Source organism: Cryptomeria japonica, chromosome 3 (genome assembly GCF_030272615.1).
Source record: "Cryptomeria japonica chromosome 3, Sugi_1.0, whole genome shotgun sequence".
NCBI classification, from domain to species: Eukaryota; Viridiplantae; Streptophyta; class Pinopsida; order Cupressales; family Cupressaceae; genus Cryptomeria; species Cryptomeria japonica.
In genome coordinates, this window is record NC_081407.1 from 955,341,582 (window position 1) to 955,413,670 (window position 72,089).

The 72,089-nt window shown below is 36.7% G+C and overlaps 2 protein-coding genes across 2 annotated transcripts; one reads left to right on the plus strand and one right to left on the minus strand.

Annotated features, from left to right (window-relative positions):
- The first annotated feature begins 31,784 nt into the window (after positions 1-31,784).
- LOC131035622 (protein C2-DOMAIN ABA-RELATED 3-like) lies at positions 31,785-32,513 on the plus strand. Its single transcript, XM_057967351.2, has 3 exons — positions 31,785-31,912; positions 31,994-32,089; positions 32,174-32,513. The coding sequence occupies exons 1-3, from the start codon at positions 31,811-31,813 to the stop codon at positions 32,417-32,419; spliced, it is 444 nt and encodes a 147-aa protein (XP_057823334.2). The 5' UTR covers positions 31,785-31,810; the 3' UTR covers positions 32,420-32,513.
- A 13,088-nt stretch (positions 32,514-45,601) lies between these two features.
- On the minus strand, positions 45,602-47,163 carry LOC131035585 (metacaspase-9). Its single transcript, XM_057967315.1, has 2 exons — positions 46,786-47,163; positions 45,602-46,348 (listed from the first exon to the last, which is right to left on the minus strand). Exons 1-2 carry the CDS (start codon positions 47,117-47,119, stop codon positions 45,717-45,719), a joined length of 966 nt encoding a protein of 321 aa, XP_057823298.1. The 5' UTR covers positions 47,120-47,163; the 3' UTR covers positions 45,602-45,716.
- Between the last annotated feature and the right edge of the window lie 24,926 nt (positions 47,164-72,089).

Consider the following 72,089-nt stretch of genomic DNA (forward strand, 5'->3'; position numbering starts at 1 on the left):
CTTCTTTAGTTATGTTTTAGGTATTATGGATGTGATAGTTATGTGGTTTGGAAATATCTTTGTGTTCTTTTAAAGTCGTGGTATATTTCATAGCAGGTTGTGATATTCTATGTTAAACCTATCTTTGGTTCCAAATATGATCTGTGAAAGGTTATTGGATGCGTTATGGGTGTCACCATAGTGTGTGGAGATCCAAAATAGGGTTATTTGCATTGGAGGATACATTTTAACCGTTAATTTCTTATATGAATACATTGCATGTTGGTATGTTGTTAGTTATGTTTCGATGATTATAAATTTTATGGATTGATCTTTGGAAGATGTGTTTTGGTCCCCTCTTTCTCCTAGAGTGGATCAATGTGTGTGTTTTTGGTTCAGAAGGTATATTTTGGTTCATTCCGACTTGATTCAAACTTTGATGATTATGGCCATGGAGGATGAATTGAGTCGGATTGAAAAGATCAAGACATGGGAACTAGTCCCTAGACCTAAAGGTAAGAATGCTATTGGTGCAAAGTGGGTATTTAGAAACAAGCTAGATGAACATGCTAAAGTTATAAGAAAAAAAGAGAGACTTCTTTGTAAAGGATATTCTCAGGTTGAGGGTATAGACTTGATGAAACATTTGCACTTGTGGCTAGACTTGAAGCCATAAGGACCTTCTTGGCTTTTTAGTTTATAAAAAATTCAAAATCTAAAAAACCTTTCTTAATGGTTATCTTGATGAAGAGGTCTATATAGAATAACCAAAAGGTTTCATATATGAAGAGAGTCCCGATTATGTTTATAGGATGAAAAATGCACTGTATGGTTTGAAGCAAGCTCCTAGAGCTTGGTACACTAGGTTGGATTAAGCATCTATTGGCCTAAGGATTCACAAGAGAAGGTGTGGATAGCAATTTTTATGTTAAGATATAATGTGAGGATGTTCTTGTTGTAGAAGTTTATGTAGATGACATTATTGTTGGTTGCAAGAATGATGATATGTGCAAAATGTTTTCTAACCTCATGCAATCCGAATTTGAAATGTCCATTCTTGGAGAGTTGTCCTTCTTTCTTGGATTGTAGATCTCTCAACTTAACAAAGGTATATTCCTATCCCAAACTAAGTATGCAAGAGAGATGCTTAAAAGGTTTCATATGGATGTATGTGAACCAGTGGGAACACCCATGGTAAAAAAATACAAGTTGAGTAATATTGATGATTTACAAGATGCTGATCAAACTAGCTATAGGTCTATGATAGGAAGTTTACTATATATTATAGCATCTAGGCCTGATATCATGCACGCAATGTGTTTAGTTGCAAGGTTTTAGTCCTCTCCTAAAGAGTCTCATGTAAATGTTGTCAAGAGGATCTTTAGGGTATGTGCAAGATCATGATGGGCCAAAAAGTGACAATTTGAAAAAAAAAAGCCTTTTCCATTTGCCCAAAAATGTGAAAAAATCTGTGTTGACTTTTTGCTTGGCTTGGATGTTAGTACATGTAGCCATGGAAAAAGCCAAAGCATAATATTATATATATTATATAATATACTATATATATTAATATATAATATATAATATATAATATAATAATATATAATATATAACATATAATATAATAATATATTATATATTATATATTATATGATGCTTAATACAAAAAAATATATTATATATATTATCATATATAAATAATATGTATTATTAATATATCTTATTGTATATTAATAATATGTATTATTAATATATATATTATTTTATTACTAATATATCTTATTAGTACACAATGGAAAACATTAAAAAAGGTATTGGATATATCTGATACCTGTGGGTATTTTAAATACCCAGATTGTGGCCTCCCTAGGTCATTTTTACCCTTGGGTTTAGCATTTTAGAGTGATCCAGTATCAGATTGGAGCTGATATTTGATTCCTCAAGCAATTTTTCATCAAATCCAATTATCCATTACTCTATCCCCTAATCTCTCTCTCTCTCTCTCTCTCTCCCCCCTTCCCCCCCATCCCTTGCCCAACCCCCTTTCCCCCTTTCCCCCCCTCTCCCACTCCCTTTCCCCATGTCTCTCTTGCTATCCCCCTCTCTCTCTCCCTTTCCCACCCCATTGAGTCCCCCCCACCTCTCTCTCTCTCATCCCTTGCCCAACCCCCCCCTCTCTCTCTCTCTCAACCCCTTTCCCCTTCTCTGCCTATCTAGATCACTTTCCCCTTATCCCTTTCCAACCCCCTCTCCCTCTCTCTCTCTCTCTCTCTCTCTCTCTCTCTCTCTCTCTCTCTCTCTCTCTCTCTCTCTCTCTCTTTCTCTCTAGCTATCCCCTTCTCTCCCTTTCCCTCTCTCTCTCAACCTATCCTAAACAAGGCATCATATATTGGATATTATCTGATATCTAATACTTTTTCTTATTAATATATAATAATATTAATATACTAATATACAATATATTAATAATATATATTATATATTATAAATTATAAATTATATCTATGAAAAAAATTGGATATCTAATATTATCGGATATCTGATATTGTCGGATATACATTACCTCTGAAAAAAATTTGCAACCTTGGTATTTTCCTCGGGATTGCTTTGGGATTTGGCTAGGACATGCCAAACCTTAAAAAGTCAACATAAAAAATGTGTTTAGGATTTTTCCTTGCTTTTCTGGACTTCGCCCTAATGGCTGACGACTTTATTTTTAGTCAAAAATTGATGAAACGAAAAAGGATTTTTAAGGAGATTCTCAACTTTCCAACAATATAAATTTTGCCTTATTTTAACTTTAACAAATAATTATTATTCGTTTTCCAATTGAATTTTGACTAAAGTCCTAATTGATGGGCAGATTGAAAAACATATATAACTTTCAAACAATATTACAAAAGAAAAAATTGAATTTCATAAAGTTTTGACCAAGCTATGGTGGTCAGACATATAATTTTTTATATTTTTAAAAAGTTGTAATAAAAAATTCATAATTAATTATTTATTTCAAAAAAAAAAAAAATGTGTCACATCCGAACATGAGTCTTCTACTTATATCTAAAATTTTATAAAAAAATATTATGATTTGATTGTGGTTAGGATGGTTAGACAAACACCTACTTCTTATCTTTTTCCTGAAATTTTAGTACTATTGCATTGAAATTTCAAATTTAAATCGTCAAATAGTTTTTTTTTCTTCTTCAGAAAACAACTAGTAGTTTAGAAACTATATTCAATATTCTAAAGATTCTGTTCTTACATATTTTTGAAATAATGTTGGCAACTTATTCAAAATTTTACGTCAAGTTGCCTAGCTCTATTTTTCTAAATTTTTATTGACACTTAAAGGCTTGTTTGACACACCGTGATCCTGGACATACCCTTTAGATATATCCAAGGTACATTGGACTATGGTTTGTGGTATCCTAGACACAATGATTTTACTTTAACTATTGGCATATGCACACTCCAATGAGACATTGTAGGTGATTGAAGGTTTTGTCATTGATGACAACCTTACAATCCTATGACACTGGCAAGATAGTTCACCGACATCAATGATCAGACTCTACACTGGCACTCAGACCACTAGCACCGACACAAAGAAAGGAAGTATACCAGCACAGAGGCCGATAGGATTTTGTTATATTACTACTTTGTAAGCCGACTTGGCATGTTGTAAAATGACTCTTATATATAAGAGAGATCATTGTAGACATTTTGTAAGTTAAGAAAGTGATGTAAGCGAAAAGGAAAAAATATTAAGGCAGACCTATTATGCGAAATATAAGTTAAAGGGTTTATGTAAGAAGCAGAGCAGCAACCGATACTGGATCAGGCATTATAGATGCTATTGTAAAGCAGTACAAGATATTGGATTTGTATAATCCATATTGTAAGTCAGTGAGACTTCCCATTGAGCAGTGAGCTCTAGGCAATTGGCCTTCCTGCATGTGCAGGCCCCTCTTGTAAGTAATATTCTCTTATTGGCCAGTAAGTGGATATTGTGGGTCACAAATCCCATCGAGGTTTTTACCACACCAGGTTTCCTCATTAAATCCTTGTGTTATGGTGTGCTTTTCATGTGGATATTTTTAATTCTATTTATTGCATTATTTCTTGCATACCGATACACTGTTATAATATGTTCTGCATGTTTTAAGATAAGAAATTCTACTCACCGGTTAGATACTGATTCACCCCCGCCCCCCCCACTCTTAGTATCTGTGGAATCCTAACAATTGGTATCAGGGCTTGGTCCTCTATTTTCAAAAGCCTAACAGCTTGAGGAAGATCTTGACACTGGTAAAGATGGAAAATCTGACGAAGCAACTTGAAGAAGCTCTCTCAGACTATGATACAGAAAAATTGAAAAATATCAAACTAGAAGATGATCTAAGGGCAGCTTAGGATATCATTCAAGAACTTCAAGAGAATCTTACTATTGCAAGAAATAAGAGAAGAGAACTTTGTGAAAAAATGCAAAATGAGAATGATGAAAAGGAATCACTTAATGATCAGATAAGCAAGCTGAAACTAGAGAACATGACAACAAAGAATGAGATGCAGGATATGACTATGATATTTTGTAAAGAAATTGAGGATAGGAAGAAGAATGAAGAAGAATTGACCAGAAGACTAAGTGATGGAGCAAATGAGAACACAAGACTTAGCTATGAAAATGATTTATTGAAGACAGATCTAATGCACACTCAGAATGACTCAAATGAACTGATGAGGCAGAAAGAAGTCTTAGAAAGAGAACTAGAAACTACAAATCAACATAAAGAAAAATTCAAGAAAAGCTCAGAGGAACTTGACACCTTACTGAAGAATAAAAAACCTAAAGGTGACACTTCTGGAATTGGCTTTGAAGTGGTGAAAGCTCCGGTACTGCAAATACTCAGGATCATAGCAAACTGGTAAGATAACCTAATACTTATAAATTCAATGGAAAATGCTTTAACTATAATAAGTATGGTCATAGAGAAAATGAATGTAGATCTAGAAACTATCAGAATATCAACACACCCACCGATCAATGTTCAAAATGCAACAAAGTTGGTCACTGTTAGGATATCAAGTAGATCCGAAGCAAATATGAACTAACAATTATATGCAGATTTAAATACAAAAGATAAAGAAATAAAATAGGACACAGATAACACAAAGATTTAATGTGGTTCACCCAGAATGGGTTACGTCCACCATACACAGCTGTCCAATCTTTCTTATTATCCAGCAAAAACAATACATCAACCTTACAATGCCTTAAGCATCCCAGCCGCTTATAACATGCATTTTTAGGGTAAAAACAAAGTCGACCTTTTTAGGGTTTTATTACAATGTCGGTTTTCATCAACAAAAAAATACCCAAATTTTTTTTTCTTGGGGGCGAAGCCCCTGAACCCCTGCTTTTCTCGGGGGCTATCGCTCCCGAACCCCTGCCCAGGGCCCGACTCGGCCCCGGACTCCGGCAAGGATACGTGCTGAGTGTACAGTACTTTGCTGATCAGTCACCACATTTCAACAATCTCCCACTTGGAGACTGATTAGGCTCCACACCAAACAATCTCCCACTTGGAGACTGATACTACACAACACCACTGTACATGCAACATCCACTGGATAAAACACTAGGACTCAACTGGTATAAATTCCACAATTATCAATCAAGAAGACCAATAGAAACTGATGAAGAAATCAGCTTCTCCTGTGGAACTACCTTCGTGAACATATTGACAGGATTCTCACTTGTGTGAATCTTCTCAAGCTGTAACTAACCCTCCTCCAAAATAGTCCAGATGAAGTGGTACCTGAGCTGAATGTGCTTTGTCCTTGAATGAAAAGCAGAGTTCTTCACAAGATGAATGGCACTCTGGCTATCAGTATACAATGGGTGATCCTCCCGTGTTTGACCCAATTCCTCTAGAAAACATTGTAACCAAATCATCTCCTTGCTGGCTTCTGTAGCAGCAACATACTCAGCTTCAGTAGTTGAAAGTGCAACAACCTTTTGCAACCTGGAAATCCAACTGACTGCAGTTCCCCCTATAGTAAAAACATACCTTGTAGTACTCCTCTGTGAATCAATATCACCTACCAGATCAGAGTCAACAAATCCACTCAGAGCAGTATTAGATCCTTTGAAACATAATGCCTTCGTAGTGGTTCCTTTCAAATACCGAAGGATCCATTTCATAGCATTCCAATGTTCCATACCTGGATTACTCATAAACCTGCTCACAACTCCCAATGCATGTGCAATAATTGGCCTTGTGCATACCATTGCATACATTAGACTGCCAACAGCTGATGAATATGGGATGTTAGACATTTTATTAACCTCTTCCTATGCCTTTAAGCACATCTCCTTAGTCAATTTGAAATGACTAGCCAAAGGTGTACTAACTACTTTTGCATCCTGCATGTTAAATCTTTTCAACACCTTCTTTATATACTCACTTTGGGAGAAATTCAAGGTTCTATTTTTCCTGTCCCGTGTAATCCTCATACCAAAAATTTGCTTAGCTGCACCCAAATCCTTCATAGCAAATGACCTGGCTAATTTTTGTTTAAGATCATTTATATGTTGCATGTTAGACCCAGCAAGAAGCATGTCATCAACATAAAGCAACAAGATAATATAACTGCCATTATCCAATCTCTTAAAATATACACAATGATCAGAATGACATCTATGATAACCGTGTTCAGCCATGAAACTATCAAATTTTAAATACCATTGTCGGGGTGCTTGCTTTAGGCCATACAAACTTTTCTTCAACCTACACACCAAGTTCTCCTTACCTTTGACCTCATATCCCTGTGGTTGCAATATGTAAATTTCCTCCTCCAAATCTCCATGGAGAAAAGCTATTTTGACATCTAATTGTTCAAGATGTAAATCATTTGCAGCCAAAGTACAGTTCTAATTGAAGTCATTTTTACAACTAGAGAAAATATTTCATCATAATCTATACCCTTTTTCTATGCAAAACCTTTTACCACAAGTCTGGCCTTATATCTTTTCTAACCTCCTTCCTCCTCCTTCAGTCTATAAACCTATTTGTTAGGCAAAGCTCTTTTTTCTGCAGTTAAAGGGACTAAGTCCCAAGTCTTATTTTTCATCAAGGAGTCCATCTCCTCTTTCATGCCTAGATCCCACTGTTGTTTGGCATCCACCTGCATTGCTTCTTCATATTCTTCGGGTTCACCAGAATCAGTTAATAAAATAGAATACAAAGAAGGAGAAAATATTTTAGGGGGTCTACTTGACCTCGTAGAACGTCCAACACTTGCAGGAGTTTGTGGGACAATCTGTTGTTACTGAGCATCAGGTACCTGTGGCGTTTCATTTTCAGGAATTTCATCCAACACCACATATTCTTGTTTGTCCTGTTCATGCTTCTTGTCCTGCATCTGTTCTTTATACATAACCTTCTCATTGAATATACCATCTCTACTTCTAATTATTTTCTTATTTTCAAAATCCCATAATCAATAGCCATATTCATCTATTCCATATCCAATGGAGGTACATTTCTGAGATTTAGCATCAAGCTTGGTTCTGTTTTCTTTATCAATATGGACAAAAGCTTCACAACCAAAGGTTTTCAGAAATGAATAATTTACCTTTTTACCAGTCCATGCCTCCCCTAAAATACCACCATCCAAAGGGGTTGAAGGTCCTCTATTTATCAAATAGACAACAATATATACTGTATATGGTGAAAATGGATAACAATAACAATATTGAAAGGCTAAATGAATTCAACCACCAAACCCTAGCCTAACAATTAACAAAGATCCACCATAACATATCAAGATTACCTAAGACAATGCAAATCACATGAAATCACAAATATTATACCATCACATGTCCAATAGGGTTTTGATCTCCATTCTTCCTATCTCCATTGATCTTGCTTGATATATTTGCTCTTAGATTTTATGTGCACAAGAGCTCAACAAAGAACGGAATGTGGTTGCAAGTAGGATCGTAATGTAGTCAAAATGATCATTAGGGCATTAAGTCATTAGAATGCTTGATTAGGATGAGTGATTAGAATGCCTAGAATGATTAGGGTTTGATAATGAAGGAAGCATCTCCGTATATAGAAGACACTATATGAAATGGAGGGATAAGATTGAGAGGTGTAAAAGGAGGTCGGCTATGATTAGAGGGTAGGTAAAAGAAATAATAAAATAATGAAAGGGGTAGGTAGTGTATGAATTAAGAGATGAATGACATGTGTCATGTGTAGAAAAGGTTAATGAATTAATTAAATAAATAAAGATTTATTTAATTAATAGAAGAAGTGGGATCAATTAAATAAATAAGATATTTATTTAATTTAGGAAAAGGATAATTTAAATAAATAAATGTATTTATTTAAATGAGAAATAAGGCTAGAAGAGGATAAATGAATTAATTAAATAAATAAGGATTTATTTAATTAATAGAAGAATTAGGCTTAGATAATTAAATAAATAAAATATTTATTTAATTAGACATGACAATTTTAGGTGTCTACATTTTGCCCCTCTTTGAGACAATGCAGCTTGTCGCGTTGTTTCAAAGAAGATAAGATGAACTGATACAGAGTTGCCCCAGGATGGGAATGATATGCCCCCTCGAGAGATTGGATGAAAATGTCTGAAAAGATTGCAGACAATCTCTCGATAAGAAAGAAAGGCTAGAATGGACTGACCGGATAAAGTGACAAAGTCACGGGATAATGAAGACTGACTCGGGAAATGAAGGCTAAGGCTAGGGTAGGCTATAAGATAGACCACGGGGGAAAATACATCCTCATTATCATCTACACCTTCACGAGATCAAAGTGCAGAGCAAGAAAAGAGCAGGAGCAGTCAGCAGCGATGGCTTTCGTGCATAGATTCGACCGTGTTCGCCGATTTCAGAGGCCAGCAGAGGCAGGAGAGCCGGTAAGTACCACCAAACCTCCTCGTACTTGGACGCATTTAATTTTGTCATTAATGCATGTTGAATAGGGCAATAAATGCACTTAGAAGTAGAGTTGAAAAATATCAAAAACCGTCTAACCGCGTCTGCGTCGGTGCCAGGCGCGTCTGTGTCCGCCAAGCGCGTCTGTGTCGGTGCCAGGCACGTCTATGTCTGGAACCGCGTCTGCGTCGAATGCGGGCACGTCTATGATGTGCAGGGGCATCTACATAGTCTAGTCGCGTTTATGCCCAACATAGGCACGTTTGTGTTATGCAGGCGCGTCTGTGTTGTGCAGGCGCGTTTATGTAATGTAAGCGCATTTGCGTTGAAAAATGCAAGTTTTGGTCTTCTAGGTCAAATTGGCAGTTTTGTGATGAACATATGCTGTCGATTGGATAAGCTGCTGAGAGGATACACTCAAGCAGGTCCTCTAGGGAAGACTAGGATAGATCAAGGCACTTTGTGATGAATAGTGAGTACCAAGATAGAGTACTTTGTGATGAACAGGGAGTACCCAAAGTATGAGCAACACTTTGTGATAAACAGGGAGTGCAAATGTGAATAACACTTTGTGATGAACAATGAGTGTCACACACGTAGTACTTTGTGATGAACAGGGAGTACCACTAGGATAAAAGCAACACTTTGTGATGAACAGTGAGTGTCACTATAATTGACATGATTGATTTGCTTGACTGCAGGAGTATTTGCCGATGCTGGAGTCACGGGAGAGATTCCCGTTGACACAGAGGTTGCGACCGGAGTTGTCATTCGAGGACTGAGCTGCCATCGAGGAGATGGGCTTGAGACATGTACTATATGTGCCTCAGTTTCAGGCAAACATGGGTTTGCTGACTGCGCTTGCTGAGAGATGGCACTCTGAGACATGCACATTCCATTTGCCTATGGGTGAGATGACAATCACCCTGGAGGATGTATATAGGATTCTGTGGGTGCCGATTGATGGGGAGTTGATCCCATATGATCGAGATGGTGACAGAGAGGCCCTGAGACGAGTATTCTAGGACCATGGATTAGAGATGAGGGCAGGACACGTGGCATGGGATACCATGACAGCCATAGGGTTAGCATTGCCGGTAGTGATTGGAGGAGTTATCAGTGGGTTCCTGTATCCAGACAGGGTGACACGGGGATTGGCTATGGGCTGGGGGGGAGCACTGGAGACGCTGATGACACAGCATACTAGATATGCCTCAGGACCATGTGTGTTGGCACACTTGTATTACGAGCTGCATCAGTTTGTTTATCATGGGTCAGTGGGATTGGGCTGCGGAGTGACACTGCTGCAGGTGTGGGCTTACGAGCATCTGCCAGTGACGAGGCCGATACACTTCAGAGGCAGGGGACATGGACGCAGTTTTGTGCATCTGTATGATATGATCACCTCACAGCCACGGATTGGCAGGTTGGAGCATTGGCGGCGAGTGCTAGATGATATCGATGTGGTCATATGGAGACCATATCTAGGCTGCGAGGAGTGGGAGGACGATGCAGTGGAGCTGCCCTACACCTTCCGAAGCAGGTACCTAATTGGGCGGACGCCCTATGTGCTAGAGAGGCAGCTTGTGGATAGGGTTGGCCAATAGTTTGGCCGGATTCAGAGGATGCTGGGGGCTCAGGCATGTATGCCCGTACCGTGAGAGATCAGGCACAGTTTCGACCGTTGCTGTCATATGATCAGGTAGTGACATAGCTGGTGGAGATGATGCCTCTACCCTGGGACATGTGGCCAAAGATTGAGGATTCCGGCATGGATGCCGAGTATACAGCTTATTGGGCAGAGCATCCGTTCCCATGGTTGACAGATCCAAGAGAGGCACTGGAGGGAGATGGTGGGGGAGATGATGATGATGGTGGAGGCGATGGGGGTCGAGGCCGACAGAGGAGGAGGGGAGTAGTTGGAGAGAGGAGGGTTGCACCTCAGAGGGACGGTGATGAGGAGAGATTGGCTTGGGTGGTGAGGGGTTGCGGTGGATTGCCGCTACAGGTACCAGCAGCACAGGGTCCCAGGAAGGTACAGAGACAGGGACAGGGACAGGGACAGGGACCAGTACAGGTACAGGTACAAGGACAGGGGGAGCCACAGGTAGAGGCAGAGGCAGAGGGGGTTGACCCAATGGAGGTTGAGCTACTGGATCTGAGGGAGATCTGCCAGGGATAGGCAGATGAGATTCAGGAGCTGGAGAGGGAGAGGGATCGGCTCAGGACGAGGCTCAGAGATACAGAGAGGGAGAGACATCAGGCGATCCAGCACTATACAGAGGCTGAGACAGCACTGAGGGCAGGGAGACAGGCGGCGGAGGACACAGGGGCAGGATATGCATATGTCCCGCGGGCAAGAGAGGAGATAGGCTACTAGAGGGACCTCTACTATGGTGCAATGCCAGCAGATCAACGGGCGAGGAGCTTCCATAGACCGTTGCGCACAGTGACAGCTACGGGGGGGAGCCGGAGGAGATAGGCATCGAGTGGTGGGGCCATGGGTCCTCCACCACCACTAGATAGAGGAGATAGGTAGGGTGATCCTGGGGCGGGTCCTTCAGGGGCTCAGATTCCACCGAGGCCAGGCGGCTCCGAGGGAGGGAGTTCATCATAGCCATAGAGGGCTCCCTATGTATCAGTTTTGTACCATTTTTGTATTGTAGACACCTGCGGGTGATTGTAGCCATATGATTTTGACATCATTGTATCATGACACTTTTGATTATATATATGAGATGATTCATTTTTGCGGCAGCTATATGCATGTGTACCTATGTGATGAGATGTTTAATGATGTATGAAATGCCATATTTTTGTTCTTTTATGTTGTATATGCATGATGCAAATGTGAATGTATGGAATGTAAATGAATATAATAATGCAAATTTAAATTGTGTTAACAAGTGTTATGTGTAGGATGTGATGTAGTTGTGATATCTATATGTATGTATAAAATGCTTATATGTGGTAATGCAGGTCCAACTATATGAAATGCAAATGTTTTTGGTGTGTCATTATACTCAGACATGTGATAGCAGGCTATGCAGACTCGAGAAGGACGATGGAAGTCAATCAAGAAAGGGGGATGAAAGACAGAAGATATGAACATGAAAGAGCTTCTTGTGCGTTATCATCATTGAGCTTTATTATGGCAAAATAGGTTATGACAATCGAGGCATATGTTCGACCTAGAAAGTCATTGTACCTGTTTGCATGGAGATAAGACAGTCACAAACAAGGAATGCCCCAGTTCACACTAGACTCACAGTGTCTTCATATCCTTGGACAAGTCATAACATTACTAAGAGACAATCCACAGACAGCAAAAGAGAATAGGTGACGATACCCCATCCTCGCCTTTCTAGTCAAAGACATCCTGGAGATAGAATCTCTTGTCAAAGACATCCCGGAAAAGCTAAAAGACATGTCACCAGAAAGATAAAATCAAAAGAAAACCAAGACTCGACACCAACATCCACTGTAATCCTCAAGTTTAGTGTCTCTTGTCACTTGTATAAGTCTTATTTGATTGTGGTCACAATGTTTACTTTCACAGAAAGGATAGATAGCATTGAACCATAATATTGTCTGAGTCTGTTGAAAGATTTGATTTTGTTGAAGCCCATTGTTGCTGCTGTCTCATCTGAAACTGACTGAATCCATGAAGCTGATACTTTATTGCGGAGAAGATGAAGCTTTATTGTGGATCTGTGATGCAAATGCTGCTTTATTGCGGATTGTGCGCGGATAGACTGAAGGAAGCTGGAAGAAACTGTACTCCTCGGAACATGTGATGTTCTCAGTTCCACACCCATTACTAGACATAGGATTTGCCTTAGCCACAGATAGGATCTGATTTATTATGGATGGAAAGGGAGATTTATTATGAATGGCTAACCAATCTTGGGTAGATCAATAACAAGCCATGATGGGAATGGGTAAGTTTATTATGGATGAATAGGTTGTGAGTGTGTGCAAAGTGAAATGATGAAAGTGAATCCTGAAGGAGGGAGGAGCAATGTCTCTACGCATGGCGCTGGTGACCCAGTTTTCACCATGGTACTTGCCCAGGGCGCCACCGAAGTGGTTTTCATCATTGGATGAAATTATTTCTCTTTACTTTTTTCGATTTTTCAATGTTTTTTGTGTCACAAGGCGCCTGTTTGCCAGGTTTTCACCAAGTAACGATTTTTTTGTTTTATAATTTTTTTGTATTTTTGAATTTTTTGATTTTTTTGTATTTTTGAATTAGGATATTCCGAAGAGCTATGTGTAGAACCTGCGAAGGTGCATGCTATTGATAGGATCCTCCAAAAGTTCACCTTCTATAGTTGAGAGCTGATATCCCCCAGAGCCATATACTGCTGTAATGATGTAAGGACCAAGCCAATTTGGTTCGAACTTGCCCTTCTTCTCTCTGTCTTGCTGATTTTTGGGGTTTTCTCTGAGAATCAAGTCACCCACCTCAAATGTACGAGGTTTGACTTTATGATTGTAACTGCATTGTTCCTTGACTGAATGATGTGTAGCTTGATTGAATGTCTTCCTTGATGAAGGAACTGAGATAGAATTACTAGTGTGTGGACAACACAAGCCCGTATGCGTGTCACCTGAAGAAGTTTGGGCATCCCTGATAACAAAGTCCTTCAAGGAAGCTCCATTAAAGGTCCATGATGTATCACCAGAAGGGAAAGAATGTGTGGAATAAGTAGATGAGTTATGAAGGCTTATGATTGTGAAAAGAAGTGAAAGTAGGATAGCATGATGGAGACTTAGGATCAACAAGTATGCTTTTTGACTTGAAATTTTAGAACTTTTGCCCCCAGTTATTTTGATATTAGGGGAGATCAACTCTTGCTCTTTTTGGTTTATAGGATTTTTATCCTTGACTTTTATTTTTGCAGAGTCCAATAGCTTTTGATTTTGATTTGGACTAAAGGAATTTTCTTTATTTTTGACTTTTAGATTTTTCTTTTCAAAGCTTGATTTTTGATCCCCAATTAATAAGGGCTTTTGTAATTGTTGTTGATCCAAGTCTAGGCGAAGAGTGGAAATGGAATGAGTGGATGAAATGGTAAAGCTATGTGAGTTCTCAAGAGGGCTAGTAATATGCTCAATAGATTCTTTGTTGGAACCACTCTTAGGACTATTGATATCAAGAGTTGCTTGCACCACTAGAGGAGATTTGCATTCAGACTTAGTAGCCACAACACTAGGTGGTTCATACCCAATTCCTTGGCATTGCAACTTGTTTGTAGACTGTTCCTGTTGACTGAATACCTTAGGAGATAATGGGAGTTGGTCAACATGAAATATATACTCACCACATCCTAGGTCTTTAATCTTGAACTTTTCTTTTAGCTCTGCTTGTTTGGATGTAGAAGCTTTTAAGGATTCAGGATCCACATATGCCGATGAAGGAACAACTTCACGATTACTGGGAATGATGGTTTCCGTATGTGATCTCAGGTTATTGCAATATATGAATGGATTAGGATCACCGTTAACTCTTATTTCAACTCCATTGTGAGGAAACTTAATGCATTGGTGATATGTCGATGGGACTGCCCTCATTTCATGAATCCAAGGACGTCCTAGCAATATATTATAAGTGAGGTCTAGATCTAGGACTTGACAAACCACATCCTTTGTAACTGGCCCAATTCTTAGAGGTAAGGTGACTGTGCCCTTGGATGAGCACTCTTCATCATCATATGCCTTGATGGTGATTTGATTTGTTGAATTTACAGCTTTGTCGGAATATCCCAATTGTTTGATAGTGCTTAATGTGCAAATGTTTAGACTAGCTCCTCCATCTATCAGGACTCGTTTGATTCTATGTTTGTGTATGAAGGCTTCAATGTGTAATGGTGCATTATGAGGCTGACTTACGGAGGCGTCATCGGCTTCTGTGAATGTAAGGGAATGTGGAATGGAAAGGTATCCCACCATGGCTTGAAGCTGGTCCATGTTCAGATCAGTAGGAACAATAGTATCTCTCAAGATTTTATCAAGAATGGCTTTATGAGTGGGAGATATGCGTAATAGTTTGAGTATGGAGATTAGTGCGGGTGTTTTCCCTAACTGTTCTACAAGGTCATACTCAGGTTTAGTTGATGAGGAGGTGGTGTTCTTGGCTAGAGCACCTTGTAAAGTGATTTTACCTCGGCGGGTTGTAACATGACATTCAGAGGTAGGTTCCGAAGAAGATCCAACACCTTTTAGGACAATCTTGGGTCTCTAGATAGGATTCTCAAGGTTTTTGTCCTTGATGATAATAGTAGAGACATGATTATCCATCGAGATGTGATTGATAGTTGAATCATAGTTGTAAGGTGCTCTAGTATAGTTGGCTTGATCATCTGTGACTTTAGCTTTTCCCTTGTCATGCTTTGGGAATGGTTCCTTAAACATCTCATGTTCTTGATTGGATGAATGTCCCTCAATCTCAATATCACCTCTATCAATGAGATCTTGTATTATGTTCTTCAGTCGATGACAATTTCTTGTCTTATGACCCTTGCTCTTATGAAATTCACAATACTCATCATCATTCCACCAATTCGGTTTAACCTTCGGTTCATATGGAGGAAAATCTGGAACTGTGATCACCTTGTTTGCCACAAGTTTTTTGAAGACTGATTCAAGTGGTTCTCCCAATGGAGTGTACTTCCTTCATGATCTAGAAGTTGTTTGAGTATTCACTTGATTGTTTGTAGAACTTGATCCCGAAAAGATGAATTTGGGTTGCACTGTGTTGGAATCAACAACACCATCATTGACTGTGTTCTTGTTTTTATTCCAAAATCTTGGCTTGTCTTTTCCTTTAAAGTCATCTTTGTTTTCCTTGAATATCTTAGTGACTCTTTGTTCAATTAGAACCTTTTCTGTTGCTAAGCCTTTTTCAATGACATCCTTGAAAGTGGACAAACAAGCTTTCCTTAGATCATAGTCAATGTCTTTGTTAACATTTTGTGTGAACATCTCTACCATTTGTTTTTGTGGAATTTCACAAGAGCATCTGCTAGCTAGATTTCTCCATCTTTGTAAAAATGATGCAAAAGATTCTCCCTCTTTTTGCTTGGTGTTGCACAAAGTAGTGACTGATATGTCTATCTCTATATTGTAGGAGAAATGTTGAATAAATGCCTCTGCTAAGTCACCCCATGACTTAATACCAGGTGGGAGTTGGGAGAACCATTTCATAGCTTGATCACCTAAGCTTTGTGGGAATAATCGCATCAAATATGTCTCTTCTGAAGCTACTTCAATGCAAGCTGTGAAAAACTATCTTATGTGTGCCTTAGGATCCCCTTTTCCTCTATACTTATCAAATTTAGGCGTCACAAAATGTGTAGGAAATGGAGGCATTGGAATGCTCTTGTCGAATGGATAAGGACATATGTCTCTCATTGTGTATGTTGGCTTTTGTGTATTTATGTCCTCCATTTTCTTTTGTAAGTCCCTTATTTGTTGCTCCAAATTGCTCTTAGGTGGAGATCGACTTCTTGGACCATACCCCATGTTTGAGGCACCAATTGGAGGAGGAGCATGTTGCATATATGGATGATATTGATCATACACATGTTCATATGGAGGAGGTCTATAGTGATGCGGCATATATGGAGCACTTGGTATAGATTCATGTTGAGGAACACCATATCTATTTTGCGCATGTATACCATATTCTACAGGCATGTCATGTTCCATTGTGTTGCCCCCAAATTTGACATGAGGTTTCCTTGTGTCCAAATTTTGAGCATGCCTTTGAACATCCAATTGCATTGGTTGATCCTTAGGATTAGTATGTGATTGAGCATATCTGTCTGCATAAGACTTCCATAATGGTCTACGAAGGTAAGTATCATATGCTTGACCATGTGTATGTGGGACCTCTGGTTTTTGAAGCAAAGATGATGGCAATTTAGGCACCATATATTGTCCTCTATTTCCTCCACTATTAGGTCTCCTTTGATCCATGTTGGAGTGAGTTTGTTGCAAAGGTCGGTTTTCCATTATTTGAGACATGTCAAAATCATAAGGTATCTTGGCTCCACTTTGTGCCATCATGTGTAAGAAGTATTGTCTATCTCTCCTCATTATTTCCTCAACCAATCGATTGAAATGGGGATTCATAATGGATTCTTCCACATCTACTGAATGTATTGATAAGTTGTCCAAATTGTCATTGTGTGTAACATTGTTGTTTGTGGTGCCTGTGTTTTCAACATTTGGAATGTTTCTATAGACATCCATGTCAGGTAATGTAGTGTGATCAGTGTTTAAAAAGATATCATTCTCATACTCATAAGAACTCATGTTTGCGGACTCTTGAGCCTCTTTAGTTTCCTCCTAGATTTTTGAAGATGGGTTTCAACCATGAACTAGGTATTGACCCAGATATGTGAGACTAGATGAAAAATGGAAAGAGTATGGAAGACCAAGAGTTGGATGGAGTGTAAATGAATCTGAGGTGTACTTGCAATGTCCAAAGTGTAAGACCAAGTATGTATGTAGTAGAGTAGGTGTGACTTCCAAAGAGAGGATAGTTTCTCTTGATGAGGTAAGCTGACCTTGACTCTAAGTAAGACCAAATGAGACCCAAAGGTAAGAAACCTTGATGAGGGACCACCTAGCAAAGTGTTGTTGTATGTAATGTGTTGACAAAGTATGATGAGGACAAGCAAGTGACCTTTGACTCAAGTTTAGACAAGTGTGAATGTAATGTGAGATGTAAAGCAATGATGGATTTTGTGAGACCCAAAGATAGGTTGAATGCTAAATGAAACCTTAGAGAGATGACCTAGGAAGCTCAAGATTTCCGAAACTGACTGTGTTTACTTGCTGGACTGTAACAATTTTTTTTCAATTCTGGACACAGACGCGACTGTATACTTCACAGATGCGGTTTCCTGATACAGACGCTACTATGTTTAACACAGACGCACTTTTGAGATTTTCTTGTTTATGTTTGCTGGACTGTAAAATTTTTTGCAATTTTGAACACAGATGCGCCTGTATACTGCACAGACGCGGTTACCCGACACAGACGTGCTTCTATTCAACATAGACGCTGTTATAAACACAGACGCTATTCTACCCTTCACAGACGCACCTAGACAACACAGACGCGGTTAAAACAGACACAGACACGTTTCTGTAAAGTTTATGCAATTTTTTCCAATCTGTGAAGTCGTTTTGTTGTGACCAAATTTGACTGTTTGACTGTTTTTCGTGACAAGAGGACACAATGTTGATGAGGACTCAATGTTTGCAAGTGTTTAGACTGACAATGACTCCAAGAAAAGTGTGTTGTTTGATGTAAAATTATTTTGCATACACTTGAAGACACAAAAGACACAATGTTTTGCTGTTTGGTCTTGAATGTTTGAATGTTTAAAATAAATCAAGCACAATTCTTATGGCTGGCCAAGACAATAGTTGTTGATCCCACATAGGGTTTTACCCCCGAGGCTACGTTATTCAGAGCGGATACTTAGATGCTTGACCTCACTGACTCCACCCTCGGTACTCACTTCTCGGGTCAGCCAAGCATCAGTCCCCATGAAAACTCCCCATGGCGAACTTTGTATCTCTACTAAGAACCGTATGTGTGTGGGCCGCTACCAGAGGTCCGACCTCTTGCCCCAACAACTAGAAGGATTTGGGCTTCTAAAACAAAAAGGTGCTAGTAAGGGCATCCGCTCATGTGGCCATACATGCGGCACTTTCAGCTCTGTAAATACAAAAGGCTCCCAGCCGGTAGGGGTTACGCCCTATAAATGATCAAATAAATTTGATCAAACGGGTTTATGGGGAGACATAGTGTCGGTATGAACTAATTAGCACACGTTATCCATAGTTTTCACCATGAATACATTTGTTTATAGTTGTTCAGAAGAGGTGGGTTTTCCTCGCTACCACTTGGGTCGTTCTCTTCTCACTAGTAGTCCTAATGACCACACGGGAAGATAGGCCCTCTAAAGATTAAACAAAAAGAGCCTATTGTTCAAGACACAAAAGACAATGATTCAATTTTAGTGCACCAATGGAAGTGTTTGCTAGTCTATGAAAACAAGGCACACAATAAAAATCAAAAAACCTTGCCAAGGACCTGCAACAAAAGGTTGTTAGTAGTTTGGGTTGTTTGAAATAATCACCCCTTCCTGCAAACACACAAGTTAGGTAAATTTTTAAAACCCAAAAGACTTTATGAAATAGGGGCCTTCAACCAAACGATTTAGCTTCCAAGGCAAGCTACACCACTTTTGTTAGCTAGATCTGAAAATGTTAGCTCAAAATAAACCAGATCTGAAACCATAAATGCAAAATCGAAAACTGAATCAATAAAATTTCAACATTTTGAAACAGGCAATACACAGACGCGATTACCCCCGACGCAGACGCGACTCTGAGACACAAACGCAGTTCTGTGAGACACAGACGTGAGTAAAAATCACAGACGCCCTTTCCAAACATAGACGCGGGTAAAAATGACACAGACGCGCTTCTGTAACACAGACGCGCCTCCCTGGAACTTGCAAAATGAAATATTGCCAAAACACAGACGCGGATCAAGTTGTCTTAGACGCGCCTGAAAATCAAAAACGCGATCCGAAAGTGCGCAAACGCGAAAATACCAAAAATGCTGCCGAAAATGTCCGATCTGCAACTTAAAAAACACAAGATCTGCAACAAGGAGGTTAAATGCAAAGGGACAAGAGTCCCACCGGGCGTGCCAAAATGTATATGGTGAAAATGGATAACAATAACAATATTGAAAGGCTAAATGAATTCAACCACCAAACCCTAGCCTAACAATTAACAAATATCCACCATAACATATGAAGATTACCTAAGATAATGCAAATCACATGAAATCACAAAGATTATACCATCACATGTCCAATAGGGTTTTGATCTCCATTCTTCCTATCTCCATTGATCTTGCTTGATATATTTGCTCTCAGATTTTATGTGCACAAGAGCTCAACAAAGAACGGAATGTGGTTGCAAGTAGGATCGTAATGTAGTCAAAATAATCATTAGGGCATTAAGTCATTAGAATGCTTGATTAGGATGAGTGATTAGAATGCCTAGAATGATTAGGGTTTGATAATGAAGGAAGCATCTCCTTATATAGAAGACACTATATGAAATGGAGGGATAAGATTGAGAGGTGTAAAAGGAGGTCGGCTATGATTAGAGGGTAGGTAAAAGAAATAATAAAATAATGAAAGGGGTAGGTAGTGTATGAATTAAGAGATGAATGACATGTGTCATGTGTAGAAAAGGTTAATGAATTAATTAAATAAGTAAAGATTTATTTAATTAATAGAAGAAGTGGGATCAATTAAATAAATAAGATATTTATTTAATTTAGGAAAAGGATAATTTAAATAAATAAATGTATTTATTTAAATGAGAAATAAGGCTAGAAGAGGATAAATGAATTAATTAAATAAATAAGGATTTATTTAATTAATAGAAGAATTAGGCTTAGATAATTAAATAAATAAAATATTTATTTAATTAGACATGACAATTTTAGGTGTCTACATATACAACATCTGCCCAAAAATGTAAAGGCAATCCAGTATGCAATCTCATGCTCCTCGCGCATTCCATGATAGTTCTATTCATTCTCTCTGACACACCATTTTCTTGTGGAGTTCTTGGAACTATCTTCTTATTTCGAATCCCATTTAAGGAGTAGTAATCTTCAAATTCTTAGCTGCAATACTCACCTCCATTATCCGATCTGAGACACTTCAATTTTTTTCCTGTCTTATTCTCAACCAAAGCTTTCCATTTCTTAAAAGTTTTAAAAACATTTGATTTTTGTTTTAGAAAATATACCCATGTTTTTCTGGTTGAGTCAACAATAAAAATAACATAATAACAAGAGCCACCAAGAGATAATACCTGAGCCGGTCCCCATACATCTGAATGCACAAGCTCTGACTTCTCACTCTTCTTCTCTTTCCCAACCTTGAGAAATCTGACTCTTTTTTGTTTACCATAAACACAATTTTCACAGAACTCTAAATCAATCTTCTTTAGTCCTGGCAATAGATTTTTGGAGTGAAGGATTTTCATCCCTTTCTCACTCATGTGCCCAAGTCTATGGTGCCACATTATCGAATTTGTTCTTGCAACATCTATTGTTGTTGTTCCTGTAGTAACTTTATCTGTAGCAGCTAGGGTAGAGCAAGTGTTACCAGTACATAGATATAATGTGCCTACTTTTGCACCTTTATCTACTACTAATGATCCTTTAGTGACCTTCCACATACTGTCTGAGAAGGTAACTATGCAACCTTCACTACCTAGTTGCCCTGTAGAAATTAAATTTCTTCTTAAATTAGGAACATGTCTTACCTCCAGCAGAAACCAGTCATTTCCATTCTGCAACTTGATCTTTATCTTTTCTTTTCCAACAATTTGACAGGGCTCATCATCACCCAAATATACCTGTCCAAAATCACCTTGAACATAATCTAGAAAATATTTTCTGTGGGGTGTAGCATGAAATGAAGCCCCATAATCTATTACCCAGGAATCATTAACATTATCCAAACATAAGATTAAAGCATCTTGTAAAGTATTACTTGCAATATTAGCTTCCTTACTGTCATTTTCATTTTTGTCTCCTTCTTTGTTTTTTCGAGACCAACAGTCTTTCTTTAGATGACCAGGTTTTCCGCAGTACCAGCAATCTTTCTTTCCTCTAGATTGAGAGCGTCCTTTCTTTGACTTCCCTTGTGACTTCTCATTCCTAGGGCCTTTTCCTCTTTCCTTTTATCTTCCTCTGCTCTCCACATTCAAAACACTACCTGATGATATTGGAGTCTCACCTGTGCTTTTCCTTCGCATTTCCTCGCTTAGGATAACACCAACAATATCATCAAATACCAAAGTATTTTTACTAGAGACAGAGTTACTTACAGCCATAACCAAGCTATTCCAGCTTTCTGGCAAAGAACATAAAATCAAGAGAGCCCTAACCTCTTCTACAAAGGTAATTTTTACTGAAGACAGTTGACTAGTAATTGTATTAAATTCATTTAAGTGCTCTGCTACAGATCCTCCCTCACTCATTTTCAAATTAAACAAACGCTTCATAAGAAATACCTTATTCGAAGCCGAGGGTTTCTCATACAACTTTGCCAATGTCGCCATCAAATCTACAGTCATTTTTTCTTCTGTTATATTGAATGCTATAGATGGTGCAAGACACAATCGAATGGATCCCAGTGCCTTTCTATCTAAAATGTCCCACTCTTCATCTGACATTGTGGTCGCTTTCTTTGCCTTTCCTTCCAATGGTCGCCACAAATCCTTTTGATATAGGTAATCCTCCATCTGCATTGTCCATAACTGATAGTTCTGGCCATTAAACTTTTCGACCTTGAATTTGGAATCCTCCATTGCTCCCACTCAAATCTGAGAGTCCTGCCAATTTACAAAAAACCTCGCTCTGATACCAATTGTTAGGATTTCAAGTAGATCCGAAGCAAATATGAACTAACAATTATATGCAGATTTAAATACAAAAGATAAAGAAATAAAACAGGACATAGATAACAGAGAGATTTAACGTGGTTCACCCAGAATGGGTTACGTCCACCATACACAGTTGTCCAATCTTTCTTATTATCCAACAAAAAAAGTACATCAACCTTACAATGCCTTAAGCATCCCAGCCGCTTATAACATGCATTTTTAGGGCAAAAACAAAGTCGGCCTTTTTAGGGTTTTATTATAATGTTGGTTTTCATCAACAAAAAAAATACCCAAATTTTTTTTTCTCGAGGGCTCCCGCCTCCGAACCCCCGCTTTTCTTGAGGGTGGCAAGGATACGTGCTGAGTGTATAGTACTTTGCTGATCAATCGCCACATTTCAACAAGTCACAACTCTAAAAATTGTAGAATGAATGTGAGATGTTATGTTTGTGGAAGATTTGCACATTTATCTAATCAATGCAGAACATAAACCAGCATAGGTTGTGGGAAAGCTATTCAGAAGAATAATGTGACTTGTTATGCATGTAACAAGATTGGACATATCACAAAATTCTATAGAAGTAAAGGATCACCGATAGACAACAAAAGTTCTAGCTTGAAAGGTAAAGAAAAAGTTGAAGAGGTTAAGCAAGAATTCTCAAAACAATGGATTAGAAAAGTTGATCTAAATATTGGGAATACTCCTCCACCAGTAGAACCAATCAATACTTCACCTACAGGACAGAGTGATGCTTCACTGGCAAGATAGAGCAGCGCTCCACCGACAGGAAGTTCTTCATCAAATTGAAGAAAGTTTCCTTGAGGGTTTGACAATCTAATGACACGTGCTATTATTCCCTCGGTTAGAGATGAGAAGTTTGAAATTACTTTATTACCGGCAGACAATGTTAAGTGAATACTTAACTGGCATGCATTTAATGTAGTAGATGGTAAAGTAACACTATAAATTTGTGGTTCTAGCTCCATTTCATTTCACCGAGATTTCAAACCTACGAAGAGTGCGAAGATTCCAAGCTAAGGCATTTCGAGCAAGAGGCAAGAACACTTCAAGCAATCATCCATCCTAAAGGCAGTAAAAGGTATTTATCATCATGGCATCCACCTCTGCACTTGAATATATAGAAAACCCTGCTGTAGTCGAGGTCATAAAATGCCCTAGGCCCGTGTTTCAATTAGTTCCCGAGGTAGCAAACAAAGATGATACCTTAGCTGCTTTTTCTCAAATTCCTAAGGGAGTTGTTTATGCTGAAGACCTCAGAATTTACATTCATTGCAACATTGAGGAACTAGGAGATGAAGAGATTAAAACCATGTTTAAATCTGTCATGTCTGATGAATGCGGTAATGTAAAAGATGAACATAAGATCATTGAAACCCTAGGATTTACAGAGATCCTTAGCATTCCTGAATTCCCCAAGGATGTGATTAGGATAGTCTTAAGCAGGGTACATGGTGAATTTTTTTGGTTAGATCCAATTCACAAAATCACCAAGGAAGCTATGAAAGTTGTCACAGGGTTACCAACCACCGGTAAAAGGCCAGACAAGACTAAAAAGGTCTCCAATGACCTAGTTATAAACCTAACTGGTGCAACATCCGACAGAAGGTCCTTAAGAGTCAATGATGTAAAAGATAATAATGTAAGATTTATCAACATGATATTAGGATATAAGGCAACTCATGCAAATAGACTCAATTCAGTGTCAAGTCTGTGCACTAAAAGTGCTTATGACATGGTCACAGATAATGCAAAGATTGATGTATGTGAGTGGTTGAAGGACGAATTAATTGACAACTTAGGCAAGATTAAGAAGGACAAGAAAGAAACTTTTAAGTTTGGAAATCTACTAGTATGTCTGATGCTACATATAACTAAACAGGTTCCTGGTATAGGCTACAAAGAACTTGGATATGATATATCGGTAGGTAAACAACTAACTAAACTATTCAACAATATGGAAGAAGATAAGGAAAACAATATCCATGATTTCTTTCAAGCACTTAAGGCCAAAATGAAGAAAAGAATTAGATTATCACAAAAGATTGTTGACAAATATAAGTATGAAATATTCTTTGTAATCAAGAAGGATGAGATCTGGATGGAAGCAGTCATCCCTAGGACAATCTGGGTAACATAAATGGGCTACGAAATAGATGATCATATAATTGAAACTTATGCTAAAGCACTTCTAGAAGCCCCTAAAGAACCTAAGGAAAAAGTATTTGGTAGTGCAGAAACTATTGAAAGCCAAATACAATTTAAGAAAAGAGTGAAAAAGGTTGAGGCGGTTGTAAGAAAAGGTTCTAGGCAAGCAAAGGAAATCAAGGATAAAGTAATGAAACAAATCGGCATAACAGAGGATGAGTTAGAAGCTCCACAACCTGAAACTCACCTATCACCGGTAGGCACATCTTCAGAGAATGACATGCCTACAACTTTCAAGAGAGTTGTAAGGAAAAGAGATCCCTCACCGGCAACCACACCCTCACCCAGGAGGACAAGACAAAAACAACAAACAGTGAGATCTCTGGTAAGAAAGGCTACACCAAAGAAGAAGAAAATGACACCCGGGAAGAAGAAGAGGACAAATAAGGACTTGGCTCCTCTTGACATACTATTGAATGAAATTACAGAGGAAGGGAAATTGAAGAATATAGAGAAACTATATGACACTCTGACAGTTGATGAAAAAGAACAAGTAGAAAACAATGTTATATTACATATGGATATGTATAAGAAAGTTTTGATGGAAGTAGTAGATGAAGTACCGGATGAACTATTTAAGAGATTGGAAGCAAGAAGACAAGCAGTAATAGAACTTGACAAGAAAAAAAAATAGAAAAGCTACTTGCTGTATACCCGGTGAATTCACCTAAAGAAATTGATGACTTAATTGCTGAAGCCAACCGGTCAGTATTTTCTACTGCACACTGACACATTGCTTTAATGGTTGGAAGAGTTAATGAGGTGATTGAGGAGATAGAAAACGCATGGGACATTTTCCTAGTGGAAAAAGAAAAACAAGAAGAATACATGAGCCACAAACCTATAAAGGTATATCAGAAAGAAAGAGACAAGGGTAAAGGTAAAGTTGGTGGACTACCCAGTATCAAGGTTAAAGACAACTTACCCCCACCTCCTTTTACTCCATCGGTAACAACAACAACTACAAAAGATCAACCGATAGTTGAAAGTATGGATGTAGAGGATGTAAATCCTAATCCTAAAGTCTTATATACAGTAGATGTTGATACACAAAAGATCAACATTGTGGTAGACAAAGATACAACTGATAAGACATACATGGCTAGTGAGCCTCCAGTAGATGAGCAAACTGAAAATACACAAGAGAAACCGACAGATGTCAAAGAGCAATAGGTAGAAACTCAGACTCAGACTGAGACAATGCAACAAAAAGAGAAACAAACAGAGAAAAAGGCTCCGGAACAGGAACAACAACAGAAACAGGAACAGGTTCATGAGGAAACAGTGCCACCAACAACTGGAGAAGTAGAAAAACAATTGCTTAAGGAAATGCAAACACAAAAAGACCTACCAGAGGTCAATACAAGCTTGGTTACTTCCACTGGCAGTACTCAAATTATAGGTTCCTCATCATCAAGCTACAAATCAACTAATGTGATTGAAGTACTCCTAGATTCAATTAAAAGGATAACAGATTGCAGCTCACAAGCTTATAAAGCAATATATGAGACAATCCCAGTTTTGAAGGTAATTGCTCCTAACTATAATATAGACAATAAAGATTCTTTAGGACAACTTGATACCTTGTGTAAATTTATCATAGTGAACATTGAGAAAATAAAGGAAGAGACATTGAAGGAAAAAGTAGAATTTGAAAAACAAAAATTCTCTGAGGATCAAATGAAGAAGTGTACCAAGGATTTTGACACACTTCTACCGGAACTATGTAACTTATTGAAAGAGTACAAAACTCTATACAAAGACACCTGTAAGACAAACTTTTTGATTGTAGATATAGATAAGAAAATAAGCAAGGTACATGATGAAATCAATAAACTTGCTGATAATTTTGTTAACTCACTTGATACATTATCAGTTTTTGAGCAAAAGATAACAAATTTTGAGAAAGAATTACTTAAATTAGAAAGAGAAAAGGAGAGAATAGTGAATAAGGCAAAGCATCTGAGATTAAAACCGAGTCCAAGATTGGACTATCTAGCATCATTGCGGAAGGAAATATCTGAGGCATTGATACAGGGACAGAAAACACCGACAGAGCATTTGTAGCATCTCACCGGTACAGTTAAAAGAACAGAGACAACAATAAGAGACAGTAAAAAGTTTATAGAGAGTATAAACTTGATTTTGGTGGATCTATTTCAAATTGTAACTACCCAGTTACAAGGTTGAAACTACAAACTCTACTGACATCTTGACAACCTTTGTCATTGATGCCAAAGGGGGAGTAGTGGTATGAGAAAATTCAATATCACAAGAATTATATGCTCAGGGGGAGCACACATTTTTGGTAACATTTTTGGACTTCATATTTTTGGATACACTTTTGAAATTTCTCATGAGTGTTGCCATCAATGCCAAAGGGGGAGATTGTTGGCATATGCACACTCCAATGAGACATTATAGGTGATTGAAGGTTTTGTCATTGATGGCAACCTTACAATCCTATGGCATCGGCAAGGCATTACACCAGCAAGATAGTTCACCGGCATCAACGATCAGACTCTACACCGGCACTCAGACCACCGACACCGGCACAAAGAAAGGAAGTATATCGGCACAGAGGCCGATAGGATTTTGTTATATTATATTTTGTTTGTTATTGTAAAAACTTTGTAAGCCGACTTGGCATGTTGTAAAATGACTCTTATATATAAGAGAGACCATTGTAGACATTTTTTAAGTTAAGAAAGTGATGTAAGCGAAAAGGAAAAAATATTAAGGTAGACCTATTATGCGAAATATAGGTTAAAGGGTTTATGTAAGAAGGAGAGCAACAACCGGTACTGGATCAGGCATTATAGATGCTATTGTAAAGCAGTACAAGATATTGGATTTGTATTATCCACATTGTAAGTCAGTGAGACTTCCCATTGAGCACTGAGCTCTAGGAAATTGGCCTTCCTGCATGTGCAGGCCCCTCTTGTAAGTAATATTCTCTTATTGGCTAGTAAGTGGATATTGTGGGTCACAAATCCCACCGAGGTTTTTCCCATACCGGGTTTCCTCGTTAAATCCTTGTGTTATGGTGTGCTTTTCATGTGGATGTTTTTAATTCTGTTTATTGCATTATTTCTTGCAAACCGGTACACTGTTATAATATGTTCTGCATGTTTTAAGATAAAAAATTCTACTCACCGGTTAGATACTGATTCACCCCCCCCCCCCCCCCCCCCTCTCAGTATCTGTGGGAATCCTAACATTAACTACCTATAGTGATGCAGATTGGGCATGATGTTTTGATGACATGATGAGTACTAATGGTGCTTCTTCTTCTCGGGAGATAGACTTGTATGTTGGCATAGAAAAAAGTAAGAATCAATATCATTGTCAACAACATAAGTAAAAAATATAACTGCTAATTCATGTTGCACACAAGTCCTTTGGATGGTGCAAACACTTTCAGACATCAAGGTACAAGTTCCTAAACCAATTTCCATCTTGTGTGATAACACCAATGCAATCAACATCTCTAAAAATATTGTACAATACTCAAGAACAAAGCACTTTGAGTTATAAAAAATGCAGTTACTGGGAGTTATGTTTCTACCATAGACCAAGTAGTTTATATTTTCACTAAACCATTGACAAAGGAGGTTTTTGAAAGTTTGAGACAGAGGTTGGGTGTCTTATGCAAGGTTCTCTGTTCACTAATTCATTAGCTAGTGATTTGGTTTCAGGGGGAGCATATGTCTTTTTCTTCTTTGTTTACCAAAAACCTCTTGTTTCTCCCCATTGCCATTGATGTCAAAGGGGGAGATGAGATCAATAATTCAGTGAGTTGTATTTGTACTGATTTGTAGAGATGTCATTGTTTTTTATGGTAAAGTTTTTCATATGCCCTAGACAGTAAGTTGACAATAAAAGTGAGTTGTATTTGTACTAATTTGAAGAGATGTCATTGTTTGTTGTTGTAAAGTCCATTCATATGCCCCAAACAATAAGTCGATAGTAAGAGTGAGTTGTATTCATACTAATTTACATAGATGCCATTTTTTCCTGTGGTAAAGTTCAATCATATGCGCCAGACAGTAAGTTGATGTTGATGTTACAGATGTTTGAGGACTTCATGGGCTATAGGAAGTTGTTTGGTTTGATTTGGTGATAGTTTGGTTTGTTATATGGTGGGAAACATGTAACAGGAAGTTCACTTTTATAACAATAGTTCGACCAAAAGTGTTTTGACTTGCCTTGCTAATTTTGTTAATGTTTGTCTTGTTTCATTGATTAGAGTAAAGGTGTTTTAGAATTGCAGGTGATGAGGATAAGTGTGTTTCTTTTAGGTGTATAGGAATCTTTTTGACAATGGTTGGATGTGTAGGTTGATGGTTGATGATGTTGGTTGACATGAAGATTTTTGTGTAGACTAATGTACATTTAGATAGGGGGAGAAAGAGTGCAATTACTATAGATGTTGACATAAACGCCAAAGGGGAAGTTTGTTGGCATTGGTTTGTCATTGATGTCAATAGTGTTGTCAAGGAGTTGTCAACAAGAGATGTTGCAACTTTAACAAAGGTTAATACAAATGTTGATGTTCCCTAGAGTCTAAAAGTCTTGTAGCATGTGAAATGTGTATGCAAGTCTAGAAAGTTTAAGATACGAGTTTGGAGTGGGTAAGAAACAGTCTTATTAATAAATTGAAAAGTTGAGGTTTGGATTTTCAAAGCTTTACCATTTGTTTTAATAGTTGCATTGCAAAGCAGTTTATTGCTATCCATGGTATTGTATAGCAGAGTAGTCTTTGAAATGAATGCCTTCTCATCATTAGGATAACATTTAATGAATGGTCATCAAGATGCATTGCATACCTTAGTATTATGTTCTCTTGAAGTCTTAGTGTAGACATGCCAGTTGCAGATTGTAGCAAAAGTCTTGCAGCATAAATTTTTGTATACTGTCACTTTGGCGACAAGGACCTGTGATAGAAAGCGGTTATAGCGACAAAAAATTTATATTCATGGCAACTGTTTGAAACTTTATTGTTTGGTATTAACAACATAACATGTAATATTAATAATATTAATGTTTATGGTAATTCCAAAGGTTGGTGTTTTCTTGGTATGATATTTAGTGGATATTTAAGTTTTCAAATTTTCAAATACCAATGGTTAGTTACTAAGGCAAAATCTTGATGGGTGGTTGCTGGTTCAATTATTCGAATAATGGACTTTTCAACTGCTCAATGAAGGTTTAAAAAGTGATGAAATCTTGCTCAAAAGAGGTTGATTGGAATGTGCGGTGAAAGTAAGAATCATACCTTTGCAGATTGTATGAAGATCTTTACAAAATGTTAATATTGTGATACAACAAAATGTATGTTAATTGCAGAGATAAGAAAATGATTGGCATTATGATGATCTTGTTTAAGAAAATCTAATAACGAATGGGTTGACATGATATGAGTGTGTATGATAGAATTGCCATATCTGGTATCAATGTTTGCATAAACAAATTGTTCATATTCAGTTTTGTGTTACAGATAAAGGCACTATAATCAATGATTTATAGTGAAACAAAGTGATTGGGCTTGGTAACTGTTTTGATTTGTATGAAGGGGTTGGTTCTCCTTGGAGTTGGTGCTCCTAAATTTGTAAGGATTTGATCATCCTAAGGTTGGTGCCATGAAATTGTAACTAGTGAGGTTGCTAGTGAGGCTTATTTAAATTATTTTTGAAGTGGTTTTTAACCCTTCAAGGGTTTTCCACTCATATATCTTTGTGTTATGGTGTGCATGTATAATTCAAATGATATATAGATTGGCATATGCTTTTATGTTGATTGAGTGTTATGCAGTGATCAAATATATGTTTTTTGTTACTCGATAAGCTTGTCCTTTCAAAAAGTAGTTGTTTTATAGACCATTGATTCACCCCCCTCCCTCTCAGTGGTCTGAGTATTCCAACACTTCTAAGACCTTAAAAAAATACAAAATAACATTGCACAAAAAGGTATGAACTCAAGATAAATCCCCTTATAATATAAATACATGCATGTAATCTCATTCTCAAAAGTATAATTTTTTTACTATAAGTAAAATTTAGGCTTTGAAAAAAATACAATGAAGGTTACAATATCAATTTTTGTGAGTATGACTCTTACATGTATATACCACTGAAATAGTTAAAATGTTAACTTTCTCAAGGAATGGTAGAGTTAAAACAACAATATTTATGCATGCAAGAAAGGACAAAAAACTACTATATTACTTGAAATGTTATAAATTTATATCAGTGTAACCCTTGCACCTCCTTTCAGTGCTAGTGCTAGTTTATACTCAAACAAACTTAATTTCGCTATGCAAGGGAGAATGAGCTGAATTATAAGGAAGACTACCATTAATCGCTATGCACAAAGAACAAGTCTAATGAGTTTGCCATATTCTACTGATGACAGATTCCACAGATGACAGATACCAAAATGACATATGTTGACATGTGACTAGATAGGCACATAATGTGTTTGATTCATGGGTATTCACCATGCAAATGGACAAATAATGCACAAGATGATGTGTGTCTACCACAAAAATCTCATTGGCGATGCTTGTGAACGGGAAAATAGCAAATGCAAAATAGCAAATGAAAAAAGATGGAAAAAATAAGATCGATGAAAAATGATTTAATGATTCTAGACGTTGCAATCATCCTACATGCTCCTCTATGAATGTAAACCTTTGATCTCAAAAGCCAACCGATTCTATTCAAATAGAAAACACCTTTGACATAATTAACATAAAATGTGCTTTTATTTCCTAATTATTCTCTTTATTGTACCCAACATAATCTACGATATCTACCGTCTCCAAAGTTTGAGGAATCTTTATGTAATATCTATCCACGTAATCTTTCGTATGGTGCTCAGGATTTTGTCGGTAAAAGCCATATTCCAAAGAAGGGGGATTCTCTTCGTACCTCGATTCTTTGAACATTTCCCTTATCCGATTTATTATCATCTTCTTCCATTATTATCCACTCGACGTTCTTGATTGGAATCACCGACAATTACAATTCCATTGATAAAAGCATTCCTGAAACATTATAAAATCATCATCAATTAATAGTTATCTGTACGTTGTGTTTTCAGGCCAAAGAAGGAGAAGAGAAATGGGCAAGAGACTAAAAGTTATGGTGAAGGAGGGAAAAAATTTGGCTGTTCGAGACCTTAGGAGCAGCGATCCCTACGTCGTCCTCAAATTTGGTCCTAATGTACGTTAACTTCTACTCTGCATTCTTTTCTTTGTTGCATCATACCATGCAAAATTGACATGCTATTTAATTTTGTTACAGGTGGCTTCCACTCGTGTGGTGAAGAAAAACCTCAATCCAGTTTGGAATCAAGAGTTCATATTCCCTGTCATGGATGATAACCATTTACTCAAACTGGTAACAGATTACTCAAACTTGTAAATCATTCAATTTTGTATTATAATAGTTAGATAAACTAGTGATTGAATATGGGTTTTGCAGTATGTGTGGGACAAGGATAGATGGGGACGTGATGACAAGATGGGTAAAGCTGAAATTGATGTGAGAGGTGTAATGGAGAAAGATCTGAATTCTGACAAGGTGGTTTCTCCATGCAAGGAAAACTTCTTGTACAAAGACAGCCATATTGTCCAGCGTCAAGATGGGGGAAAAGTGCAGGAAGCATGCTTGCAGCTTCGAAACGTTGAGAGTGGATTTTTGACCATACAATTAGAATGGCCTCTGTAAAATTATAAAGTTTCACTAATCAAGCTGCCATACGTATGATTTAAATCATTTCTATATAAAATCAAATTTTGTAAGGTGTAAGATATGTATATTTCTTTTGGACAAAACTTGGTGGCATCACCATCAATGTATAGATTATATATAACTGTACTTACGTTGTAAATGTCTTTATCAGCAGCCACCATCATTATGCTGTATATTGTAAGCGACTTTTGTCCTTTGTTTTCCTTAGAATGTCGTTTTTTTTCGTGTGTACGCTACGAAATGTATGCTGCTTTTGGTACAAGAGCTTTTAAGTATTTGGTTTGGTTTGATGTGCTTTTTTAGTTAAGTCGAAACATAATCGACCAAAAATTGATCGACTATATTTGTGTTTGTGAATATAAAATAGTTTGCTTGCAAAGAGTTGTTTGAATGCCAAATCTTGTGAGAGATTTTTTACTTTAATCGACACAATAATATGTTGGTTATTTTCATGAAGTGCAATTCATTCTCATCCACCGGATGTTTTTCAAGCTAATGAGGTTATGATATTTAGCAACAAATATGTTGTTAATATTGTTGTGTAGGCTATGCATGAAGCTAAATATGATAATGAAATTAATAATATCTTTCATTTTGAAAAAGTGAGGGTTATTGTTAAGATTATAGCTAATAACGTCTTTTATTCATATGGGTGTATTTTAATTTACAAATTCAAGACTTTATAGCTATATTTCTTAAATTAATTAATTCTAATTTTTTATCTAATCCCAAATAAAGTGGGGGATAATTCTTTTTATCTATTTTCATTTATTTCTCTCTATATTGTATCTTACAAAATCATAAAATAAAGTAATCACTAATCACTTGAAATAAATTGTGCACTCTTTGATATCATCTTAGAAGGTGGCTTTGTGAAGGGGTGACATATTATTGATATTATTGTTATTTCTTCAAAATTCATTTATTATATAGGGTGTTCATCTAAGTAAATCATCTACATAAACTGCAACGATAAAAATATCATCTTACAATTTCTTCACATAAAAATTTGGCTTAAATTTACACTTTTTAAACCCATGATGTAGAAAGTACCTATCAATTTTCTCATTCCATGCTCATGGTGCTTTCTTTAGACCATAAAGTGACTTCTTTAATTAGCAAATGTGATAAGGATTTTTGTGATTTAAAAAACCTGGTGGTTTGATCCATATATATTTATTCATATAAATATCCATTTAAGAAACCATTTTAACATCTATTTGATGTATGTGCCACCCAATATTGTGATGCAGAGAAGGCCAAATAGTTCACAAAAATATGTATTAATCACCCAAAATGCATATGTGATCCCCAAGTGGAGTTTTTCTCCCAACTCACCTATCTTCCTCACTAGGCCTCTTAGTCATAGACCGACTTGGACACAAACTTGCTGTAGGCTTCGAATTGACTCAATACCTCAAGGGAAGGCTTCTAAAGCATCTTATGACATCAATAAAAACACATTACATGCATTGGCATGGGCCTCTAACAAGTTGGTAGTGGACCACTTCACAACTATACCAAACTCCCAGTAGCCCTACAATACTGCTCTTTCAAGTATAACTTTCTTCACAAACAAAATCAGGACAAAAAAGGGTATTTATGGACACCCATTTTTATCTCCTACAACATATCAAGCTTGTTCTAGGTGTTGTTTCATCTAAAGTACCCCTCTATTTTTTACTGGTATTTTGCCAATTAGGCCTAATTAGGCTACTTTTCCAGAGCAAGTGCCAAAGATTCAAATGCCAAACCTCAAAACTCACTTCACAGGATGAGACACATCACATAGGGTCCAAATATGAAGGTTAAAACACCTAATTGGACTATCCAAGTATTAATCAACAAACCCTCACTTCTACCTATGCTCACTTGGCCTAACACATAGAGATGTTAGGCTAATTTTGCCTCAAAAGGGCTCCAAAATTCACTTCCTGCAAAAATGCTTCAAAACCCACCTGGAGTAACCCTATACCATCCATTCTACCAATTTTGGCAATTCAAAAAGGTGGAATGGAGGTTTTGTTCATATTTTTCTCTTCAAACTTTTAGAACTAGGGTTTCTAGATAGTTTTCAAAAAACCGTGTATAAAATGCTCCAAACTTTATAAAAATTGGATGAAACTGGTGACAAATGAAAGAATACTAGAAGAAATTTCAAATACATCTAGTTTGAGAGTGCAACTCATTTGTACAAGCATGTGATTCACGCTACAACAAAGAAAAAATAGGAAAAATGAAAGAAAGAAAAGTTTATTCTTATTGTTTCTCCTTCAAATCAACTCAACCACCCTTGCCTCGAGTCAAGGAGGAAAATTTATATGTTTTTGTAACCAACCCAACTTGGGAACCAATGTTCACAACCAACTTTTGAACGTGTGACCGTTGGTTCCTCCAAATACATCATAAAGATATAATGTAACATTGCATCTTTTACATCTTTTTGACAATATGGACAGAACTAGACCAATGAACTCAAATTTAGATCCCTATGAGCAACATGGACTCAAATATGACCATAGTGCCCCTGCACCATACAATCGAGGTGGAAATATTCCATTCTCCTGATGAAATGAGCTAATGTACTAAAACACAATGTTGTTTTATGTTATCTTCTAACATCCAGGTGACTTCTTCATTTGGAATCCCTTGCCACTTGACAAGGTACTCATTATACACCTTGTGCCTTGTCCTCTTGATCTCCCTTTTGTCCAATATGCTTCCAAGCTTCATTGGTTCAGTAGGGGGTAAATCTTTCACCCAATCTGCATCAACATCAGCACCTATATCTACATCCACTAATCCCTTGAAGGGGTAAAGATCAGCACCATTAAATATGAGAGAGATAGCAACTCTAGGAGGAAGTTCTATCTAATATGCATTCTCTCTAAATTTATGGACCACCTTGCATGGCCCAATCTTCTTCATTTGTATATTGGTATATTTGTCCTTAGGAAACCTCTTGTTCCTTAAATGAGAAAGCACCAAATCCTCTACTTTGAATTGAACATTCCCCCTCTTCAGATCTACATGCTCTTTATACTTTTCAATGCTTTTTTTGAGGTTTTCTCTTACTTGTTCATGTACATCTTTCATTGCTATGCCAAGAACTTGGAATCTCCATCAAACACAATGGCTAAAGGAAGTCCATGAGTTCTTAAAATTTCTTTAAAGAACAAAATTGCAATATTAGATGCATCACTTGTACACTTGCAAGGAATTAAATGGGATATCTTACTGAACCTATCAACCACAACAAAGACACTATCATACCCCCTTTGAGTCCTTTAAAAACCTAAAACAAAGTCCATGCTCAAACTCTCCCATGGCCTATTTGGGATAGGAAAACGCTGATGAAGTCCTGCATTGGAGGATGTTCCCTTGGTTCTTTCACATATGGTACAATTCTCCACAAATTTTCTTACATCCATCTGCATCTTGGGCCAAAAATAGAACCTTCTAACCTACTCTAATTTTTTGTCAATCCCAAAATGTCCACCAAGACCCCCACAATATTTTTCCCTTATCAAGTTGTCCCTCATAAAGCACTTTGGCAAACACAATTGAGCACCCTTGAAGAGTAAACCATCTTGTAACACAAATTCAACTAACTCACTATGAAAAGCATCTAAAAATTGATTACAAATAGAAAATGCATCTTGAAAGTCATCATCGTCTTAGTACATACCTTTTAATGCATCTATGCCTACACTTTGGAGTTGGATCTCTTGCACCATGAGGGATCTCCTACTAATAGCATCAACAACTTGGTTTTCTTGACCCTTCTTATGCTTGAGTGTGAAGGTATATGCCTACAAGTATTCAACCCATTTCATGTGCCTATGACTCAACTTGTCTTGGCTATTCAAAAAACTTAATGCATGATTATTTGTGAAGACAATGAACTCCCTTGGCAAGAGATAGTACATCCAGTTCTTTAGGTCTTTTACTAAAGCATAAAGTTCCAAATCATATGATGAATACTTTCTTTTGGCCTCATTTAGTTTTTCACTAAAGAAAGCCACCAGTCTACCTTCTTGGCTCAAGACCGCTCCCACTACAAAACCACTAGCATCACATTCCACCGCAAAGATCTTGTTGAAGTTAGGAAATGCAATTATGGGTTGTTGGGCCACCCTATTCTTCAAATATTCAAAGCTCTTCTCTGCTTCATCATTCCATTCGAAACTATTCTTTTTGTCCCCCTTGATAGTATCAATGATAGGATAATAAATATGGCTAAAATTCTTGATGAACTTTCTATAGAAGCTAGCAAGACCATGGAAGCTTCTCACCTCTCCTACTATCCTCAGAGTTGGCCAAATGAGTATTGCCTCTACTTTGGTAGGATCCATCTTCAATGAACCCTTAGGGATCACAAAGCCAAGATATACTAGCTCCTCCTTCATGAACTCACACTTCTTGTGGTTTATCATCAGCTTCTTCTCATTCAACTTCTTCAACATCATGTCAAGGTGTTGCAAGTGTTCTTCTTTGGACTTGCTAAAAACTAGAATGTCGTCCAAATAAACAACTACAAATTTACCCATAAAAGGCTTCAAGACCTCATTCATTAATCTCATGAAGGTACTCAGTGCATTGGAGAGCCCAAATGGAATGACAAGCTATTCATACAAGCCTTCATTTGTCTTGAAAGCGGATTTCCATTCATCTCCCTCCCCGATCCTAATTGGATGGTTGCCACTCTTAAGGTATATTTTTGAGAAATAGCATGCCCCCCCTAAGAAAATCCATCAAAACTTTCATTCTTGGAATAGGAAACTAGTACCTTATTGTGATTTTGTTGATTGCCCTTGAATCAGTGTATAACCTCCAACTTCCATCCTTTTTAGGTTCCAAAATAGTAGGCACAACACAAGGGTTCAAACTCTCTCTTATGAGTCCTTTATCCAACAACTTGAATTTGCTTCCGTATCTCCTCATTTTTCTTGGGTGTAATCTTGTATGCTACTTTGCTTGGTAGACTTTCACCGAGTATGAGGTCAATATGATGACTCACATCCATTATAGGGAGAAAAGAACTAGGGAGGCCATTTACAAATTAGTCTTCATACTAGTTCAATAGTGTTTCAACTTCCTTTGGAATATCATCAACATATGCTATTGTCAAAACTAATTTAGGTCTGATCATGATGGCATATCCTTGCCCATTCTCTTCCTTCAATATCTTCAAGAACTCCTTCTCCCCAACCACCATAACACTAGACCCAACTTTCTTGTCCCCTCCTTGATCTTGTAGTGGAGTCAATGTGAACGAAACTCCATCCTTTTTTTTATCACATTAGAGTTCTTGTGTCCATCATGTTTGGCCCTCCTATCATAATGCCAAGGTCTTCCTAAGAGAAGATGAAAACAATCCATGGGGAGGATATCACACAAAAATTTTTTTTTGTAGCCTCCAATGTTGAATTCTACCCATGCTTGTTCATTTACCAAGACTTGTTGTCCTTTGTTTAGCCATGACACCTTGTAGGGAGTGGAATGGGGAATTCTCTTCAAGTTCAATTTCTCTACTATCTTCTGAGACACCAAATTTTCAATAAAACCCGAGTCTATAACAACCCTACATACCTTCCCATGAGACTTGCCAATGGTTCTAAACAATTGTTTTCTTTGTGGAGGCTCTTTGACTATTGGTACTTTTATGAGTGTCCTCCTCATCATCAAGGAATCACCCACCTCTGGGGCAACATGTTGAGAGGGTGATTTTACACTTTCCTCATCTCGCTCTTGCACAAATTGAGTCCTCCTCTCACCCCCATGAGAAATGGAGACTTCCTTATACATGCATTTGAAAGCTGGATGACCAAATTGGTTGCAGTTGTAATACCTTCTAGAGAATTCTAGAGAAGCTATTGGAGCCCCTACCTTGTCCATTGAATTTTCCTCTTCCATTAGGCCTTCTTCCCCTAAAGATTCCTCTTTTCTTTGTTCTTTGTTCTTGACTATTGATAGATTCTTCTTGTGATTTGGAGGACTTTCCTCTTCCCCCAAAGGATCCTCTACCTCTGTGACTCTTTCCTCTACCTATAGACTGTTGTTCTTGTCTCCTTTTAATCTTCTCTTCTTCCTTAGATGCCATTTGGAAATACTCCTCAACTGTCTTAGGAGTGACTATTCTTATCTCATCTTGGATATTAAATCTCAGGCCATTCAAATACCTAGCCACCTTCTCCCTCTCATTCTCCATATTACTAGACCTTATACTAAGTTAAAGGAATTCCTCAGTATAGGCTACAACATCCAAATCCTTTTGCTTCAAATTCTGCAATCTCCTAAACACTTGGATATCATAGTCTACAGGTAATAATTGTGCTTTAACCTTGTCCACCATTTGGTCCCATGAAGTGATCTTGGCCTTGTTTTTCTTTACCCTCTCTTCATGGTTGTAGTTCCACCATGTCAAAGCCGATCACTTCAACTTGGTTTTTTCAAAATCAACTTTCTTGTCCTCAACTACCTCTTTGTACTCAAAGTAATTTCTTAGAGCATCCACCCATTCTATCACCTCCGAGCACCTTCCATTTTTCCTCCATACATAGGCAGGTCTATCTTCACATTAGTAGTCTCTCCCCTTACAGTCCTCAGTGCATTTAGAAACCTTCTCTCTTCAGGAGCCATCTCCTCTTCTTGAGGTATTTTTAGAGGGTTCTCAATTTCACCATCTTCCTCTTCTTCGGGGTCACTATCTTCTGCAGTCCCCTTACTCCTTTTGTCTATGGATTCTAATGCTTCCTCCTTCTCTCTTAGGGCTCTCAACTCCCTAGCAACCACTGACCCACCATTTGGAGGCATTTTGTCCTTACAACTTCAAATGTTTCCACTTCACACTTCCAATATCTTTCCTCAGAGTAGGTCAACCAGTTCACAACAACATGTATCAATCTCCCAAAAAGGCACATGTGATCCCCAAGTGGAGATCTTTCTCCAAACTCACCTATCTTCCTCACTAGGCCTCTTAGGCATAGATTGACTTCCACACAAACTTGGTGTAGGCTTCCAAATGACTCAATACCTCAAAGGAAGGCTTCTAAAACATCTTATGGAATCAAGAAAAACACCTTCAATGCATTGGTATGGGCCTCTAACAAGTTGGTAGTGGACCACTTCAAAACCATATGAAACTCCTCGTAGCCCTACAATACTGCTCTTTCAGGCATAACTTTTTGTACACACATAATTATGACAAAATAAGGGTATTTATGGATACTCGTTTAGCTCACCTGCAACATATCAAGCTTGTTTAGGGGGTTATTTCAGAAAGTGCCCCTCTATTTTTGACTGGTATTATGCTAATTAGGCCTAATTAGACCACTTGTCCAAAGCAAGTGCCAAAGATTCAAATGCCAAATCTCAAAAATCAACTTCATAGGCTTAGAAACATCACATAGGGTCCAAATATACAAGTTACAACACCTTCTTTTACTATCCAAGTATTAAAAAATAAACCCTCACTTCTACCTATGCTCACTTGGCCTAACACATAGAGATGTTAGGCTAATTTTGCCTCAAAAGTGCTCCATTTTTCACTTCTTGCAAAAATGCTTCAAAAAAAATCTGGAGTACCCCTAGCTCATCTATTCCACCAATTTTTTCAATTCACAAAGGTGGAATGGAGGTTTTGTTCACATTTTTCTCTTCAAACGCTTGGAACTAGGGTTTCTGGACAGTTTTTAGAAAACCATGTATAAAATGCTCAAAAATTTATAAAAATTGGACGAAATTTTTTCCAAATGAAAGAAGATTCAGAGCACTTTCAAATGTATCTGGCTTGAGAGTGAAACTCATCCATACAAGCACGTGATTCACACTGCAACAGACCAAAAACATGAAAAATGAAGGAAAGCAAAGTTTATTCTTATTGTTTCTCCTTCAAATCAACTCAACCACCCTTGCCTCAAGTCAGGGAGGAAAATTTATATTTTTTTTCAACCAACCAACTTGGGAACCAACATTCACAACCAATTTTTTAACTTGTGACTATTGGTTCCTCCAAATACATTATTAAGACATAATGTAACATTGCATCTTTTACATCTTTTTGACAATATGGGCAAAACTAGACCAATGGACCCTACATGATCCAAATACCTCAAAAATGATCCTAAAGGATCTTATTACATATGAACAAACATAAAACTCAAATTTAGATCCCTATGAGCAACATGGACTCAAAGATGACCATAGTGCCCCTGCACCATCTTGTAGCCAAAGAAAGAATATTTTCCACTATGTTCAATTTAATGATAGGAGAAAATGTTTCTTCATAATCAACACCCTCTTTTTTATTTAACCCTTTAGCAATCGATATAGCTTTGAATTTTTCAATAAAACCATCTGATTTAAAATTTGTTTTGTAAACCCATTTGCAACCAATAACATTCTTACCTTTGGGACATGGCACAAGTACCCAAGTGTTTCTCTTTAGTAAAATGCATCACATTCCTCTTTCATAGCTTGCTCTCATTCATTCTTCACTCTAGCTACTTCATATGAGATCAGGTCATGTACTTGTAATACTTTGGCCATGAGAGCGCTACCATTCGTTCCTTGGTTCTTAGGGCCTTGGCTATACATTTATTCAATAGTTCTTGTCTTTTATCCAACTGAAATGTTATCTTCTTTATTATCTCTATCTATAAATAATGGTTGATCACAAATATTACTTGTTTCATTAGTGCACACTCCATCCTTATTGATATAGGGATCATTAGTTGTTGTAGAGTGAGAATAAGTGGTTGGAAGGTGTGAATATTCATCAAAATTTACATCTCTACTAACAAATAGTTTTTTTTTTGTCAAATTATATAGCCTGTTACAAGCCTTTGATTCTTCACTATATCCCATAAATAAACACATATGACTCTTTGGTTCTATCTCTCTTTTCATTAGGAATGGGTGTTGAAGCAATACATCCAAATACTTCAAAATACTCCATTTGAGGTTTCCTACCACTCTATGCTTCTTTAGGGGTGATATTTGGGAGGGCTTTGGTTGAGATTCTATTCATAATATGTGCAACACAAGGAATAGCCAAACTCCAAAATTTAGTATGAAATTTTTTGGAATGCAACATAGAACAAGTCATTTCTAAAACAATTTTATTCTTTCTTTCAACGACCCCATTCTATTGAGGGGTATGAAGAACCATTCTTTGAATCTTAATACCATATTTTTCACAAAATCATACAAATGCATGATTACAATATTCACCCCCACCATTTGTCCTTAAGAATTTAATTTTTTTCTCACTTTGGTTTTCAACTAATGCCATATACTTTTGAAAAACTTCAAATACTTCATTTTTCCTTTCAAGAAAATAAACCCATACTCGCCTGCTATAATCATCAATAAAATTGAGAAGGTACTTGGCACTTGAAAGTGATAGATAACCTGGTTCACATAAATCACTATGAATGAGTTGTAGCGGATGATTAGCTCTCCATTCTTTTCTTGATTTGAAAGGATCTTGATGGTGTTTACCTAATACACATCCTTCACACATGTTCAAGTAGCAGATGATTAGCTCTCCATGCTTTGAAGCTGAAATTCTTGTTAGTCCTCTAACCATATCTTATAACTTTCTATAATTTATACGTTCAAGTATAGCATGCCAAAGTTTTGACATGTAATCAGTTTGAGCAATAAAAGCATGGGAGAGTGTGTGTTCATCATCAACAAACCCAACAAATTTAAAGAGACCACCTTTATGATCAACGCTTCCAGTAGTAAATATATTTTTGTGTCTTTTCTACCTCTAACAAAAAATTGATTAATAGTGACAACAACCTCATATCTAGATTAAGTATTTTAAATACGAAAATAAGATTCACTCCTAATCTTTCAACCAATAAATCATTTTTTAAAGACCCATTTGTGACATTAACAATCACTAATCATGATATAGAAAGTTTCATTTTATTTGCAATAGTAATTTCTTGATCTAAATTCTTCCCCTCATGAAAATCAATAAACAAATATCTATCTCCAGTCATGTGAAATGATGCTCCAAAATCTAAAACTTATCCTTTATTAGTCTCTAAAGCAAGGTATCCCCCCTTAACACTAGATTCACTTTTGGGTCCAAAACTTGCCTCCATATTTGGTAGTTCTTTCTTTTTGAGGGAAGTGGCTATGAAGCTATGTCTATCTTCCTTTCCATCCTTAAATATTTCATCCTTGGGATTATAATGCTATCTTTCATTTTCTCTCTCCTTCAAACAAAATTTCTCCATATGATTCTCATGACCACAATACCTGCAAATAATTAGTTTTCTTTCCACCTGTTTTTCTACACCATCATTTCTAGAACAGTGATTAGAACCATCATTATTTTGAAATTTATTATCGTTTTTCCAATTCTTTTTTCCATCAATATTTATATAAATTGATTTTCCCTTAGTTGCATATGCATGATTCTTCTTAATATAACCATCTTTAACAAGTTGAACTTCTTCATCTTAAACCGACTTACAAAATTTATTGAGAGTTTGTTGGAGGACATTACGATTTAATTGAATAGCCCCTTTCCTTAATTCTTTAAATACCTTGTATGGTTGGAGAAGCTTACTTTTAACCAATACAATCAACTGATTTTTTTTTGGCATATTCAACACCTATTTTCTTTAATTGAACATTTAAATATGTATCTTTATTAAATTAATCACTCATTTTTTCAAAATCAGCAAGATCTAAGTGTTGGCAATATTACAAGGATATTGAGAACGTTGTTGATGATTATGGACATAACTGATTAAAGATGTTTTACTGTCTTGATATTATTATTTTGTCATTGATGTCAAGAAATTGATTTTCTAATTCAGTATGATGTTGCCATATCTTAAGAAATATGATATGAAGATTATAAAGAAGTCGGTAAAGACATAGGAAAGAATATGATGAATAAAGGGATAAGTTATTCAATGGGCAACTCTACCGAGTCAGACAATGATGAGATCTTGATGTTTTAGATTGTTCTAACATCATACATATGTTGTAAAATGTAAAGGTTAATACTATACTATGCTATCAAGCAAAGAACCTAGTCGGTAAACTCTAAGGAACCTAGTCGATAAACCCTAAGGTTATCGCAATCGGTTAATAAAGATAGAATGTCTACCGAGTAAAGTTTAGTATTCACTGAGTTGTAACCGAGCTACAACATAATGCATTAAATGTTTACATGTGATATTTAATGAAAGATGTTGATGAGCTGGAGCGGATCAATGATTGGCAAGCCGTAGAAAAAGTTTGTTAACGAATCTAAAGCAATGGAAAGTCAGCAAGAAGATCTATAGCTCAGATTGAACCGCATTACCCTAACACAAGTTCCAAGATGAATGTGCAAGTTCCGAGGCGAGGTAAAACGTTTTCAGATCGTAAGATACAATGAACCTGGACAAGATTGAAGATCTAATGACTATGATTGATCATGGGAAATGTGATCAAGGAGATTAAGTGGTTAGAAGATTGTTTATAAATAAGGAACTGTTGATAAACAATGTATGCGGGCAAGTGTATGCATAGGGATGCTACATAGTGATTACCGAGCACAGAAGCTTGAAGACCTATTAGAATAACAGAGTATTGATGCCCAGCAGATAGACAAGATTAGTTCTATGTCTAGATTGTATTGAACAAATAAGAATCTGCTTTAGCATTTTAGATGTGAAGTTGCAGATAGATTGTATTACTGTTATTTTGTGAAAGTGACAGAAAATCTCTTAACCAAGTGGACTTAACAGTCTTATATGTAAATCCTCTAACAAGGTGGCATTCTGATTGAGTGTTTGAAATCCTTTGACAAGGTCACTTCTAACAAAGTGAAGATCCTAACAAATCTGAGGGAAATCCCTTAACCGGGTCACATCTAGCAATGTGTTTTGTAATCTTTAACAGGATTGGCTTTTAACCGAGCATACTCTAGAAGAGTATATTTCTTAGTGGGTCCGAAATCCCACAGTGGTTTTTCCCTATTTTGGGTTTCCACGTTAAATTTGGTGTTATGAGGTTTATATTGTTCATGTGCTTTTGAGTTTGCATGTTTGACAGTTTTTTATTATATGACTGATATATGTTACCGAGGTTGAATCTAATGTTTTTATGGATGAATAAGTTTGTATGATTCACCCCCCCCCCCCCCCCCTCTCATCTTGTTGGCTATTGGATTTGTACTTATATTAAGTATCAGAACTATCACTAAGTTCACAAATTTTTCTTTTATAGTAAACATACTCACAATCTCTGCATCTTTATAATCTTTTTCTAAATTTTCCCACAATTCTATTGGATCATCAATATTAACAAATCTTCTATTGAGATTGGAGCTCAAGGCTTTACCAATGATACCTCTAGCTTGCTCCAACTTGCATTTCCATAGCTCCTTTTCTTTTTCATAATGAGGTTTTTCAATTTCTTTGTTTACTACACTCCACAAAGTTTTTTCTTTTAATACATTTTTTACTAGATTCTTCCAATCTACAAAAGCACTTCCATCAAAGATAGGCAAAACTTCATTTGAAGAGCTCATGTTAGCAGAAAAAATTACCTTTCAAACAAATATCAATTTAACAATATTTCAGCCCTGTTAAAAGCATTCTAGATTAACTCTAGCTCTAATACCATGTAAAAATAGGTCCAAAATATAACTATAAAATGAAATAACAATAATGAATAGGGCAAAACAAGGCACTAATCAAAGAGAAATGACTGAAATATAGCAATCTAACTTTTATTATATTCAATCCAATAATATACAATCACATACAACTTCATATTTATAAATGAACTTAAAAACTTCTAAAATTCTAGAAAATTTAAGGAAAGTTCTTTTTCCTAGACAGCTTCTAGTCGACAATCTTATATCTTAACATTATATTCTATCTCCATCCATCCATTAGTGTGATATTAGAATACAAAGATAGTTGGAGAGTTGACTGTTGAAAATTTGAATTGATTGTATATACAAAAACTTGAAGAAGAAGATTTTTTTATATGAAATCACCAGTTGTTTCAAGGCCATCGACCTTAAAACAAACCTTGATGACTTTCATCCCCCAAGATATTCAAATATTTTAAAGCAACTTGATATGAACAATTTGATTGGATCTAGGCTGAAATGTTTCAATGTGATGAATGAAGTATGTAAATGGTCTCCTTCTCCTTTAACGCATTTCATTGAAAATGAAATCTTTATTACAAATAATCAAGTGATTACATTGGAAGAGTGGCGCTTGCAGGGTGGAATGGTAGTCTATTTTGGATTGGTGGATTGTTCGCAGAGGAAGTTGGCATCTGCGTTTCGATTGCTACAGTAGAGGCATGGATGCTGCGAGTATTCATCTCGTTGCAAAAGTTTCCTCGCACTCAAAACCAGTTCTTTATTGCTTATAGGGCCCGGATGCTCGCCCAACACCATTTGAATAGCATTGGTGAAAGCCCCAAATGCCTCCCCTACATTACCAGATGGGCACGCATCCTCAGATGTCTCATCTGATTGACACCCACTTAACAGTATTCCCATGTCTTCTTCAACGCGCCCTTGCTCCGCCACAAATTCCCTAACACCTTCAAATTGCTTCTTCACTTTGCAGCTGCTGTTTCCACCGAACAGATCAAACAGAGCAGTCTTTATGTCATCCACCTCTAATTCAGCTTGCCCTGTTTTTTCTCTCAGGACTTGCAGAATAGAATCCAAGGGCAAGAACTTGCTCGTTTTTCTTTCTACTTCTGTAATTTCACAAGTATTAGGAGTTTTGGCTCCAACATGAGGACCGATTTGTTCCATTTCTTTGTCAATGAGGCCTCCACTGTGACACGAATCGGAAACCATGGTGAAAGAGGCCCCTTCCGGAACTTGATTCACAATTTCGCGAAAATCTTCGTCTGCAATACATCAAACAAGACGATTGAGATAATACGGAAAAAAAGCCTACTAATTTATTGAGATAGAAGTCATTGAAATTGAGAATTCGGGTTGTTTTAACATTATGCGGAAAAAAGCAGATAATCATAGAAAGCGTCATTTTAACACTTGGTGTAAGTAGTTGCAAAGATTGTAAAGAAGGGAATAGTTTAATTGCAAAAAAATAAAAATTAAGTAGTAAGGCTTCAATGTAACGACGGAGCTGTTACATCTTTCAGACTCGACCTATATGTAAAAAGAATTGCAAGAAACCATCTTATAGATTTCAAACTTAACTACGTCATTTAATAGCATAGCCAATGAATCTTGCGAAATTGAGTACTTGAGGTGAAAAGCTGAAACAATTGAAGAATTCAATCAGTTGAGGGAACTGAAGAAAGAATTTGAAATGACCAACCTGTGAGAAAGTTGAAATCACATGGGACAATACACTCGTCCTTGTGGTGATGGATTGGGATGATTGTGCCATGCCCGCTGTAGTGAAAGAAGAGCACATCTCCACCCTTGGCCTTCCCAACCATGTTGAGCAGGGCCTTGCGAATGTTTTCCCCGGTGGGCTTTGTATATGACTCGTCTGTATCGATCAGAAGCTCAATATTCTCTTTGCCAAACCCAAAACGAGTAAGCAGTGTGCTTTGCATGCCCACAACGTCGTTTACACAGCCATGCAATTCATTTTGTGTGTTTGGATAATTGCATCCCACCAATACTGCATACTTGTTGCTCGCCATCTTCTTTTCTCTGCACTCAACACAAATCAGAGCTCACTACTTTTCTGTTTCTGATGATTTCAGAATCCCAAACACCAGACAAATATTTATAACAAATAAGGTGATGTAGGAAGGACGTCGCCTTGAAGGCCAATCCAAATGAAGAAGCATCTTCGCCATTAAAGAACTTGTAAGGAAAGATAAGTTAGAGATGTGCCGTCCACACAAACACATCAAATTCAATACATTCTTTTTGCAGAATTGGCATGGAATCTTAACAATAAATTAGTGCTAAATCTATAATTTGAAATACGTGCGCCGATTTCTTGCTGTCTTGGCTAGGCCCGTCCAGATCTGAGTCGGCTTGAAAAAATGTGTACGCCACAACAAACCAAGGCAAGAGGTCCGTCACAATTTCAAAATAAATGGAGTACGCAACCCAACGGAATGGTCCTCCGCCTAACATACTTATTCAAAAGGTCGTCAGTCGATTTCTTGTTTTAAATGTCGAGGATATCTATATTTCTGTTTCTAAATAGAAAAGTTCATGTTTTCACTTCTATTTATTTTCATATTTTAATCTAGGTTGAGAAATTGATCTTGGACTTTCAAACCTTTACGACTTGTTCAATCACCAGAAAATTATGTTTTGTATAATGAGTTATATTGTTAAAGATAATTTAGTTTAGGAAAAAGGATCTAATAATTGAGCACCTTAATTTCACTTTCGCATAATCTTACGTGAAAATTTCAAATAACTCACAATTTTTTTACAACTACTTTGTTCATAGATTCCTTGCTTATAATTAAGGTTTCAAGGCCACATCATCAAATATGATGCCATATCAGCATGCTTTTTGTCAAGGTGTTCAAAACGACATTAAAAAAAAGCGAGAGGGGGGCATTAAAGTTGGAGGAGATTCTAAAGTCGAGTTTGAATCCAATGCGAAGACTGTGAATGACACCTTTCATTGTTTTTCCACTACGTAGGAAAGGAGCAAAGTCGCAAACTATAAAGACAATAAGAGGCCAAGCACCCAGTTGCAAAGATGCATCTACACTTGAATGGAACCCCTTCATAGTACAAGATCTATCTCCACTACAACTCACCAACCTTGAGAGATATATCAACAAGAAGTGGTTTGGAAAGGTCCAAATCCACCAAAATTATTGTGAAAGAGGTATGGGAGGAAAGGTTGGTATCAGGATTTACTTTGATAAAGCAACCTAGTTTGTTGCCAATGGATTCATAGACAATAGAACACCAAAAGTGGAGAGGGAGGTTGCGGATCTTGACCCAGGTAGGGGAAAACTCAATAAGATCCACAAAGGAATTGAAGGAGAGAGTCCAAGGGCATATAGACAAAGCATGTGAGCCCCATTTCCAAAATCCCATCGACAGAACATCATCTCTATCATATGTGTTGAATCAAAGAAAATCACAAAAAAACCATGAGAACATGAATATTAATCCAGTTTAACTGACACCAGCAGATTCCAGTGTTCAAAGATCTAGGAGTGTAGCACTGGAAGAGATTGCCATAAATTGACAAATCAACCAATAAGTGCTAGTTTTTCAAAATATGGCATGGAGTCCAAATCCTCCTTGCCCAAAAACACCTTAGAGATAGAGTAGGTATAGGGGAGAAATTTTGTAGGTTGTGCAGAAGATCCCCTTAGGAGTTTACGAAGTAGATCTGCAAATGAGTTTTTAAGTGGGGAGTTAACAAAAGCATTAGCCACTGAGGCAACAGGTTGGGTTCTCTGTGAGGGGGAGGAATCCGAGTTAGAGATGTCCACAACCAGTTTACATATGGGACAACCATTCCTAAGAGAGCCATTACGAGGGGAGTCATTGCTGCCATTCACCAAGAGCAGGAGATGGTGGTTTGAATTTTGGGGATGAGAGGGTGAGCGGAAGGCCATGTTTTCTCTTTTATATAAGTTCATGATGTAAAAATCATTCAATTTCAAGAGATTTTATAGATTACTATGATATGAATGACATTAAGAGGAATATCACCTTTTCCTATAAACCTCAACAAAATAGTCTAGTTGTAAGGAAGAACTACATAGTGGTTGAAATGACATTAATTTTTTTTGACTAAGGAATTGAGAAACTCTTTTGGGTTTGATGCAATTGCTACAACAATATAGATTCTAAATGAGATTTCAACTAGTAGATTCCATAGGATGACTCCTTATAAAGCATGATATAAAAAGTTTGATGTTAATGATTTTAAAGCTTTTAATTTTTTAGCTTATATTCATGTAGTTGATTAAAAGAGAAGAAACTTAGCTTCAAAAAATTGATTCATATATTTTTTATCTATATAATTAATTCAAAATAAGGTTTATATGCCTTATAATCCTCTTACTAATAAAATTATTATACAAATAGATTTTATTTTTGATAAAGGATGAATGTATAAGATTTAATTTTGACAAAGGATGAGTGTATGGTGTTAGTATAGCATGTTTCATGCCACATTACATTGTTTAATTATCAAACCATCATACTTAATTTCAACGGTTATGGTTATATAGTTATATTTGATATAACTATACTTTGCCTTGTATAAATTTTCTTTTAGTGCATCAAATCACACAATAATTATTCAACTTTCTCCTTATTTTGGTACTAGAGAACTCTTAAGTTCTATGAAAGTGTGTAAGAAACTGACATTGAAATCTTATGTATGAGCATTTCAAAGTTGTTTGAAGCCCAACATCTATTGCAAGTTGTTTGAAATTTGCACCATATATTTCCAAGCATATGAGCAACAATGAGAGATGTTACTATAATTTTCACTAGGCATAATAAATAAAATTGCCCATCCTCCACTACTTGGAAGACCAACATGTAGATGGTGTGAGTTTGTTAGCCATTTAACTTGTTTCTTGGAATTCATTTTTAATGCTAGCTATTTAATTTGATATTGGTATATATGTGCCATCATCACTAAAAGAAAGGAAAATCTCACTACCATGACATGCCACTTCAAAGATTTGACATATCATTAGAGCATCAATTATATTGTGGGATGTTGCATGTCAAACTATTGGAGTTATTTTCTTTAATTTGGTTTTGTATTTCTTTGTAAGAATTTTTTTTTAATGGTGGAGAATATTGAGTGTTACAAATTTCCCAAGTGGTGTCTATGATGAGAATTTTTTTGAGGCCTTGGATTTTGTGGCAAATGAGGCAAGATCTTATGATATTAGAATTGTTCTGAGTCTAGTTAAGAACATAAGGATTTTTTAGTGAAAGCATGCTTTACATGAGGAGAATACATTTTTATTTTTCTTTTTATTTTGATCAGATTGAAGAATGCAAGGTGAACCCACAATAGTGGGTTACGCTTTTTTGTCAACTTTGACACTGCAATATTCATTTTTAGAAAAAACTTCAGATTCAAACACCTATTACTTCTAAAACGTAAGGAATTTGTAGATGATGTGAACTAGTGATTTGTGTCATTTTGTATGTAGATTCTAAAAATATTTTTTCATAATTTTTGGAATCAATTTGCTTCTATTTTTCTATCTCCCTCGAAAACTAGTTTTTTTCAAAAAACAACATTTTTAAGGAGTGATACTCACTCCGTATAGCATAACTTTTTTTTCTATAATAGATATGAATGTGATTCTTTTTAATTTGGTTTTGTAACATCCATATCTAGTATTTTCAATTGTTTTTGTAACATTATCTTCAATATTTCATATTTTATTAAGATTTGAAGTCGAGTTAACTGTAATTTTGACATACGTCCATTTGATATTACATAACTTGTTGTATATTTAATGAAAATCAATTTTTTTTTGTTGGAAAGAGAACTTCAATACCTAGTGTGTAAATATTTTCAGAATTTTTTGGGTGACGTTTACTATTTTTCCATAAGCATTTAACAAAGAAGTTCGTGGACTATTAAAACTTGGATTGAGAAATCCTTGAAAATTTTAAGATCTATTCAAAAAATTAAAATTTCCCATGCCTACCATGAAATGAATTTGTCTAGTTGATCATTTTCCCAATATGGGAGTTAGAAGCAATCATGAAAAGTATTGGAGCCTTGGGGATAGCATTTCATATGACCTAACCCAAGCTAGACAAGCCAAATCTTTTTAATGATTCTTGATGTCACTTTTTGATATGATGGATCGGGCTTTTATTAAACAAAATTGTGATGTATTTCTCCTGCCCAAGTTTTCACATACTTTATGGGTGGCTTCTATCTCCTTCTAGAAGTTGGGTTACTTCTAGCTTCACATTTTTTCCATTATTGTGATCATGGGAGGCGATAGGAGGAGAGTGGAACCTCTGGACTGTGAGGAGGTGAGAAAGAATAAAAATGTTGCATGGGATTGATGTTGGTGTTACCAAAAATATTTCTAAGGGTATGAAGGATGGGAAGATTAATGTAGGAGGTTGAATCATAGAGATTGATGAAAAACTAATCGTAGAGGTTACCGGACTTTCCGTTGAAGGGGCAAAGTTTTAAAAAGATAGGAAAATGTTCGATGCTATAGTCAAGAAATTCACCAAGGACAAGAAGGAAAGGAAGAAACTTGCCAAAGTGGATAAGAGCAGCTATGACACGAGTAAAATCAAAACTATTTGGCACTCTTTTCTTTTTGTTCTCATGAAGTAAATATTACCCTATATGGTAGATATACTAGGGCTTATGGGAACCATTTTGTCCTATTAAATCACTTTAGGCACAAAGTGAAGATAATAGAAAGAACAAGAAAAATCATGTTCTTCATGGGGGTTTGTTGTTTCTAATTCATGAGTATATTAAGGCTCTTCCTTCATTGTCCACTAGAATGCTTGTCTCTTCCTCTCAGACTGATGATGAAGATCCTAAAAGCCTTCCCTCTGATGAGGATGATTGGAATAATGAGTTGGATGATACCGATTTTGCGTCGAACTCCATCCTTGTGCAAGGCCAAAAGGCTAAAAGATGTAGAGTGTCCTTTATTTCTGTTTCTATTTTGGACTCTCTGCCTTCCCATCATTTCATTCCCGATAAGTCAGAACCTATGTCAAAGAGGAATGATAGAATTCCATTCCCTAATGATCTCAATGTTAACTCCCCCCTCCTTGGTATGGACAAAGAAAACCTTGATGTTTTGGCCTTTTCCTGTGACTCTACTGTGGACAATTTCAAAATGTTTAAGTGGGTCTTCCATGAAATCAAGGAAATTGATGTGAAACTCTAATCAGTGACCAGTAAATAGGATAACCAGGGTACAAAACAATGGAGTGTTGATAAGAGGAGAGCCATTGTCAATTCCATGCAGAAAACTATGAGCACAATGAATGATCTCAAAAAAGACTATGATAGCAGAATCACAAACTTGGAGGAGAAAATGAAAAAATAATATGATGATAGACTCAAACAAATGGAAAATAAATTTCAAAAAGTCAATGAAAACCTCATCTCCTTGGTGACATACAACCACAAAATTGTTAAAAATTCTATTGAAAGTATCAATACTATGGTTGGAAACTGAAGAAGTTGAGGAAATACAACTTCAAAGATCCCAAGAACACCTGCATGCAAATACCTGTCACAAGAGAAGAATAGAAGAACATAAAGCAAAAAAGCATAAATGCTCTGAAGAAGAAAATTATCATTCAGAAAGGGAATCAATCTTTTTTTAATGAACAAGTACAATACAATCCTTATAAAAGGATAATAGAAACCCTAAAGATATGCAACCCTAAAGAAACCCTAAAGGGATAATGTGTATTTAATAATTAGAATAATTATTAAATACCTACAATATTTATTAAATGCCTAAGTTTAGATTAAGCGTAGAGTTTAATAGACTAATAATTAAATAAATAATTATTAGCTAATACAAGATAACTCTAACACCCCCCCTTAAGATGAACTTAGGGAGTAGCTAAAAAACTAAATGCATGAAGCAAAAAATGCAACTACATGATGAAGGCAATTTGGGTCCCGGCAACAAGGCCTGATGAGGTACCTAATCACAATCAAATCTCTATGAAATAGAGAAATAGAGAAAACCACGTGGGAAAAAAACTCTACTCCAAAAAGAGATGGAAAAGAAAGAAGAACACCACTGAAGAATAATACTTTTTTGAAGATTAAAATAGCACTCTGATTGTCACACCAAAGAATAGTGGGACTATCAGGAGGAAAACCAAACTCAGTCATCAATTGTCGAAGCCATAAGATCTCCTGACTAGCGAGCACAGAAGCTCAGTACTCAACCTCTGTAGATGATAATGCATGAGCAGTCTGCTTCTTGCAAGACCATGTGATAGGACCAGAGCCAAGATGGAAAACAAAGCCAGAAATAGACTTTCGATTAGTGACATCACCAGCCCAATCTGAGTCAGTGTAGCCAACAATGTGAGGTTCCCCTGATGTGTAGTGAATGCCATGAGAACTAGTACCCTAAATGTGGAGAGCAAGAAAGAATCCATCTTCTCATACCAAGCCCGAGGGGCCTGTTTGAGACCATACAATGAATGTTGAAGTCTGCAAACCAAAGAACTATCCTGCACAAATCCCTGAGGCTGCTCCATGTAGATTTCCTCCTGTAGATCCCCATGCAAGAAGGCACTCTTCACATCCATCTGAAAAACAGGCCAACTCCGAGATGTTGTAAGAGATAGTACAAAGCGAATGGAATTCATCTTGGCAACAGGGGCAAATGTATCGGAGTAATCAATACCCTCAACCTGTGAAAAACCCTTCGCAATAAGACGTGCTTTGTACTTATCAATGGAACCGTTAGCAACATACTTAGTGCGATACAACCAGCGGCACCTAACCATCTTTCTGCCAGATTGCTAGGAAGAAGAAGCATTAACGATTATTTGCAGGCAGATTTCTAAAGATTAGCATTACCATGGAAGCTGATGTAGACCTCTATTTCTAAATGCATGCATATTCTTCCCCTTATTTTTGTATGCTCCTTGATTTTTTTCTATATTGATTCTTTAAAATTGTATGTGCTTTGCAAGCACAACATGATAAAGATCTGGAAATTTTGGGGCTTTGTATTAAAAAAATGAACTTTAGAAAGTTTATATGGGGGTTTTGCTTAATGCATTTAGTATAGGTTTCTTTCAATAAGTTTCCTGAATAAAAATAGAAGATTAAAGTTGCTATGAACTCTTCCTCTAATTGACAGCCAAAAATGTTCTTTTGTTCTAAATTCTTGTCTATATGAGATTCCAATGTTTCAACTTTGTTTGCTCCTAGAGATTCTTTCTAGCAGGGTTCCTGACTACATGAGATTCTAGAATCGCATCCTCGAGTGCTTCCAGAGTTTCTTTCTAGTGGGACATTATTGAGCAATGAATATACAATGGCATCATCCCAATCAGAGGTCATCTTTGCAGTTCTTTAGCTTGAAGCACATTTCTGCAAATTCATATCTTCCTATGTTCAGATGGTTAGTTTCTATATTTAGAGACCGTGTACCTATCTGTTCATCCATTTGAGCAATACAGAATATGTACAACTACATTTTCAAAGTATCCTAGAGGTACTCATGCAGTGGTTTCTATGATTTTGATACAATCTTGTTGCACTGTGGATTCATTTGTAGTTCTTCTTCATCGATAATTGCACCTTTCTTCTATAGTTTGAATAATGGTCAGGAGTTTCTCTCAATTGAGTTTTCTCCTTTCTTCTTTGTAATTGGGTTTTTGATCAGGCTTTGTTGCGTGAACCCATATCTCTCCTTAGTTAGACTTAAGGGGGAGTGTTAGCGCACAGTAAACTCCTTGTTCTGCTCGTGATTTACGAAGAACAAGAGTTGCATATGCATTGTGAATGTAAGCTAACTAAAGAGTTTTTTTTTTGAAAAATCAAAATTCGGTCTGCATGTTGTAAAAAGGCAAAAATATTTTTTTTGTTTGAAATTTTTTTCTCGAACTGTGTGCCAGGGTCGTACGGCCTGGATCTGAGAAAAAAATACTCTCAGAGGCTCAGGAACCAAAATAGGCCAAATTTTATATGACCATAGGGGTTTTCGGGCCTTCTGAGCATGATGGTGAGGTCCGTTTAGGTCCAAAGTGCTCTGAAAAAAAAAACCTATACCTAGGTGCATAAATTTTTTTTCTGAAACCCTAGATCTGCTTCCAATGCAAAAATTCTCAAAACAAGAAGAGTAGCTACTGATTTGAAGAACCTCCACTAAAATAGAACATGACCAGGTAGAGAAGACTGTAATCTGCATGAGTGCCCTCAAATGACTCTACTCGAATCAGATGGCAAACAAGGGCAAACAACTGAACTCAAAGATACAAATGGCATGAGACACCAAAGCCTAAAGAGATGATCAACCGAACCAAGGAAGCATTAGAACCAATAGGACAAACCTCCCCATAATGCTGAAAAGGGAGAGGGACAGGTACACTGAAAAGAACGGCCAACAAGAACTGCATGACGAAGAACCAAGAACATCGAAAGTGCAAAGAAAGTACATAGTGTCTTGGAAGAAACACTCACTTGACACACATCATGAGGCTAATGTCATGGAAGAAACACTCACTGGACAAAGGTAGATGGCAAAAAAAAGGCAAACATCAACCCCCTCATGGCACTTTATAAGTAGTGCATGTACAATAAGGCACAAGATGTGCAAGATCCCAAGTAAACAATGCATGATGGCACTTTATCTCAGTACATTTTCAAAAGAAGCTACAATGATAATAAGACTAGAAACAAAATGAATAACCAAAACCGAGATATTCTACTCAGAGAAGAGATCCCAGGATCTGAAACAACCAAGATATCCACAGAGTGCTGAAAAAACAAAAAACTGAAGAAAATATTTCTCGAGCAGAATTTGGAAATAAAACTTATATGGCTATAAATTACACAGGACAATCTTTCCAACAATATAAATTTTTTGAAAAACGGACTTCGGATGCTCATTTTATGTCTCTCGGAGTGCAAAAAGAAACTTCTGGCTTTGACAGAAAAAAAACCATCAAAAAAGAAAAATAAGAAGAGAAAACCTCTATATCTAGAGAGAGCTTAGAAAGAGCTTTCCGACGGTATAAGGTTTTTGAAAAAGCGTCTCCACATGACTGAGTTATGGCCAAAAGAAAAAACCCCTGTTTTAGGGCATAAAAAAGGGTAAAAAACAAAAATTAATTTCTTTTTTTTTTTCGACGAAAATTTTCTGACGCATTTGTAGGTACAGCCGTATGGATTTTTGTGCCTCGTAAAGCATGCCAATAAAAAATCATGGCCCAGATGCACTTGTCACCGAAATGTTAGTGTAGGTTTTTTTATTTTCCTTATGTTAGGGGGTATTTATTTTTCCTACACATATATTATTAAGCTTGCTTAGGTTATTAGGTGTGGTTAATATGAGGACACGTGGCAGAATACATTAGCTACATGTGTAACTCTCCACCTCACATGGGTATTTGAGTTACACACCCTCTTTTGGCTTGTTGTGCCACCTCTCATAACCACTATTTTGTCATTTCCTAAGTGGGTTATGGGGTAGTTGGGTTTCTCACCCTCTTTTGGCATTATGTGCCACCTCTTATAACTCCTTTTTTGTTTTCATGTAAGGAGGTTATGCCACATGTTTTGACATTTACCAAGTAGGTAAAAACCTCCCACCTTTTATGGGGTAGTAGGTAAAACCTCCCACTTTTTATGGAGGTGGGAGTTAATGCACCTCTTGGTTGTATATGCTATTATTTTTCTATATAATAAGCAATATACTCTCACCTTCACAAGTTAAGTGATAGCTCGGTGAGAGTCTTCTCTAAATTCTCTTCTTTATCTCTATTTTTCTCTCATATCAGATTTATCTTCATTCAGCTATTTTGATCTTCGATCATCCGTTGCTTGGAGTTGCATGTGATCTATGACCGACATCAGATCCTGGCTCAATTCTTGCTTCTCACAGAATTTAACATGGTATCAGAGCTGTGTTGTCTGGTATAGCTCATTGCTTTTCTGATTTATTTGAGAGATTTGAGATTGTTAGATAGCTAATATTTTTCTTAAAAACCAAGTATGCTCTTCTCCTGCATTTTCGTGTGATCTGGAGAATCAGAATAGTTTAAAGGAAAATAAGCTTCTAGTTAAATCTGGTTTTATATATGTGTTCTTTGAGATCTGGGTGATTGCAGCATTTTTGGTAATATTGGAGACTTCTTTAGCATTTCCAGAGTGTCCAGAAGGCTTGTGAAAATCATAAGTGACTTTTATTTCACCAAATTCAGAGTTTGGAGAAAACAGTAAAAAAAAAATCAGAGTACTTGACGGAAAGCTGGAAATGAGCACTCTTTATAATTGCAGGTCTTATTGAAATATTCTACCCTTCTTTGTTAGATATTGCAGGTTGAATCAGCTGCATGTTTTTTTTTTCCCTTCTATAGATCATATCTTTCTTCTCACAACTCTATTTTACAAAAACGAATAGTTGTTGGAAAGGTATTAAGATACATTGAGCAGCTATAAGGCTAATTTTTTCAGATTTTGTGTTAAATTTATATGTATTTAAACTTTCTATTTTGGCCATTAAAGCCTTAGAAAGCATTGTAATCTGATAAAAGCCTTGTAAATGCACTAATTATAAAGTGCCAACCTTGTAATATTTGGGGGGGGGTGATTTCAAAGACTAGTGAAAAGGGGGGGTGTCTCTTGTGTCTTCTTTCTTGCACTCTTATTGACTCTTTGCAATCTTCTTTTCTGCTATCATGGATGCATCTACAATTCCACTTTTAACACCATATAATTACTTTGAATGGAAATCTAAGATGATAATATATCTGAAAAGGCATGGATATCATCGTGTTACTATGGGACTTGAAACTGAACCTCAAGATGTTGCAGAAAAGATTAAATGGTTTAATAAATGTGATGAAGCTTTTGGTACATTGTGCATGTCTGTCTCTCCTGACCTTCTTTTTCACATTGAATCTGCTACTACACCAAATGCAATATGGACTACTTTGGGAAACCTCTTTGGTAAGCAAGATGAACTAAGAGGTCATCAATTGGAGAATGAACTCATAGGGTTGAATCCAACCAATTTTGATACTATACAAGACTTCTTCACTAAACTTAAGTCTATAAGATTGCAGTTGGAATAGTGTGGAACTAAGAAAGATGATAAGCAACTGATCTTGAGTATTCTTTCTAAACTTGGTCCTAACTATTCAGTGTTTGTTTCTACATTCTATGCTACCAAATGTGCCCTAGGTACCACATTCAAAATGCCTTCTTTAGATGATTTTGCTGCAGAACTCACTAGGGAGCAGGACAAATTGGTTCAAATGGGTACAATAAAGCCCTCTAAGTCACATGCCTTAGTTGTAAATCAAGGCACAAAAGAACAGAAAGGGTCTAGTAAGCAAGATAAGAAACAAAAGAACCAAGGAGAGAAGAAGAAAGATTAGAAATCTGCTACTTCAAAAGCAGACAATGAGACCTCTTCATCAAAAGGTGAACAACCTAAGAAGGAGAAGGTCAAGTGTTCTTATTGTAAGAGGCCTGGTCATGATGAACATAAGTGTTTAAAGAAACAAATTGATCACCTTTCAAATCTTCTTGAAAAGAATAATATCAAGGTTCCTGATTCAGTCAAACAGAGTTCATCAGAAGGATCTTCTAAGGACATAGATAAGAGTAAGGGGAAAGGAAAGGGTAAGGCCCTAGTTGCTATTGCTTCACAACCAAATTCTTGGATAATTGACTCAGGTGCTTCACACCACATGGCTTCTTCAGAAGATGATTTCACATCTTTAGAGCCATGTTCTATGCCTTCCATCCTAATGGGTGATGACACTCTTGTTGAAGTGCATGGGAGATGGTCTGTTGATGTGGGTGAAGGAACATTTCAAGATGTCCTTTGTGTTCCATCTTTATCAACTAATCTCCTATCTGTTTATCAGATCACTTACACTGGTTCTGGCAAGCGAGTTGAGTTCACACCAGATGCAGTGGTAATCAGCGAAATGCATAATGGGTCTACTGTTGCTGTGGGAAAAGCAGATCATCATTCTAGATTATATCAGTTTTCTCACTTTGTTCCTGACTCTCCTTCGACAGTTTTACTCACTCATGCAGATGAGGTGAGTTGTTTGTGGCATCAATGGTTTGGCCACTTGAACTACCATTACTTGCAACAACTCAGTCAACAAGAAATGGTTTCAGTGTTGCCTTCTATTTGATTTTCTGATGGAGTTTGCCAGGGGTGCATTCTTGGTAAGCATCCAGAGGAGGAGTATGATAAAGGTAAAGCTTGGAGAGCTACACAACTATTGGAGTTGGTACATAGTGACTTGGCAGGACCATTTCCACAACCATCTTTCAGCAAGGCTAGATATGTCTTGACATTTATTGATGACTTTTCTAGATATACATGGGTTTACTTTCTCAAACAAAAGTCTGAAGTCTTTGAAAATTTTCTAGATTTCAAAGCTTTTGCAGAGAAACAATCTGGGAAGTTCATCAAGATTTTGCATACAGATAATGGGGGTGAATATGTTAATAATCAGTTTGAACAGTTTTGTGCTTCAGAAGATATCAACATGCAGCACACAGTTCCATACAGTCCTCAACAAAATGGTGTAGCAGAATGAAAGAATAGGTCCTTGAAGGAGATGGCTAATTGTATGATTCACTCCAAGTCTTTGGCACCTCAGTATTGGGCAGAGGCCATCAACTGTGCGTGTTACATCCAGAACCGAGTTCCTCATAAAGCTGTGAAGGGGGTAACTCCTTTTCAAGCTTGGACTGGTCGAAAACCCACAGTTAAACACTTTAGAGTGTTTGGTTCTCTTGCATGGGCCCACATTCCAGCTGAAAAATGCAAGGCTATGGATCCACAGAGTAAGCCTTGCATATTTGCTGGATATCCAGATGATGTCAAAGGGTATAGGCTTCTCCATCCCACTACTCATGAGTTGTTCATTGAGAGGAGTGTTCGTTTTGAGGAGAGTTCTTCTAGTTCTTCTCATACCACCTCTCCATCCACTATCACATTGGAGAAATTGCATTATGATGACAGTTCTTCAGAGGATCTTAATCCTCCTAATCTTGATGAGGAGTCTTCTTCCTCTACTTCAGATGGTGACACTGATGATGAGGATTCACATTCCTCTCATAGTCATCATTCAGAGGCTGATGATTCTCCCCCAGACTCTCCAGCCTCAGTGCCTCTTTGGGCTCGACAAACTTTTGAGTCAGCAAGAGATTGGCTTGGTGATCCATTAGATACTAGAAGAACAAGGTCACAATTTCAGCAAGCTCCACATCTCTTCATTGCTTCAGCTTCTGATCCACAGTCCTTTTGAGAAGCTTCAGGTGTTCCTGAGTGGGATGCTGCAATGCAAGAAGAGTTCAATTCCTTGGAAAGGAATCACACATGGGATTTAGTTCCTCTTCCTAAGGGAAGGAAACTTGTTCGATGCAAGTGGATCTATCAAACAAAATTTGCAGCGGATGGGTCGGTTGATAAGTATAAGGCTCGCTTGGTAGCAAAAGGTTTTTCCCAAGTTCCAGGGGTTGAATACTTTGAGACTTTTGCTCCAATTGCTAAGATGAATTCCATCCGACTTGTTCTTGCTATAGCTGCAGCCCATCGTTGGGAAGTTCATCAAATGGATGTGAAGAGTGCATTTCTTCATGGTGACCTTCAAGAGGAAATCTAGATGGAGCAACCACAGGGGTCTGTTCAGGATCCTTCACTTGTGTGTCGACTTCGAAAGTCTCTCTATGGCCTCAAACAGGCTCCTCGAGCTTGGTATGCCAAGATGGACTCATTTCTTCTGACAGTTGGTTTCACTCGGTGCCATTCTGATCCGAACGTATACATTCTACAACAGGATGAAACTCTCACATTTCTAGTTCTCTATGTTGATGACTTGTTACTCACAGGGAGTCACTCATCCACCATCAAAGCAGTGAAAATTGCTCTACATGATAGATTTTTGATGTCAGACTTGGGTCTTCTGCATTACTTCTTGGGAATTGAGATCACTCAATCATCTTCAGGAATCTTCCTTGGACAACCCAAGTATGCACTTGATATGCTCTCCAGATTTCACATGGCTGATTGTAAGCCTGCACCTACTCCATTTTTGTCAGGAGTCAAACTTGAGGCTAAGTGCTCTTCACCCTTGGTTGATGGCACTTTATATCGACAGCTTGTTGGAAGCCTCATCTATTTGACTCATACGAGACCCGACATTTCTTATGCTGTGAGCATGGTCTCTAGATTCATGCAGGAGCCACATGAGTTGCATTGGAAAGCAGCTAAGCGGATCCTCCACTACATTCAGGGTACTCACAATTATGGAATTCAGTATGTAGCAGGTGTGGATATTGACTTGGTAGGATATACGGATTCAGATTAGGCAGGTGATTCTCAGGATCGCAAGTCTACTTCTGGGTATTGCTTCTCACTTGGTTCTGGTCCAGTTTGTTGGTCGAGCAAGAAGCAGTCTGCAATTTCTCTTTCATCGACAGAGGTCGAGTATCGAGGGGCAGTCAATGCCACCACTGAGGCTATTTGGCTTCAAAATATTCTTACTGAGCTTGGTATTCCAGTTAGAAAGCCTACCATCATCTTTTGTGATAATCAGAGTGCTATACAGATCTCAAGAAATTCAGTTCATCATCAGAGGACGAAACACATTGAGATACATATGCACTATATTCGGGAGCTCATTCAGGAAGGCATCATTGATCTTAAGTATTGTTCTACATCGGAGCAAACTGCGGACATCTTCACCAAACCTTTCACTGAAAGCAAGTTCCTTCATTTGCGATCTTTGCTTGGGATGCAAAAGGTGTCTACTTCAGGAGGGGCTTCTTAGTCCTTCATTCTTTCTCTCTCTATTTAGGGGGGTCTCTTCCTCTTATGGGGGGTCTTCTTCTTTTGGGGGGGATATTTATGTACATGGGTACCTAACATGGCCTCATTTGTCGGGACCCATCTTTTCACCCACCTAAGCTATGCTTAAGGGGGGGTGTTAGTGTAGGTTTTTTTATTTTCCTTATGTTAGGGGGTATTTATTTTTCCTACACATATATTATTAAGCTTGCTTAGGTTATTAGGTGTGGTTAATATGAGGACACGTGGTGGAATACATTAGCTACAGGTGTAACTCTCCACCTCACATGGGTAGTTGAGTTACACACCCTCTTTTGGCTTGTTGTGCCACCTCTCATAACCACTATTTTGTCATTTCCTAAGTGGGTTATGGGGTAGTTGGGTTTCTCACCCTCTTTTGGCATTATGTGCCACCTCTTATAACTCCTTTTTTGTTTTCATGTAAGGAGGTTATGCCACATGTTTTGACATTTACCAAGTAGGTAAAAACCTCCCACCTTTTATGGGGTAGTAGGTAAAACCTCTCACTTTTTATGGAGGTGGGAGTTAATGCACCTCTTGGTTGTATATGCTATTATTTTTCTATATAATAAGCAATATACTCTCACCTTCACAAGTTAAGTGATAGCTCAGTGAGAGTCTTCTCTAAATTCTCTTCTTTATCTCTATTTTTCTCTCATATCAGATTTATCTTCATTCAGCTATTTTAATCTTCGATCATCCGTTGCTTGGAGTTGCATGTGATCTATGACCGACATCAGATCCTGGCTCAATTCTTGCTTCTCACATAATTTAACATGAAATAGGTCGAATTATATATCAAAATGATTGGAAACACCCTTCAGAAGCCAACGATGAGGTCTTTTTTGGCCCAAACTACTTTGATTTTGTTTTTTTAATGATTTTTTTTGATGAATTTCTTGAAATTCACGCCAAAAAAAGCAAAACCAAAGAAAAATTTCAGAACCCAAATTTATCAAAATTTGACAAATTTTATATGGAAATGGGGGTTTTGGGGTGTTTTGAGTTCAATAGAGAGGACTGTTTGAGCCCAAAATGATAAAAAAACAAAACAGCTACCCTAGATCCAATAAAAAAACTCTGAAAATACTTGAAACCCTCCTCCAAAAAATCTTCTGAAAAATCAGGAACAAGCAACAACAGATGTAGGCTCTAACACCATGAAGAAGTTGAGGAAATACAACTTCAGAGATCCCAAGAACACCTGTATGCAAATACCTATCACAAGAGAAGAATGGAAGCACATAAAGCAAAAAAGCATAAATGCTCTGAAGAAGAAAATTATCATTCAGAAAGGGAATCAATCTTTTTTTAATGAACAAGTACAATACAATCCTTATAAAAGGATAATAGAAACCGTAAAGATATGCAACCCTAAAGAAACCCTAAAGGGATAATGTGTATTTAATAATTAGAATAATTATTAAATACCTACAATATTTATTAAATGCCTAAGTGTAGCTTAAGCGTAAAGTTTAATAGACTAATAATTAATTAAATAATTATTAGCTAATAGAAGACAACTCTAACAGAAAGTTGGAAAGCCTACATCAAGAAGGGACTACGATTGATGTTGAAGCCCTTGAGAAGAAGCAAGATGATATTTGTGGGCCTTCCAAGATAACTAGGGCCAATCTGAAGAAGAAGTCCCCCAATCAAGAAATAGAGGAATTGAAGAAGATTGCCCTCAACATGACATAGCTGGAAGCTTAGGCGGCCAAGGCTCTTAAAAATTTGAACTAGTCTTTTGTTGTCATTTGGCTGATGTTACTTTAAATGTTTATATCAGTAAGCAACTTTTTGTAATCTAATATGTTTAAGGGTTTTGGGTCCTTTCATAAACAGTTTGTTCCTTAATAAAAAACATAACATATAAATTTCATATTAATTATTATTATTAAACCACTTAGTTTCAATTGTTATATTTATAGAGTTATAGTTTATATAATTGTATTCTTCCCTTTATAAATTTTCTTTTAGTGCATAAAATATTACCAATCTTCATATAGTTGATTAAAAGAAACAAAACTTAGTTTTAAAAAAAAAGCCATAATTTTTATTTGCTATATATTAAACAAAATAAGGTTTATATAATTGATAATTTTGTTCTTAATAAAATTATTATAGAAATATATTTGATTTTGATAAATGGGGAGTGTATGATCATAAAAATATTATGCTAACAAGTTAAAATCTTTTTGTAATGGTGGTCTCACAATATTATTGTTAATGAGAATGGTCTTATTATTTTTGTTTAAGTACTACACATGCTACAAGTCCACCAAGTAATCCCTAATATAGTTATTTTATTTTAAATGAAAGTTTAGCTTCATGTCCCAATTATTCAATGAGGGTAAAAATTTGAAGTGAAATTTATCAAAGGAGTACAATTAGAGCACATGAAGAGGATTTGTGAGATGATATAATAAATTTTGTTTTACTTTCACAATTTTTTTTTGAATTATCAAGTTTTTGAAAATTCATGTGCTAATGGTAGTGAGTGTAAGAAATGTAAGAAGAAACAAATTAAATTTATGTGAATGATAAATTTGAGATCTTAGATAACAAGAAATGTCATAAAGAAATAATTACAAATATTTTCACACAAAGGTATGAGATATATTACGAAGAGAAATTTGCATTAGTAGCAAGAGAAGAGATCATTAGAATGGAGGTTTCAAGGATGACATAAGATAAATTGAAAATACATCAGATAGATATGAAATGTGTCTTTTTGAATAGATACAAAAGGAGAAGAACTTGTCTATATATGTAACAACATTAGGTTTTGAAATACAAGGTAAAGAACACCAAGTATACAAGCTGAATAAGGATTTGTATGGCCTTAATAAAGAACCAAGATATTGGCTATGAAAAAATTAATGGATTTATTTAATAGAATGGATTCAATAGAAATGAAAACTAACCTACCCTTTGCTATAAGCGAGATACTTATTATGGTCTTATATGTTAATATCAATTTAATTTATATGGAAATAAATTTCAAGATACTTGGGATGGATTTAAAATGATTATGGTGAATGAATTGGAAATGAAAATTTAGGCCTCATGCAATATTTTGTTGGGATGGAGGTTTATCGAAGTGAAGATGGAATCTTTAATTTTTTACAAAGTGTGCAAAATATATGTTTAAGCAATTCTATATAATTTATTAAAATGAAATCTTTATTCCAATCACTCATGGAGTTATGTTATGTAGAGAAGATGGTGCTAAAGTAGTTGACAAGACTATTTTTAGAAGTATTACAAGAAGGTTAACATTTTTAACTCATATAAGATGAGATGTTTTTTATCCAATTATTCTTTTTCCTTCCAAAATTTAAATGAAGATATCTAATATATTGAAGTATGCAAAATATTCTATTAATTCTGATATTGATTACTATATTCTAAAAGTTTTAAACTTGTTGTTGTGATTTTGATTGGTGAGGTAGTCTAGATGATTGAAAGTTTACATGTATAGTAATTAGTTTTCACTTGATTCATGTTTAATTACATGGATATCAAATAATAGAAATTCAATTTCACTTTCATCTATATAACTAGAATATATTATTGTCACATTTATAGGTATGTACACATTACAATGCCAAAATATTCTAGAAGAATTTAGAAGAAAAAAATAGCCAATAGTAATTTTTGCTGATAACATGAGAACTATCAAGTTGGTTGAAAATATAATAATCTTAGTAGATCAAATTATTTTGATTTGAAGTGTTGTTTTATTCAAGATTTATTCAAAATGAAAGTGGAATTGAAGTGCATCAACATTTAAAAAATAAATCACATATACTAAATTTCTAAAGTAATTTAAAAAATTTAACTCATAGAACTTTTATATAAACTTGTGAGTCCACTCAATATCAAGGGATGCATGTTAAATAAAAGACACCAAACTTGTAATTAAGTCATAGCTCCTCAAATGAATAAAGAAGTGGATTATAGAATTTTTTTTTATATATTTTAGAAGTTGTTTAAGAGGTCAATGAGATAGTAAGAAATATTAATTCAAATATTGTCTTATGCTTTATCAACCAACTCCAAAGCTCTAAGATTAATTCATGAAGGGTAATTTTATAGTTTTGATTAAAATAAACAACAAATTCCCCCAACTCATTACAAATTAGACAAGGAGGCTTGAAGTGCAAGCCAATGATCTAAACATCAAGAAAACAAGAACAAGACAACCAGTCAAGAAACAACAAAGCTAATTCCATTTAGAGTACAACCATGAACTGAGAGATAGACAAACTAAACAAACTGATAAACAAAAACAACAAACTTACTTAAAGTCTGAGTTGCGTCCCAATAATAGACCCAACGAAATAACCTAAGTGCTTTGAATAGTAAGAGACTAGTAGTTCTTTTTGTGGCAAACAATAGTCAATGAGGAGGCATCTTTGTCAAGAGAAGATATTCGAGTAGTGATGAAGGAGCCATCTGAAGTAGTAGATGATTCACTAAGATGAGCCACCAAGTTTGGAGAAGCAATTTGACATTTTAGAGAAAGGGAATTAGGAATCACATATGAGATGAGTCTAGAGCTAGATAACAATAAGTGCACGAAGTTGGGTCTACTTAGAGCGGAAGTTTTGGACTTAGTCGAAAATGGCGATTTTGGCTGAACAAAATGTGATTATGATTGAAATGAAACAGGATCCCAAGCCTAAAAACAAAATGAGATCCTATTTTGTGGTATAATCTTAGGCCTAGATTTTCAAAATGAGATCCCAATTGAAACTAAATGGGACCCCATTTAGTTTTAATAGATCCCATTTTGAGAAAGTATTAAATTTAAGAAAAAAAATATTTTCAACTCATTTACCTCTGACATCGACTAGAAGAGAAAACAAGATCTCAATCTATGGAGCTTTACATTTGGCTACTAGCCCCTCCAAGTGGAATTCATTTTTTTTCTATTTTTTGTATTTTTTTTTTTTAAAAAACAAAGTTGTGTAATTATTTTTTCAAAATATTTTGATTTCAATTTTTAATAAATTAAGTTTATATTTTCATGTTTATAGGTTTACAATAGTTATGATAGTTTTTAAATGTTAAGATTTTAGGATTTCATAAACTTTGTAAATAAATTGTTTTGCATAATCATACTAGAATACAAAACTGTAAAGCGGAAAAATCGAACCCTTGTCGTTCTCCCCTCCCCAACTCCAAGGAGAGAGAAGGGAGAGTCACTAGGGTTGATGGTTTTCACTTAGGGGAGACTTTACATTCAAAAGAGGGGTTGAAACCCACAAGATCCAATCCCACGCAATGCAAGATTGGATTCTAAATGAGTTTCAAGGGTTAAGACATCAAGGATACCCTCTTTTGTAAAGAAATGTAGATAGAAAGATTGAACTAAGAATGTAAAGTGGGAAATATTCGCTTATAAACATAGATAGGGATATGGGATGAAGCTGCGGACCTGGAATTAGCAGTAAAATGTCGAGACAGTGCTGTTCTGCAAATTTGAGTGAAAGTTGATGGGACGATGGTGCCCGGCGTGCACACGGTCCTCCGAAAAATCCACGAAACGAAGGTGGATCTATTCGTCTCTGCACAAGGATTCCAGATCTTCAATTATAGCCGCGGACCTGCAACCTACACACAAAAAAGAGAGGACGATTGGGGGGTTAGGGATGAGGGGTTTGCCTTTAGGTCAAACCCCGGTTTTGGAATTAACCAAGAAATGAGAATGCTATAAATGTAAATGTTTGTAATGTAAACAAGTACTGATACCTTGTTGTAAGAATGTTTGTATTCTTACATGCGAAGGTGTAATGTATGTAGTATGTAATGTGTTGTAAGTGATCTCCTCTTCAATGGTTGAATCCTTGTCTTGAATGCAACACTTAGCCTTGAATGGAGACTTAGAATGCTCAATTGCTTGAAGGAATGCTTGAATGCTTGAATGTTTGAATATCGTTTCCGCCTTTTTTCCCTCCTTACCAAAATGGGAGAGGAAATTTAGTTTATATACTTGTCAATTAGGGCTGATAGACTGATTTTCCCGACCTTAGGCTGACCAGGAAATGTTATTTTCCAATTTGCAAACATAAAGACCCGAGACCCAAAAGAGACCGGGCCCAAAAATAGGGCCAGGGACTAGGGCACTGGGCGCCATGGTCCTGGGGGACCAGGGCGCTGGGCGCCCTAGTCCTGAAGGACCAAGGCACTGGGCGCCATGGTCCCACCTCCAGGGACAGTAAGGTGCAAGGAGGATCAGGCCAGGGTGCTGAGAAATGCAGTTTTTGATGTCATGAACAAGTTTTGGGGTCTCCATTCAGGTTCCGTGTTGCGTCGCCATCATGAAGACCCAAATGCAGTCGAAATTGCAAGTGTCGCAATTTTAGGACACTACATTTAGCCCCCACTTTAGCGGGAGTATAAGCATATGCTCATACTTCCGGTAAAGTACAAGGAAACAACATTGAAAAACTTTCACCATGTCAAGGAGGCAAGATACACCAAGCCCCTAGTGGACTAAGGATCTTATGACTTCGATTGACAAAGTAAAAGGGAAGATCACGAGAGAGAACCATGACTGTCAGTAGTAAGGTTCCCTCACTATGAGTCATGCAAGAAAGATATCAAAAATTTTCAAGGCAAAGCTAAATTTGTCAAGAAATTTTCAAGTATCTTGAAAAGATATGGACGGGATCTATGCCCCCCTACGTTAAAGCGATCGCACACGCCTCACCGGGGTTGATTGCTTTAAGGTAGTGATACATATAAGAAATGAGAAAGGAGCACGTTATCACAAGGATTTAGCCCCCAAGTGTGAGATAAGCCCAAGGATAATAGACAGAAAACACAAAGCACAAGGTGACTTCGCTTTCCTCGGGGTTAGTATGCTATATGATAATTCATGTATATCATATTTATGTATGCATAATTGTTCTTCATTCCCCAATCAAGGAAGGTCACCTAGAAGAAGGGAACACATGTGTCTTTTGAGTCAACATGAGAGAGACCAAGAGATCTCAATGCTTTGCATCGTCCTCAAGTAGGCAACACTAAGGACAACAAATAGAAGAATGAGAGTAACACATAGAAGAAGTAACAAAAGAGAGAAGAAGAGAGTCTGCTATGCTAATGAAACTAGTCTAGCACGTCATCTACCCCCCGATCTTGCTGATCAATATTTCGGGAAGGTAGGAAACATGCTAGAGGAGGAACATCCAACACAGCAGATGGAGCTATCACAAGATCCAAACAAGGGCTATGTTCATACCCCAAGCCACGGTGTTCTTGTCTAGGAGATAGGATAAGTGCTTTAGAAAATGCGTTAGATAGATGGTTATCAACATCAACATATTCATATTCACTATCAGAATGAACAGGAGTAACATTTTCATCATGAATAACATTTTCATCTATATCATCATCAAGATTTATAAAAATAGGATCTTTAACTCGCACAGGATCAAGACCATCATGCATCTTATGTTTAGGAGATTTCGGCTCAATCGTCAGCTGAGGAGAAAATGGAATAATATTGGCTGAAGGTGTTTTTGGGGATTGCAAAGTTTGAGAAGCAGCTGCTTGAGCTCTGAGACGACACTTTCGTCGGCGTTCACGTGCAGAACGATTTCGTCTAGTCTTAGTAGGAAGTTGAGAAGATTGAGGAGGAGGAATGTTCTCATCCTTATCACTTGGGTGTTTAGGTTGTGGTCTCTTAGGTTGAACAATAGGAGAAGAGGAAGGTCTCTTCTCTCCATAAGAGGAAGGAGGAGGAACTGCTCCATATAAAGGAGGAATATTTGGTTTAGGAAGGAGACCAAGTCCATCATGACAAGGAGGTATAGGTCTACCTTTAGAAAGTTTATTAGATATAGGCATAGTTACATTCATAGGAATGGATTGGGAATCTTCTCGAGGAAAAACATTAGTTTTATCTTTCAAAGGAAGAACTTCCTTCTCAAGAACGATAGGAATGTCAAGTTTGGGTGTTCTAGGTTCACTTAGAGATAGGATCATATCTTTTTTCCACTTTTGATAAGATTTGAAAAGATGATCACTTCGCGGAGGAAGAGATTGGAATTGTTTAGGCCAAAAGTAATCAATAGGAATGCTAGAAGTTCTTTCAGCTGGTTTAAAGAGACTATGATTGACAGTAACAACTTCACCATTATGGGGAAATTTCAAACACTTGTGAATAGGAGAAGCAATAGCTTTCATGGAAGATAGCCAAGGATAGCCTAGCTTCACACGAAATTGTTCGGATGATGGATTAATAGCAAAGTCCACATCAAGGGATTTGTTATGGACCTTAATAGGTAATGTAATAGAACCAATTGCAGGAGAAGAAAATGCATCAAATAGTTTCACAACCACATTTGTTTCATCATAGATCACTTGATTCAATTGCAAAGTAAAAAGAAATTCTTCAGTAATGACATTAACCATACAAGAAGGATCAATAAGCACTCCATGGCAAGGTGTATTCTTGAATTTTGCAACTATATATAAAGGACCATCAGGTGCCCTGATAGTTTCACTAGAATCAAATGTGATGGAAGGTTCTTTAGGGATTTTCTGCTGCTCTACAAAGTTAATCACATTCAGAGTCATAGACACGAGATCATCAGGTGAGACAGAGGAATCAGTAGTATCAATCGCATTAGAGGTATGAGAAGGCAATGGATCGGTAAAAATCTTAAGATTTTGGTTAGGAGGAGCTACAAATGTGTTGCCTTTATCATTCACACCAGAAACAGAGATAGTATTATTATCAATCAAATCTTGAATTTTACCCTATAAAGCAAAACATTTTTCAGTATCATGCCCAGGATGACGATGAAATTGACAAAAAGATTTGTTATCAAAATAGGGTGAATTAATCTTTGCAGGATCTATTTGCCTTATAGGAGGAAGAGTAAGCACATTTTGTTCCAATAACTTATTCATAATACTATGCAATGATTCATTCAAAGGAGTAAACTTTCTTTCTTTCTTGAAAAACTTAGAAATAGGAGGCACACCTGATGCCGCATTCACATTGTTGTTGATGATGTTTTCATTGAATTTAATGGACTCTCTATTTGGTTTAAACTTCCCAAATGGTTGTTGACTACTATCACCCTTATCACTCGGAGCCATAGGATTTGCTTGTTCCATTTGACTCACAGTCAATTGATAATGGTGAAGAGTTGCACACAACTGTTGGAAAGAAGTAAACTCAGAAAACAAGAGTTTTTCTCTAATATCTTTTTGTAAATTAGAAATAAAGATTCTTTGAATATCATTGTCAGGCACTGGAAAAGAAATTTGAGCATACAAATGCTTATATCTACCAATGAAATCAGTCACTTTTTCTTTAACACCTTGTTTGCAATGCATTAAATCAATCAAAGTAACTTTAGGACTTATATTGTTTTGAAATTGTTGAATGAAAGCATTTGCAAGTTGTTCGAAAGAAGTAATATAATAAGAAGGCAACAAGCAATACCATTGTAGGGCTTTATCTCTTAATGTTCTAGTAAACAGTTTTGCAAGCAACCTTTGGTCATAAGCAAAATCAGTACATATTGTTTGAAAGGTCTTAACATGTGTTAGAGGATCACCCTTACCATTATAAAGCTCCAAATGTGGAATTTCAACATGTTTAGGGGGGATACCTCGAACAATGTCAAGAGAAAGTGGGCTCGCAACATCAAATGTGGGCACACTAAACTTAGATTGATTCATAGAAGCAATTTGTTGTTGTAAAGAAGAGACAGTTTGTGCAAGATTGTTAATGGTCGCTTCAGTCGAAGAGTTCATATTAGACATGTTAGATTGTGATGGAGGTGTTATGTTATTGAAAGAAGGTAGAGAGTAAGGTGGCGGGACACTATGATAGTTAGTCATAGGAGATGATTGGAAAGGAGGAACACTACAAGGAGGAATGGAATGATTAAACGAATTGCCCCCTTGCGTCATGTTCATTTGTGGTGATATAATAGGAACACTTATTGAAGGAATGAATGAAGAAGTTGGATTGATTGAAGAGGAAGGATTGCCCCCATGACTAGTGATCATAGGAGGAATGTCTTGTATTGAAGTAGTCATTATGTTTGATGTAAAAGTAGGTATACTAGCAATG

Coding starts and splice junctions, on each gene's coding strand:
- LOC131035622 (XM_057967351.2), top strand. CDS start 31,811: ATGGGCAAGAGACTAAAAGTTATGGTGAAGGAGGGAAAAAATTTGGCT. Junction 31,913..31,993: donor TCCTCAAATTTGGTCCTAAT/GTACGTTAACTT, acceptor ATTTTGTTACAG/GTGGCTTCCACTCGTGTGGT. Junction 32,090..32,173: donor ATAACCATTTACTCAAACTG/GTAACAGATTAC, acceptor TGGGTTTTGCAG/TATGTGTGGGACAAGGATAG.
- LOC131035585 (XM_057967315.1), bottom strand. CDS start 47,119: ATGGCGAGCAACAAGTATGCAGTATTGGTGGGATGCAATTATCCAAAC. Junction 46,349..46,785: donor TGATTTCAACTTTCTCACAG/GTTGGTCATTTC, acceptor GATGTATTGCAG/ACGAAGATTTTCGCGAAATT.